A 72089-nucleotide genomic window follows, 5' to 3' on the forward strand; every position below is an offset into this window, starting at 1 on the left:
GCTGTAAATGTTAGGTATGAACAAGGAACAAGGGACAGTACTAACAGTATTTCTTTGCCTTTGACAGACAGAGTTATTGCAGCAATGTGCAAAAAATCATGAATGGTTCACTGATGTGAATTCACATCTAAAAATAAGAGCTCATTCACCACTGGCACATTAAAACATCACTTTGATTGGATGTTAGGCTGTACAGTTTAAATTAGCTGTTGAATTCAAACCATTGTTTAACCGCTCTGTGTCATCTTTCACGTTTTGCCTGAATTGCCCAACCCCTCACAACCGCAAATATATGTTTGACTGATGTTGGGATGTCACGCAAACCCAAAGATGGAGTGGAATGTTATTGTCCATTTTCTTAGTTAACATGTTATTGTTATTTATTGTGGCATATGTTGAGCTGGTCTCAGACCATTTCCACAATTACACAAATTCCAACCCCATTGGGAATAGATGCTGATGTAGGCTATTAAACGATTTGGAAATGTTGAATCCCATGTCATCATAACCACATGTCAGCTGTGCCCCAGAATCATGTAGCCCACATCACGCCAACCCTTTGCACAATACCCTCGTGTAGAAGGGTGGATGACCTCACTTGCTTTCCTAAGAGTGCATTTCAGACGACTTATAATTTTGACATGACAGAATAAGAGGGTAAGATGGAGACCTAGGTGTCTTGTTGAGCCTCCATCTCTCCCTCACATTCCATCAGGTAGGCCTAATTTACAACTGTATTATACTGTAATAGAAACACTTTGACCAATGGACTGATTTTTGGCTTCTACAGCATCTCTTCCTGTAGATGCGTATAGTGATGATGGCTGGTGAATCAATGAATGTGTGACTTGTCGATTTGTCGTCTTAATTTCATGCATAGGCTATTCCATTTCCTGCAAGTCAGTTTATGGCTGATGAGAGACATATTTACAACAAAATGCGAAAATAAATAATGAGAAATCTCTTAAAACCACCAAGGTGAGTTACTTCCTGCTACATTTGTGCTAGGTTTGTAATGGTGTGCTTAGATGTTTCCAGTAAGGCATATGAGTTTTTTTAAAATTGTGTCAGATAGTACGACCCACAGTCCCCTAACAGTATGACCCTACAGTATTAGTCCTCACTGGACTTGTCCAGGTCAGAGCATTTGCCCTTGTCAAATTATAAATGTAGTCCCATAAATCTGATCCAGTCTGACGTTTATGAGTTGCTCGAACACTGTCTGCATTACCTCAGCGACTGGGTGTCGTAAAAGCTACAGCCCTCCTGGCTCTGTACAGGCTGGGATGGAGAGAACCATGGGCTGCACGTAAGTTTCCAACACTTCCAGTAAACCCGCAGACCTTCAGCCGTGTGGCACTGCTGTCAAGACCCATAGCACATTCATGTTGTTTCAGTCCCTATTAGCTGCATGCAACCTGCTGGGTTACAGTGTGACAGAAAACAGCAGCACTTTCTGCTCTTAACTGATACTTTGGACATTGAAATAGGTCAAGAAAAGGGTTCCATACATGATCTTACACTGTAGATCTTGTATCCTCTCTTTTTCCACATTCCTGGAATTCATGTGATCATTTTTCAAGTGTTATTTCCATTTTGAGGGAGATGTAGTTCATGCGTTTTATTGGACTTGTAGCTGTCATGGGAACACTTGTGAAAATGGGATTTAGTACAACAATGTGCTCAATGTTAGCAACGGACTAAGAGGTGATTGCAAATTCTTGTTCCAAATATTATTTTATCTGTAACATGTCGGTATACCATTGAAAAGTCACCTCTAAAGGGTACAACAACAGTGTACACTATATCTGCATCCTAACCTCTTCTCCTTTTGGTCATTTAGCATGATTGGGCTAAATGTAATAGCTAAAGCAGGCACACTGCTGACAAAAACAAAGAGTTCCTTCTGACTTTTCTAATACAGGGAAAGCCAGCACAGTGCTACAGATGGGTCACCCTGTGGAAGTTAAAAACGTGGAAAAATAATGACGTCATACACCCCCAAAATCTGGAAGGGAACAAACAACTGAAGATGGGAGCTGCACAGAGGTCAATAAATCATTGAGTTTATTGAGGATGTAAGGAAGTGGGATGAAAGCAGAGTCTCAGTATTAGAATTAAATGCACTTTAAACTTGTCATATTTTATTGTGAATGCTTATACGAAGCCTTATAATGCATTAATAGCTGTCTCGTTCTGAAAGGTTGATACTTTTCCTGGAACTGAATGACCTATGCTCTCTGTAATCTCTGTCATTTAGATCTCCAGAGTCCGACAGACTTGGATAGCAAGACATGGTAGGACTGTAAGAGGTTGCTTTCTGCATCACACCCTGCTCTAACTTTTAGAAGAAGTATATGATTGAATTAAACCCGGGACAGAGTTTCCACACAGAAAAGTGCACAGAAGTGGGTTGGAAGAACTTGAAACAGTGGTCATGGCATCAGTTTTTACCCCAGGCTTAAAAGCTATTAGTAGATCTACACATCACCACAATTTGAAGCTTAGTTCCATGGTTTTGGTCTTAGGGAATGCTGAATTATTCCACATTTGATACCAAAGAATGCAATAAACAACTAAGGATATTTCATCTTCAACCAGCTATACTGTATTAGCCTATATACTATGTGTGACTCTCTGTTTCTAAATGTTTCCAATGACTACCACATTGATGATAATACTTCTGTGACAATCATTTGGTTTGGTTTGGATATACATACGGAACAATATATTGGTTAGGTTTTTATTGCAATCACAATCTATTATTATAATTATTCCATCCATGTTGTTTTAAATTGCAATAAGTCAGTGAAGTGTACCATTCTGCTCACTATTCAGCGACATGCTATATGCCACCTCTATGGGAAAAGCTCTGCTCCATGTCAAAGCCAGTCTCCTTTTCCCAGGCTGATGCACATTATAGGTCTATTTGGCTATATATGGAAATAAAGGTCAAAGAAATAGAACAGTCTCTAATATTACCAGACTATGTCTGAGGAATGTTCTTCACATGGTACAATTAAGAGTGGAATAGATGGAAAGATAGGAGAATTAAAGGTGAGGGGTAATCCAGATGCCAATAGATAAACATGACCCTTTAATCAAAGGTCCGTCTGACCGCCTGTGGATTTTGTGTAAATGAAGAAGGAGGGCGAGCTCATTGTGGAGTGATGCTCATCAGGTGGAGGGGAGAGGGAGCAAGAGGGAGATGGAGAGAACGATATAGATAAAGATGGAGAGAGCGATAGAGAGAGAGGAGGGTGCTATAACAAAGTTAGATGATATACTACTGCTGGCAGATTTGTGCAGTGTATGGAGTCAAATGCCTTTAGAACTATATTACATTGTCCTGTGTTTCCACTCCTTATCTTTACTACATGTACACTGTCCTACAGAGAGTCGTGCACTAACACACACCTTCTACATAGCCGTTAGGCCCCAAGCCACAAAGACTAACTGCAGGGATCCATCTTATTAATTCCCTGCCACAGCCTTTGATGCATGAGGTATTAAGATGTCTTGGAACCTTGACTGCCCTCAATGAGTCTGCACCGCAATACGAGTCGATCAGCCGAGCCGTCGTTATTCAAAAGATGAGGCATTTGAACTGATTCTCTCAGCGTTTCTCTGCTCAGAATGTGTATGTGTGCAAATTCAACACGGCTTTGTCTGGTGGGGAGGAGGTGGGGTTCGGGGCTCTGTCAGCCACATTTGAATGGGCTTTTCCATTGTGGTGGTTCATTAGACTTATGCGGCGGGGACAGCTCACTGGCAGTCAGGCTACACTCACATTCATGTCCATGATTGATACATCTACATGTACCTTGCTCCTCAGATTTACAGATCCATAAATGGAACTTTGTTACATATGATTTCAAATCAAATCAAATTTATTTGTCACATACACATGGTTAGCAGGTGTTAAGGCAAGTGTATCGAAATGCTTGCGCTTCTAGTTCCGACCATGCAGCAATATCTATCAAGTAATCCACCAATTCCACAACAACTACCTTGTACACACAAGTGTAAAGGAATGAATACGAATATGTACATAAAAATATATAAATGAGTGATGGCCGAACGGCATAGGCAAGATGTAATAGATGGTATGGAGTACAGTATATACATATGAGATGAGTATTTTAGGGTATGAAAACATATAAAGCGGCATTGTTTAAAGTGGCTAGTGATACATCAAATACATCAAGATGGCAAGATGCAGTAGATGGTATAGCGTACAGTATATACATATGAGATGAGTAATGTAGGTTATGTAAACATTATCTAATATAAATAATATAAAGTGGCAAGTGATAAATTGATTACATCAATTTTCCCATTATTAAAGTGGCTTGAGTTGAGTCATTATGTTGGCAGCAGCCACTCAATGTAGTGATGGCCATTTAACAGTCTGATGGCCTTGAGATAGAAACTGTTTTTCAGTCTCTCGGTTCCAGCTTTGATGCACCTGTACTGACCTCGCCTTCTGGATGTTAGCGGGGTGAACAGGCAGTGGCTCGGGTGGTTGCTGCCCTTGATTATCTTTTTGGCCTTCCTGTGACATTGGGTGGTGTAGGTGTCCTGGAGGGCAGGTAGTTTGCACCCGGTGATGTGTTGTGCAGACCTCACTACCTGGAGGCTCTGGAGAGCCTTCCTGTTATGGGCCGGAGCAGCTGCCGTACCAGGCGGTGATACAGCCCGACAGGATGCTCTCGATTGTGCATCTGTAAAAGTTTGTGAGTGTTTTTGGTGACAAGCCGAATTTCTTCAGCCTCCTGAGGTTGAAGAGGCACCTGGTTGAAGAGGCTGCACCTTCTTCACCATGCTGTCTGTGTGGGTGGACCATTTCAGTTTGTCCGGGATGTGTACGCCGAGGAACGTAAAACTCTCCACCCTCTCCACTACTGTCCCGTTAATGTAGATAGGGGGCTGCTCCCTCTGCTGTTTCCTGAAGTCCACGATCATCTCTTTTGTTTTGTTGACATTGAGTGCGAGGTTATTTTCCTGACACCACACTCTGAGGGCCCTCACCTCCTCCCTGTAGGCCGTCTCGTCGTTGTTGGTAATCAAGCCTACCACTGTAGTGCCGTCTGCAAACTTAATGATTGAGTTGGATGCGTGCATGGCCATACAGTCGTGGGTGAACAGGGAGTACAGGAGAGGGCTGAGAATGCACCCTTGTTGGGACCCAGTGTTGAGGATCAGCGGGGTGGAGATGTTGTTACCTACCCTCACCACCTGGGGGCGGCCCGTCAGGAAGTCCAGGACCCAGTTGCACAGGGCGGGGGTCTCGAGCTTAATGACGAGTTTGGAGAGTACTATGGTGTTAAATGCTGAGCTGTAATCAATGAACAGCATTCTTACATAGGTATTCCTCTTGTCCAGATGGGTTAGGGCAGTGTGCAGTGTGATGGCGATTGCGTCGTCTGTGGACCTATTGGGTCGGTAAGCAAATTGGAGTGGGTCTAGGGTGTCAGGTAGGGTGGAGGTGATATGATTCTTGACTAGTCTCTCAAAGCACTTCATGATAACGGAAGTGAGTGCTACAGGTCGGTAGTCATTTAGTTCAGTTACCTTAGCTTTCTTGGGAACAGGAACAATGGTGGCCCTCTTGAAGCATGTGGGGACAACAGACTGGGATAAGGATTGATTGAATATGTCTGTAAACACACCAGCCAGCTGGTCTGCGCATGCTCTGAGGACGTGGCCGGGGATGCTGTCTGGGCCTGCAGCCTTGCGAGGGTTAACACGTTTAAATGTTTTACTCATGTTGGCTGCAGTAAAGGAGATCCCGCAGGTTTTGGTAGCGGGCCATGTTAGTGGCACTGTATTGTCCTCAAAGCGAGCAAAAAAGTTCTTTAGTCTGTCTGGGAGCAAGGCATCGTGATCCGTGACGGGGCTGATTTTTCTTTTGTAGTCCGTGATTGACTGTAGACCCTGCAACATACCTCTCGTGTCTGAGCCGTTGAATTGCGACGCCACTTTGTTTCTGTACTGACGCTTAGCTTGTTTGATTGCCTTGCGGAGGGAATAGCTACACTGTTTGTATTCGGTCATGTTTCCGGTCACTTTGCCCTGATTAAAAGCAGTGGTTTGCACATTCAGTTTTGCGCGAATGCTGCCATCAATCCACGGTTTCTGGTTGGGGTATGTTTTAATAGACGCTGTTGGTACGACATCACCGATGCACTTGTTAATGAACTCGCACACCGAGTCAGCGTATTCGTCAATGTTGTTGTTGGCAGCAATGCGGAACATATCCCAGTCCACGTGATCGAAGCAATCTTGAAGCGTGGAATCCGAATGGTCGGACCAGCGTTGAACAGACCTGAGGGCGGGAGCTTCCTGTTTTAGTTTCTGTCTATAGGCTGGGAGCAACAAAATGGAGTCGTGGTCAGCTTTTCCAAAGGGAGGGCGGGGGAGGGCCTTATATGTGTCGCGGAAGTTGCAATAACATTGGTCTAGGCTTTCCGCCCTGGTAGCACAACCGATATGCTGCTAGAATTTGGGGAGCCTTGTTTTCAGATTAGCCTTGTTAAAATCCCCGGCTACAATAAATGCAGCCTCAGGATATGTGGTTTCCAGTTTACATAGAGTCCAATGAAGTTCTTTCAGGGCCGTCGATGTGTCTGCTTGGGGGGGGGGGGGGGGGGGGGGATATACACGACTGTGATTATAATTGAAGAGAATTCTCTTGGTAGATAATGTGGTCGGCATTTGATTGTGAGGAATTCTAAGTCAGGTGAACAAAATGACTTGAGTTCCTGTATGTTGTTATGATCACACCACGTCTCGTTAATCATAAGGCATACACCCCCGCCCTTCTTCTTACCAGAGAGATGCTTGTTTCTGTCGGCGCGATGCGTGAAGAAACCAGGTGACTGTACCGACTCAGATAGCGTGTCTCGAGTGAGCCATGTTTCCGTGAAACAAAGAACGTTACAGTCTCGGATGTCTCTCTGGAATGCTACCCTTGCTCGGATTTCGTCTTCCTTTTTGTCAAGAGAGTGGACATTGGCGAGTAGTATGCTCTCTCCACAAGACACAAGGATGTGAGGATGAACAGACCTGCAGTGACCTGAGCATATGAGTTTGTGCTAACAGTTGAGGAAAATTAATGTATTTAGTTCTGAGAGCCACTCTGGTAGATTCTTGGCCGAGTATGTTGGTTGGTTCTTCACCAGGCTGGCTAGGACTGACTGTGGCTGCTCAACTCTGTGTGAGTGAGCAGCTGATTGAGAGCCAGCCCACTGTCAGAGAAGCTTTCCACTCCACCTTGAACAAAGCACAGACCTGGGTGTAATTGTAGAAATAGGCTGTTACATAAGAAATTGGATTTGTGCTCTTCTGGCAGAGACCTGAAAATGAAAGGATGAGCTCTTCTTAAATTGTCCTGTCATTTCTCTCTATGCTGATCTATGTAGGCTACTGTATGTGATATGCCTTGATAGAGGTGACACCACTAGGAATTTAATGGTTCAGAAAGAGAGCCTGCTAAATCCACACAGATTGTCTGATTATCACTGATGATCTGGTGAATTGTGATCCATTGTGTTTATTCCAACAATACGTTCTCCACTATTGAAAGGTTTTTAACTTTTGCTGTAGCTGCATGGTAGAAATCTTTCCTTAAAACAACTTTCTGAAGGAAATGAAATGTCAAAATACACTGGAATGTAGTGTAGGCCTACATTTCAAGCATAACCCCTTTCATTCTGAACATCCAACTTCCATTTGTGGAAATTCTGTTCTGATGGATTTGAAATGATGAAGAGGAATGAAAATTCCAAAGGGAAAACATTTTAGTTGATGACTGCTAAAACATACAGGAACTCCTCACAAAGAAAAGGAGGATCACACAGTTTATTCTCAGTGGCTGCAATCAAGGAATCCCAGAATGGCATCTGGGTCGTTCTACCAATTCGGTGCCTTTTGAGAAGTATAACCTGGTAAAAAGAAAAATGTAATTCACCTAATTGTAACATTCATAAAGAGCACATGTTCAACTTAATAAAATAACATGTTTTCCCATCTAAAGAGGTTAAATAAAGAAATTACTATAGTAAGTGCATATTAAGTGACAAATAAAGTAAAAGGGTTGACCCTAATAGCGTTGACGATTTCTTCTTAAATCAGCAATAACTCTCCTTGTGACGGGGAATTGAAGCTTGTTTTATTGAATTAAAGGGCACGTCATTCGTTATAACAGGCTTTTAAAATTCAATATTGGTGCACAGTTTAGTTCAAATATCAAAGGGATGCCATAAGGCACTCTTTTCGTCGAATGACCCATCTCTGTTGATAAATGACTACTGAAATGTGTGTCTGTGTCACGTCCTGACCAGTAAAAGGGGTTATTTGTCATTGTAGTTTGGTCGGGGCGTGGCAGGGGGTGTTTGTTTTGTGTCTTTCGGTGTTTTTGGTTTATGTTCTATGTTATCTATTTCTATGTGTTTATCTAGTTTTCTATTTCTATGTTGGGTTTTTGGCAATGACCTCCATTAGAGGCAACTGGTTGTTGTTGTCGTCTCTAATTGGAGGCCATATTTAGTTGTGTTTGTTTCACTTGTGTTTTGTGGGTGGTTAGTTTCTGTATAGTCAGTGCACCTTATGGGACTGTTTTCGTCGTCTGTCTATTTTGTTTAAGTGTTTTCTTTAATAAATTGAGAAGATGAGCACTTTACCCGCTGCGCCTTGGTCCAATCCTTACGACGCCCATGACAGAACCACCCACCAAACAAGGACCAAGCAGCGGGGATTGGAGCACCAAAAAAGGACCAAGCAGCAGGAATTGGAGCACCGAAGAGAAGGATGGACGTGGGAGGCAGAACGACGTTTCTGGGAGAGGAAACTAAGGGAGCTAGATGAGGCCGAGAGGCATCCCCCCCCAAAAAATGTTTGGGGGGGCACACGGGGAGTTGGGCAGAGTCAGGATGGAGACCTGAGCCAACTCCCCGTGCTTATTATTGGGAGCGACGGATCAAGCAAGCATCTTGTTATGCGGAGATACGCACTGTGTCGCCCATACGCGTGCACAGTCCGGTGCGGTCAATAAGGGCTCCGCAGCGTTGCCGGGCGAGAGTTAGCCGGCAGCCAGGGAGAAGTGCGCCGGCGCAGCGCATCTGGCCACCAGTGCATCTCCTCGGTCCAGTTTACCCTGTTCCTTCTCCTCGCACTAGCCCTGAGGTGCGTGTTACTAGGCTGGCGCCTCCAAAACCAGCCCAACGCATCAGGCCTCTAGTGCGCCTGCCCAGTCCAGTACGTCCTGTTCCTGCTCCGCGCACTCACCCTCCAGTGCGCCTCCATAACCCGGTACAGCCAGTGCCTGCTGTGAGCACTCTGCCATTAGTACGTCCTGTTCCTGTTCCCTGCACTCATCCTCCAGTGCGCCTCCATAACCAGGTACAGGCCAGTGCCTGCTGTGAGCACTCGGCCTCCAGCGACGCTCTCCAGTCTGCAGCCTCCAGCGAAGCTCTCCAGTCTGCAGCCTCCAGCGAAGCTCTCCAGTCTGCAGCCTCCAGCGACGCTCTCCAGCCTGCAGTCTCCAGCGACGCTCCCCAGCCTGGAGTCTACGGAACGGGAGCTACACCCAGAGCCACCTCCGTAGTGGGAGGATTGGGGGGGGGGGGTGTAGCACAGGGACCGTTGTTGACGGTGGCCACCCTCCCTTCCCTCCCTTTAGTTTGGTTGTTTTTGTGGGGTTTTGTTTTTGAGTTGCATTCGGGGTCTGCACCTTTGGGGGGGGGGGGGTACTGTCACGTCCTGACCAGTAAAAAGGGTTATTTGTCATTGTAGTTTGGTCAGGGCGTGGCAGGGGGTGTTTGTTTTGTGTGTTTCGGTGTTTTTGGTTTATGTTCGATGTTATCTATTTCTATGTGTTTATCTAGTTTTCTATTTCTATGTTGGGTTTTTGGCAATTTGCTCCAATTAGAGGCAGCTGATTGTCGTTGTCTCTAATTGGAGGCCATATTTAGTTGGGTTGGTTTTCACTTGTGTTTTGTGGGTGGATATTTTCTGTATAGCCTGTGTGCCTTATGGAACTGTTTTCATCGTCTGTTTATTTTCTTTAAGTGTTTTCTTTAATAAATTAAGAAGATGAGCACTTTACCCGCTGCGCCTTGGTCCAATCCTTACGACGCCAATGACAGTCATCGTGAGATGTGCTTAACTGATTTTTGTTTCATAATTAATATAATGTGTTAGCATTCCTGAAGCTAATGTTAGTCATGTCTGTGAGTAATGATCAACAGAGAACTCCCTAAAATTCCTTAATGATTGTCTGGAGGACACTGAGGGGGGGGAAAGGCCAGGAATTCAAAAAGCTTCGCAAGTGAGTCATCTTTCATAAGTTTCAGATGTATTATTTGCCTATAAAACCAAACAATATGTCTTTGTCTACTTTATTCTGTATGGCTCTAGAGCTTACTTTGAGACTTTACTTCAGTTATTTTTTAAGTGTATGGTTATAGATATGGGTCAGTTTGAGCAGACTGTCTTTCTTTTTCCCAGGTTTATTCACCTCCAACAGAGGTCGTGACAATGTAGAGAGTGAATACAGCACAGGGGAATGGCTTTTCCACTTTTCCTAAATGCCTATAATCTAGATGTGTAATTGAATTTGACAGAAATGGAGACTCAAAAGAGGCAGAAAAAACTATGTGACTTACATTGCTTTATGTGTATAGCTCCTCTCATAACAACATGAGGAGGATCTGGTGCAGCATGCATGGTTTGCTGTCCCATTCATTTCCTGTGAGCACACAGCTGATCCAAAAACAATTTTCTATTGGAATAAGGCATCAAAGCTGCAGATTTGAGAGCCAGTTCAGTGACACTCACTCCTGAATCTTTTTCTTTTTTCATGGTCTTCTAGCCAGGAAAAAAAGCACAGCTGCTCCCTCTTTCTGTAGCATCCATTAGCATGCTATCTGGCAGTGCCTAAGACTTTTAGATTAATTTATTATTAAAGATGGAATCCGCAATAGGGGAAACAGGGCCACTGTCTGCCCCACGGCCGTTGTTATTGTTTGTGTTTTAGTTTTGTTGACGAAGCAGAGATGAGGAGCGTTGCACATCGTGGGGGGAAAATAGTGCAGTACATATGCTGCTGTTCTATTGCGCATGCAATGATATCTGAGGGGGGGGAAACATTGTTACAAACATGACTAACATTGGCTTCGCAGTAACTTATTTGTTATTATTATATCGCAAATCGGCGTGGCAGTTTCACCGATAAGGATTCTAGCTTTAAAACTAGAATCCTTATTAAGTGAAACTGTCATTTCCGTTTGCGATATTACATTTTAGTAATTTAGCAGACACTTTTATCCAGAGCGACTTACAAGAGCAATTAGGGTTGCCTTGCTCAAGGGCACATCAACAGATGTTTCATCTAGTCGCGCTCGGGGATTCGATCCAGCGACCTTTCGCTTACTGGCCCAATGCGCTTAAACGTTAGGCTACCTGCCGCCCTATTACAAACAACGAATAGAGTTTTTTTTGTTTTGTTACGGTGATGCCGGACGCTCCTCTCCGTTTCATCAGAAAAACAAATGCGGAATAGATCTTTAAAGAGCTGTTCCAAATATACACTCTCAACACTCTCAACAAGCTTTTGTTTTAGACACGTCTCATTGGTTATTTTTGGATACATTTAATCGAGTGGTTGCAAAAGGATGTTCAGATGAAAAACATCTGATGGAACTAGATTCATTGCAGTGTTAACATGCTTTTCCTTTCTCTACAGACAGGCAATATCCATCTACAAAGTTTGCTATACCATTTACATTTCTTAATGCATTAAATGTCCTCTGTCATACATCTTAAAGCTGCAATATGTAACTTTTTGGGAAACCTGACCAAATTCGCATAGAAATGTCAGTTATAGATCTGTCATTCGCATGGAAAGCAAATCTAAGAAGCAGTAAATATGTTGTATGTGCACTATTTCTATGCTTCCCATTCTTAAGTTTAGTTTTAACAACTTGTACATTCAGTTTTGTACACCAGCTTCAAACAGCTGAAAATACAATGATTCTCTATACTTGTTTTATTACATAAAATTAGCTGAACTATTAGAATTCTAGCAACCAGGAAATGGCGGCGCAAGTTTTGCACATTACACCTTTGATGGGGAATATTTTCAGACAGCAATACAAATGAAATTTCTCTCTCCCCTTCAATCTCTCTCCATTTTTCACCATGGATTGGAAATCACTGGTGCAGTCGAATAAAAGCGCTGTGAGGGGAAGGGACTATGGCAAGCCAGAGGTTTTATAGGCTGTCATGTTTCATTCGTCATCCCATGTTCCACTGGCCCTGTGGTCGATAAATGCTATATCAAAGACTGTCTCTATCTCCTCAATCACACGTTGTACACAGGAGAGGAGAGCTGCTAGCTGACATCTTCATCGCAGACTGCCTGTAATTATCCTAATCTCCATGGCTCCTGTGAACCCAGGCCCTGCTTGGCTTGGACTCTCAGACTTACAATCTCGCTCTCGCCCTCGCTCTCTCTCTCTCTCTCTCTGTATCTCTCTCTCTTTCTCTCTCTCTGTATGTGTGTGTATGGCCTATAATACTACATCCAAGACACGTGAACATATACAAGGTAATACAACAGAATATACATTTACAGTTGTGTCTGTACATACAGAAAAACTCTCAAAGAAGCTGCACCTTGTTTATTGCAACTATATAGTGATACATGTTAGCTTTGTTACGTTATATTACAAATATATTTTATGTACAGACAAAATGTGTTGGCTCAATTTACACCAACAATTAATTTATACAGTACATCCTTGCTTGGTTGCTTTGTTACAAGCAAATGAATACCTGGCCTTACATTTGAGGTTTCATGTCATAAAGTAATATTAAAATATGACTGCTGCAGGTAACCATTATATTTTATAGAATATCACTCTACCATCTAGACTTCCAGTGCATTCGGAAAGATTTCATACCCCTTGACTTTTTCCACATTTTGTTACGTTACAGCCTTATTCTAAATGGATTAAATGTTTTGTGTTCCTCATCAATCTACACACAATACCCCATAATGACAAAGCAAAAACAGTTTTTTTGAATTTTTGCAAATGTATAAAAAATAAAAAACAGAAATACCTTATTTACGTAAGTATTCAAACCCTTTGCTATGAGACTCAAAATTGAGCTCAGGTACATCCTGTTCCCATTGATCATCCAAAGAGATGTTTCTACAACTTGATTGCAGTCCACCTGTGGTAAATTCAATTGATTGGACATGATTTGGAAAGGCACACATCTCTCTATATAAGGTCCCACAGTTGACAATGCATGTTAGAGCAAAAACCAAGCAACGAGGTCGAAGGAATTGTCTGTAGAGCTCTGAGACAGGATTATGTCGAGGCACAAATCTGGGGATGGGTACCAAAAAATGTCTGCAGCATTGAAGGTCCCCAGAGAACACAGTGGCCTCCATCGTTCTTAAATGGAAGAAGTTTGGAACCATCAAGACTCTTGCTAGAGCTGGCCGCCCAGCTAAACTGAGCAATCAGGGGACAAGGGCCTTGGTCAGGAAGGTGACCAAGAAACCAGAGTTCCTCTGGGAAGATGGGAGAACCTTCCAGAAGGACAACCGTCTCTGCAGCACTCCACCAATCAGGCTTTTATGGTAGAGTGGCCAGACGAAAGCCACTCCAAAAGGCACCTAAAGAAACAAGATTCTCTTGTCTGATGAAACCAAGATTGAACTCTTTGGCCTGAAATCCAAGCGTCATGTCTGGAGGAAACCTGGCACCATCCCTACAGTGAAGCATGGTGGTGGCATGCTGTGGGGATGTTTTCAGCGGAAGGGACTGTGAGACTAGTCAGGATCAAGGGAAAGATGAACAGAGCAAAGTACAGAGAGATCTTTGATGAAAACCTGCTCCAGAGCGCTCAGGACCTGACTGGGGCGAAGGTTCACCTTCCAACAGAAGAATGACCCTAAGCACACAGCCAAGACAACGGAGGAGTGGCTTCGGGACAAGTCTCTGTATGTCCTTGAGTGGCCCAGCCAGAGCCTGGACTTGAACCTGATCGAACATCTCTGGAGAGACCTGAAAATAGCTGTGCAGCAACGCTCCCCATCCAAACATGACAGAGCTTGAGAGGATCTGCAGAGAAGAATGGGAGAAACTCCCCAAATACAGGTGTTCCAAGCTTGTAGCATCATACCAAAGAAGACTCGAGGCTGTAATCGCTGCCAAAGGTGCTTCAACAAAGTACTAAGTAAAGGGTCTGAATACTTATGTAAATGTGATATTTCATTTTTAAAAATGTTCATACATTTGAAAAACTTTCTAAAAAACAGTTTTTGTTTTGTCATTATGGGGTATTGTGTGTAGATTGACGAGGGCGGAAAACTATTTAATTAATTTTAGAATAAGTCTGTAACGTAACAACGTGGAAAAAGTCAAGGGGTTTGAATATTTTCCGAATGCACTGTATGATTAAGTCAGTTGTCATTATTCCCTGTACCTTGCACTCTGCCACACCAGCAGTATGTTTAGTGGAATGATCTAAATCATTGTTTACTTTGAGTTTGTAAGCCAGATATCAGGTCATAACTGTTGACAGTACCAGTGCTGTAGAGCAGACTGTTGAATCTATTCCTCCTTTTACATAAGTGGTAGACATTAGATTGTGTATGTAGAGAAAGATTATGGCTAACATATTAAGAGTACCTGGTTTAAGAAATGTGATTATTGTTTCCTATAAATGACTCACCTGAAGAGCTTGATTTAAACACAATAAGGCTAGTCACTGGATATAATGTCCTGTGTCATCTTCATTCTCATAAAATTATGTTCTGCACTATAACACATACGGACTACAGGATTGCTATCCCAAGCTACTTAGTGTGAGCACTGTGAACTGACATACGCTCTCCTCTTTTTCTTTTCATCCTGTTTTCTCCCATATGAATCACACCGTACCATCAGTTCTAAGGCAGTAGTACACTTTGCTCTAAGTTAAGTAAACAGACACATTTGAACTCAATTTAAAGGGAGAGAAGCAAGCATACAGCCACACGTTACATGTGTTTGTCTGTGGAGCAATAGGATGCACCCTGCTTCTCCTTTATTGCCCCTCCAAGAGTCCTGCCTGAGGCTTAGATATTGCACTTTCTATGTCATCATCTTCTTGATCTGGCTGTGTGAGATGCCTTTATTTCAGAGTTCAAGAGTTGTTGTTTGAATTGAAGTTTTTGTGGAGAGGAATTTGTTTTGAAAAGGGGCTACTTTGTCTTGTTTATGGATATTTAATGAAAGGTGTTTGGGTTCGGTCTTATCATCATAGATACTTTCTTCAGGGAGTAGGCACCTCCTCTGAATTCAGCCCAGTAGACTCCATCTTGGTAGCGACTGCGGTAGTGTCCTCCTCTGTACCATACTCCGTTGAGGTTAGAATGGGCACATGCGTTGTACCACCAGCCTCCCTTCTGGTAGTGGGCACAGTTACCTGGGTTGAAGCAAATATTAGTTAGACAACATTGTAGAATCTCAACAAAAATGTATTGTGGGCTTACAGTATGGACTAGGCTAATTGTTAGTTAACTGAGTCAGTACTCAGAGCACTAGAAATGTTATCTCGTGTTTCTGTTTCAACGTGACTGAGTGAGTGTGTGCTACCTGTATACGCATCATGGTCTCTGTCCAGCGTAGTGAACTGTTTGCCATTGTGCCAGGTGAGGGAGTCTCCGGCGTTGCCATGGTAGCGGCCCACCCTGAGCTTGTAGAAGTCTGCCTCAGGCTCCAGCCTGAAGCTGGCGTACTCTGCAAACACCTTCCTGCCAGACCAGTCTTCCAGAGTCACCAGCAGCTTGTAGTTCCTCTGGTTGGTCAGCCAGTAGATGTTCTCCAGGCCCAGCCAATACTCTCCATCGATGTTCCCAAAGCCTTGCTATGAGGGGCAAAGGGAGAATACATACAACACAGTCAACATGATGGGCTTTACACAAGTCCCTTCAGCAGAAAGCAGTTGGTCTTGAGGTCTGGGGGATAATTCAGAGCCTCTTCTCTAGTCGGTGCCCGGGAAGTACTGAGATAAACAGTCCCTCTAGTTGCTCTGACAGTAAAGGTCAATATGAATCTGTCTTAGAGTGTTGTTTATTGTCCATTTTTTATTTTATTTTATTTTTTATTGTGGCATTTATTTCCAGTATGGCAGCTTTTCATCCACACGTTTCTCATTAAGCCTGTATGCGTCCTGTGTGGACTAATTTCACAAAGACCCAGCTCATGTTGACTGATGGTATGAGTCATTCGGCCAGTGGTGTGACTGACAGGTGCGGAACCCTGTAGGTACCTCGTCAGAGCAGGCAGTGCAAGGGACCATTCTCCTCAAACCTCAACAATTACTTAGTTGATTTATTAGTTCAGATCTTTTTAACGTCAGACACACTAGACATAAGTAACCTGTTTCACTTTGAACTACAGCCAATGTTCAGTATACAGACACAGTTCTACCTGCCTTCACCTTTTACGAAATGAGTTTGCCTTAGTGTGGGGCTGTTTACATACCTTGTAAGTCTCCCAGTTCCTGAAGAAGTTCACTGAGCCGTCCAGTCTCCTCTGGATGACGGTCCAGCCACCAGGGTCATGTCTCTGGTCACACCACACCTGCATTAGTTTGTTGGCATTCTCTGGCTTCACCAGGTACATGCCACTGGCCGTGTGGCCATCCTCAAGGGCCTGTAGGCAGTCCTTCCATGGCCCTGCATGGGACAGGAAATGAGACAGACACAGTGGTTAGACAGAAACCCTGGTGGAGTCAGTGGAGGTTGTCAAAGCATATTCTTTCTATAATATGAGTCATTTTCATATTCATAATTAACCCTTGTGTGGTGTTCATGTTTTTCTTATTCACCCAATGTTTTCGGGTCTGGACCCACAACATTATTGGGTTTTTAAAACAATACAGCCATAACAATTTTAGTAAAAATACTTAACACTTAATATTTATATGTTGACTGATATCAATTACAAGGAATATAGACAGCATACACGATTCATATTTGCCATTTACCTCTGCTAGATCACATTGATCAATAAAAGGGCTATTTGTTTTTTTTAAATAAAATGTGATTTATGTAAACAAAAATCAATTATAATCAAGACATGGGTGTAAAAAAAAATCATGTTTATCTTGAACAAATGTAAATGAAACAAGGTTTTCATCACTATTGATGTTTATTGCTTTGAACTGAACAAATTGGAAGGACAAATTTTACATACAGTATTTTATGGAAATGATAAATGAGCCCCATTGAACACAAATTAAGGCCGGTCAACACACCACATGAGGGACAGAATTTTACTGTGTGTGTGTTGCTAATGTATTTATTGCATTTGATGCATGTGTACTGTGTCTTCCTGTCCTTAGGTCCACACACATCGCAGTGCTTCTTCTTGTTGCTATCGGTTGCAATCTAGAATGATGAAAACACTTAGTTGAGTAATTTTACTAACATCTCACTCACTCGCATATATAGTTACAGCAGGCCAAGGTAGGAGAGTCACACACACACACACACATACAACAACATCACTCACACTTACTTCCGGTATTGGAGTTGTTGGTTCTGTGTGTCGGACGGATGGGGCACCAGCATCCTCCTCACGATGGCTGCAGAAGCTGGGGTCCTTGGGATATGTTGCCTCTTCTGGATTTGAGGTCTTAGTAATGCCTTGCCCAGCTCCTCGAGAAAGTGCCATCTCCTCTGGAGCTTCCCTCTGTTCCAATCTGGGTTCAAGGCCATCCAGATGACACCGGGTTGTACACCGAGATGTCCAAGATGTTGAAGAATATCGTAGGGTTCTTCTTTTCAGCTGTAGCCAGTCACCAGCTTGTCTAAATTGTCCACCCCTCATTTTGTGGCACTGTAATGCATTATGATTTGTTTTTTTATGTTCCCGGCCACAGATTCTCCCATCCCTATGCAGCGTACTCATGAGTACCACATGTTTGCCTTTCTTTGGCACGTAGGACACTAGGGACGTGTAGGCCGTGAACACAAATGTAGAGGAATTGATAGGCCTGTTCTGTGTATTCAACAGCTGAGTTGGGAGCTCTGGCTTGTTTTTTCATACTGTTCCTACCATCGTCAGCTTCATCTTGAGGAGCTCCTGTCCCAGCTTGTGTGAAGTAAAAAAGTTATTTCATATGATGTTGTGGCCACGGAGTCCCTGTGTCACGTCCAGGACAACCTACATCCCTTGGTTCTTCTCAGGGGCCCCTCCATCTGGCTTCCCCATATACATTTGCAAGTTCCACGCATATGATGAAGCAGCATCACAGGCAGCCCAGATCTTGATTCCATATTTTGTATGTTTAGACAGAATGTACTGCCTGAAGGGGCAGTGTCCCCTAAATGGTATGAGCTGCTCATCAACAGTAACGTTGGGCCCAGGGTTGTGAAACAGGGGAAGGCAGTCCAGTGGACCCGAACACCACATACTGTATGTAATATACATGTGTAGGGGGGTGCACAGTGTGCACTCAATGAACATGTGTTATTTTACATGTTTTTCACAGAAAATGAGCCAAGGCCAATGAGTCTCAGGTTGAAAAAATAATTAATTTGATCATTTTTCTTTAGTAAACATTGAAAATGGGTCCCACAGACCTGAATACCACACAAGGGTTAATACAACGTTCTTATTGTGTGACCATCACAGTACTGGAGATAGATGCTATGCAGTCTAATTGAAAAGACCACAGCATCATGTTACTGCTGCTACTCCCATCTTTCAGTAGGAAACGTTTTCAGTTTAAGGCCAGGATTGACTTTGGTTGCTGCTCTCACAAGTGAAACGACTGCAGGCTGTGCAGCCAAGAGCAACATTGGCACATGGCTATAGGGAGACCTGATTGCTGAATGATGCAACAGTAGCAGATACTGTAGATCAGAAGGTACTCTAAAGGTCCCTTGTTGATGAATGATATCATGGGCATTGGGCTATAGAAAACACTCTTTTGTTGAAGTAGAGTTGGAAAGTCTCTTAATATTTAATCACTGTCTTCCTAAACCCCTATTAAACCCTTGCATGTTTCTTATGTTGTTATTGTCAATGGGTGTTTTTGACCTACCCCAGTGGAGGTAAAACCACATCCTCTACCATACTGACCCAGAGAGCAGTTGTGCTGTCATGCAGATCGGAGACATTCCATGTGATTGATAGTGTTTTCATATAGCGTGTTAACTCAGCACTGGGCTTTAGCTTGGCCATTCTCTGGTAATCTAATGTCAGATATCAGCCATTAAAGCTCTACTGAGACAATGGCCTCCTTCATCTGGAAAGGCCTGTGTATTTGTGGACACACAATGTGCCATACTGCTGTCTGTCCACATTTCATCAACATATTGTTTTGAACATTTGTTTTAGGACTGATACCCAACTGAGCGTTCTACTCAATACAGTCTTTTTTATTTTTTTAACCTTTATTTAACTAGGCAAGCCAGTTTAGAACAAATTCTTATTTACGATGACGGCCTACCCCGGCCAAACCCAGACGACGCTGGGAAAATTGTGCACTGCCCTATGGGACTCCCAATCACGGCTGGATGTGATACAGCCTGGATTCGAACCAGGGACTGTAATGACGCCTCTTGCACTGAGATGCAGTGCCTTAGACCGCTGCACCACTCGGGAGCCCTAGTGAGTCTTAATGGGTGTCTTAATGGGTGCTGATGAAGATTTTGTCTAAAGTGCATTACTGTGGCTTGGAAACACGATGACATTTCAAAAGGAGGGAAATAATTAGTGGGACATGCTTTTGTTATCATTGTGATGTCTCCAAATTGACTAGCTAGCTAAGATTGAGGGGAGAGCACTGACATTTTAGCTAGCTAACGTTAGCATTGCTATCTACAGTTGAAGTCGGAAGTTTACATACACCTTAGCCAAATACATTTAACCTCCGTTTTTCACAATTCCTGACATTTAATCCTAGTAAAAATCCCCTGTCTTAGGTCAGTTAGGATCACCACTTTATTTTAAGAATGTGAAATGTCAGAATAATAGAGAGAATGATTTATTTCAGCTTTTATTTACTTCATCACATTCCCAGTGGGTCAGAAGTTTACATACACTCAATTAGTATTTGGTAGCATTGCCTTTAAATTGTTTAAATTGGGTTAAACGTTTCGGGTAGCCTTCCACAAGCTTCCCACAATAAGTTGTGTGAATTTTGGCCCATTCCTCCTGACAGAGCTGGTGTAACTGAGTCAGGTTGTAGGCCTCCTTGCTCGCACACGCTTTTTCAGTTCTGCCCACACATTTTCTACTGGATTGAGGTCAGGGCTTTGTGATGGCCACTCCAATACCTTGACTTTGTTGTCCGTAAGCCATTTTGCCACAACTTTGGAAGCATGCTTGGGGTCATTGTCCATTTGGAAGACCCATTTGCGACCAAGCTTTAACTTCCTGACTGATGTCTTGAGATGTTACTTCAATATATCCACATAATTTTCCTTCCTCATGATGCCATCTATTTTGTGAAGTGCACCAGCCCCTCCTGCAGCAAAGCACCCCTACAACATGATGCTGCCACCCCCATGCTTCACGGTTGGGGTGGTGTTCTTCGGCTTGCAAGCCTCCCCCTTTTTCCTCTGAACATAACAATGTTCATTATGGTCAAACAGTTCTATTTTTGTTTCATCAGACCAGAGGGCATTTCTCCAAAAAGTACGATCTTTGTCCCCATGTGCAGTTGCAAACCATAGTCTGGCTTTTTTATGGCGGTTTTGGAGCAGTGGCTTCTTCCTTGCTAAGTGGACTTTCCAGTTATGTCGATATAGGACTCGTTTTACTGTGGATATAGATACTTTTGTACCTGTTTCCTCCAGCATCTTCACAAGGTCCTTTGCTGTTGTTCTGGGATTGATTTGTACTTTTCTCACCAAAGTACGTTCATCTCTAGGAGACAGAACGCGTCTCCTTCCTGAGCGGTATGACGGCTGCGTGGTCCCATGGTGTTTATACTTGCGTACTATTGTTTGTACAGATGAATGTGGTACCTTCAGGCGTTTGGAAATTGCTCCCAAGGATGAACCAGACTTGTGGAGGTCTACAATTTTTTTTCTGAGGTCTTGGCTGATTTCTTTTGATTTTCCCATGATGTCAAGCAAAGAAACACTGAGTTTGAAGGTAGGCCTTGAAATACATCCACAGGTACACCTCCAATTGACTCAAAGGATGTCAATTAGCCTATCAGAAGCTTCTAAAGCCGTGACATAATTTTCTGGAATTATCCAAGCTGTTTAAAGGCACAGTCAAATTAGTGTATGTAAACTTCTGACCCACTGAAATTGTGACACAATGAAATATAAATGAAATAATCTGTCTGTAAATGATTGTTGGAAAAATGACTTGTGTCATGCACAAAGTAGATGTCCTAACCGACTTGCCAAAACTATAGTTTGTTAACAAGAAATTTGTGGATTGGTTGAAAAACGAGTTTTAATGACTCCAACCTAAGTGTATGTAAATTTCAACTTCAACTGTAAACTTGACCACATCATAATGATGACAAAGTTGTTTTCTACAATTTATTTGTCTACTTCAGCAATGTCCAAGCAGCAATGTTTCCAAGCCATTATAGTGTACATTTGATGAAACAGTCATTAGCCCCCATTCAGAAAGACTTGGCATCAACCATCAGCCAGACATCAATATGCTGCGGCATCTGTAGAACGTTTATAGCAATGGCAACGATGCAACCTAGTGACGGAGGTGCAACCCATGAATACGCTAGCCCCTTTTCCAACTTGGAGAAGTACAAATACAGGCTATGCTCTATCTTATGGTTGCACCTCCGTCGAGTAGAAATCATCAAAACAATTCTAATAAATGCAAGAGTTGGACAATAGATGAAGATACGGCAAACGTTTTCTTTTTTTTCTAATCCAGCAGATTTTGACTGATTTATAGCACATCAAACATTTTACTGACATGGACAAATAATGAATGGAGTTCAGTGATTTTGGCGGGAATTCAGGCATTGAATTTATTGTTGAATTTCACTTTTTCTTAGAATGCAATCATATATACATTTTCTTATTGTATCAGATATTTCGTGTTAAAATAGATAACTATTGGGCATATTTGCATTAATAAATTTAAACAAAGGGATGGAACAGAGCTAAAAATGGCTGCAACCACCAAACACTTTGGTCTACCCTACCTGCACTTACCTGTGCTGTCTAGACAGTCTCATTAATTACTGTTGTTGTCACGTTCTGTTGCATAAAAGTGTCAATAGCAGGGTACCCTCGGATTAAAAAAAAAATCACAAATATATGGCTGAAAATGACAGATCCTCAGGTGGGTGGGGCATGTGCGTTGCTAGTGTAAGTAAGTGGGGGGGGGAAATGTGTTGGGGTGTTCCAGCATCAGGTTTTGCAGCACTACAATGACACTTTCTGCAAAACATTACCTCAACTCAGATTTTCCTGAACCTCTTCAAGTGTACACTATAAATCTGGTTGTTTATTCAAGTTCATTATACTGATTTGGACTAATTTAAGATAATCCTACTACATTCAAATCCTTATTTTACCTCAGTAACTCTGCCAGGGAGACCGCTGGAACTTATCCCAAATTCCAAAATGTTCAACCTTTCACTTCACGTTTCATTTATCTGACATAATTCCCAACTTGGCAGTTGGTCGTTTTACAGAAGTACTGTGATGAGGTATTTAATATGGCTATGTTTTGAAGACAAATTTGAAAACTGACCATTAAAGCATTGTTGTTGTCTTTCTGTGGGTTAAAGTATGTTTCCTTATCTCTGAAACATCCTCCACCACCATAGATGTTCTAATGCATTTAGCAGCATATGTAATATGATTCACTGCATAGAAGTAACAGAACTGTATGCTAAAATGGATGCTCTGACAGATACCAAAGTCTGAGCAGGATGTGTTTTCTATTGTTCTGCAGTATATCATTTAACGAGGAATGAAGTTTATGTTAAATGCTGCACGTGTTTGGTTTATTCGTTTCTCTTGGTGTTCTCTTTGAAACTGGTTAATATCTGTAAAAACAGGTTCATATCTGTAATAACATGAATTGGCTCTCAGAAGAGCTCTAGTCATCATACTTGGAAACAGGCTTCTATTGGGCTGCTGGCTCTACTTCTTTAATTGGATGTGACCACACTAGTGGTCACCAACCTTTTCTGAGTAAAAATCACTATCGCAGTCAAAAAGCAAGCCGAGATCTACCGCTCAGATTTTTTTTTAACATTTGTTTTTTATTTACATTAACCTAATAAAAACTGTTCTGTAGGAATGAGGTTTTTGCAGTAGGCCTAATATATTTTCACAGCATATTGGCTATGTGCCTGGCCTGCCAATATTGTTCTTCTCAGACCAAATTATATTTGAAAACTCAAGCTTTCATAACATAATAGATAAGTTGATGTGCAAGGCACAGCTGAGCATAAATTTAAATAATTAGCTGTTTTATTTTAATGGACTGATGTTACCTGCATCTGATGGTCATGGTGCTTTCAAAACAACTGGGAACTCGGGAAAAAACGAGGTCAAATCATGATGTCAGTGATCTTCAGGTCGGAAAGTTGGAGCTCTAGAAAGATACCCATGTGTTTTATATATTTGATACGATTCCGATGATACCGCTCCAGCCATTACTACAAGCCCGTCCTCCCCAATGAAGGTGTCACCAACCTCCTGTGATAACGATACACTTGGCTACTCATTCATTGCAGCTGCAGCGCTTCTACTCATTCATTGCAGCTGCAGCGCGAGTGGAAGTAGGGAGAAGCGCGCTTGATGTTTTGGAATAGTGTTGAATAAAAACAGTGACAATGCTGAATAAAAACATGAACTGGACCAGTTGGTGACCACTGGTTAACACTGATGTGATTAGCCAACTGACCCTGTTCAGAACACGATGGACATTTGTACAGAGACAGGAGGAAGAGAGGTATACACACAGAGACTGAAGCAGCTAGTCTGTGTCCAACCAGGGAATGGAAGCGAGCCCTGGTTTAAATAACTAGGAAAAGGCAGTGTGTGTGTGTGTGTGTGTGTGTGTGTGTGTGTGTGTGTGTGTGTGTGTGTGTGTGTGTGTGTGTGTGTGTGTGTGTGTGTGTGTGTGTGTGTGTGTGTGTGTGTGTGTGTGTGTGTGTGTGTGTGTGTGTGTGTGTGAGTGTGAGAGAGGGGTGATAGAAAGAGAGGAAGACCAGACAGGGGGATGTCAGGCTTTCATAAAGAGTTCACACTGACAGCCTGGCTGAATAAGAAAAAAAAGGACGGAAATCAAGGAGCTAATTCCAAATAGGACTGTAAACGGCAAGCAGGACTGTCACAGACAGAGACAGAGGAACAAAGGTTCACATTGTAAATTACCAGGCTAAAACAGGTTAGGTTGTGCTTGGATTGCATGTGGGAAGTAATCCATCAGCCAGCCTCCTCCTCTCCAGTGGGCTTTATGGAAGAGCTGTGTTGTTTAGACATAAACCAGAGGGCTGAGCTTGCCACTGTGGCATAACATTTGACTGATATAAGCCTGGTGGGGATGGAATAAATGACATCACACAAATACGTATTCATTATCTTTCCTCTGTCTTGCTCTGTCTTGCTCTTTCTTTCTTTCTTTCTTTCTTTCTTTCTTTCTTTCTTTCTTTCTTTCTTTCTTTCTTTCTTTCTTTCTTTCTTTCTTTCTTTCTTTCTTTCTTTCTTTCTTTCTTTCTTTCTTTCTCTCTCTACCACCACACCTCTCTCTCTCCCTTCCTTTCTGCATTGTATAGGACTCCGTTTTTGTGTGAGGATTTTGTATAACCTTTGGGTGGTGAGTTGCAGTCGGCCCTGACAGGAAATTGCTTGCCTCCCTTCAAACACAGAGTACAGAGCACAGTGTCTACACCTCAGTCAGGAAAGCACACTGTGGAACACAAACATTTCTATGGAAAGAGCTGTACAGCATAAGCCAGTGTTTCCTACTACATTCAAATGACATGGTATCTAGTAAATGTATCTGTTAACAAGAAAATACTTATCAAATAATTTTCAGTTGATTTGGAGAATTCCTTATGGAAGCCTCACCGAGTCCCATACATCCTCTGGACAATCTGTGTCAGAGTGCTGCTAGTCTGTGGCGGGGTTTCCCTCATAACTGAAACACTATATTTACCATGCTACCATTGTCAGGGATATATTGACCATGAAATGCAGTGTAAGCTGGCTTCGCCCCCTCAGCAGTCGGCTTGTAGCCTATGGTGAGTTGAAACCACACAAACCCTGTCTCTAAACTCCCCTTCATCTGGTGTCTGTCTGCTGAGACACATCTGCTTTTCGCTCAGCCCATTTGAAAAAATACTATAGTATACTATGGTATAAATACTATAGTATTCACTGTAGGGTTTTTGCGGACTTTACTGTAGTATACTGTAGTATTTAGAATTTACTAACACTGTTGTAAAAAAACTGTAGTATAAACTAGTAATTACTATACTGTTTTTGAGAACTGTAGTATATACTATAGTAATTACTGTAGTGTTTTTGCTGACTGTAGTATACTGTAGTATTTACTGTAGTGTTTTTGCGGACTGTCTTATTTACTGTAGTGTTTTTGCGTACTGTAGTATACTTTAGTATTTACTGTAGTGTTTTATAGCGGACATTACTGTAGTGTTTACTATAGTGTTTTTGTTGAATTATCTTTGACATAGAAGTGGGGTCTTTCTCCTTGAGCAAACCTACTGGACAAATACTAAAAGAGCACATTTTCCATAACATGTACAGTAGTTAGGTAGGTAGGTAGTTAGATAGGTAGCGCGGGGACTGGGGTCTGAACAGATAGTTCAGAGCGTCTGCTCTTTTCTGTAACCTATAGGGAACACAATATATGGTCTATACTTGGCATGCAGGTTTATCACTTATTGGTGGCACAAATTGGGATATGGAGGAGGGGAATAGGCAGGGTATATGCAAATTAACTGCTATAGTATTACTATAGTTTAAAAAACAGTTGTGATTTTGCGAACTGTAGTGTTTTTGCGGACATTACTGTTGTATTTACTACAGTGTTTTTTGGTGGATAATACTATAGTATTTACTATAGTATTCTACAGTATACTACAATAATCTATAGAAAGTACTACAGATGATCGAGGGATACTACAGTGTGTATTCTACAGCAGTGGTTCCCAGACTTTTTCACTCGGGCCCCCCTTCCACTACTGGTGAACATCAATAAGTTGAAAGCCTGACTGACTTCCTTAAAAAAAAAGACAATTGGGGGAGAGGAGGAACTCCACGCCCCCCTTGCCGACCTCACCTATCGTTTGGGAACCACTGTTCTATAGTATACTACAGTCTACTACAGAATTCTATAGCAAGTACTGTAGTATGCTATAGTTAACTGTAGTATTTTTTTCATGTCAGAATATTCATATCCAACAGCAATAGTCACTCGCACAGACATACAAGCTAACATTTCACTGTTAACAGTTAAATATGAGGAATACAATAATAAAACTTTAAAGACAATGATATACTGTAGGTATTAGTCATGTTTTGTTGAAGACCAGTCAGATTGTTTTACTTCTCTTATCAGATAAAGACCAAGTTAACTCGCCAGACACACACACACAGCTAGAGTACATGACAGACAGCCTTATCCAGTTGTGATCCCTGTTGTATTTAGTCAACTATACAGTTAACTAAATCTATCAATTAACCATCCACTTACTTAAGCTTCATTAAGTGTACCAAATCAAGGAGGATAGGTTCAGACAGCTCCACTTTCACTGGCCTCAAAACCAGTGGGCTCTAGTCCAACCATCCATGAGCACACACAAATATGTGTTTTAAGATTCTTGTGTGGATTGTAATCAGCTGACTGTAGTATCAAGCCCATTAGATGATATGCATCTCAAAGGGTTTTAGACAACAACAGCTCTGTTCTCCCTTAGAGGCCTTTTCTCAGGGAATGTGTGGAACTTATTATTCCCATAGACAATAGTGAGAAGAATGGATAAAGAATGGAGAGCTGCTGTTGGCTGATGATTAAGAAATACCAAACTGCTCTCACACACAACCCTCTGTTTCAGACTGGCGTAGACATTAGTCTGATGAGTGTTCATAGAACATGCCAGCTTCTCTTTTTCCGCTTGACCCCTCATATAAATGTAACTTCAAACCAGATCTGTTTCAAGGAATATCAATTTCAATAGGTAACATAAAACAGTCAGGCTGCTCAATGAAACAGAGAGACTCACCAGAGGGTTTGGAAGTGATAGAGGGGCTGCCTGTGCCGCTGGGCATGGTAGGAATGACAGGCAGTACAGACTTCTGGTCACTCTGAATCTCATTGGTGATCTGGTTGGTGAGGCGTGGGTAGGTGGGAGGTTGGTAGGGCTTGTTGATGGGTGGTGATGGTGCAGGTGGGGGCTGTGGCCTTGGCTGGGGGACGGGAACAGGGCGAGGGGGGCTGACAGACCGACCCTGGCACTGCTCCTCCAGCAGGGTAATGAGGACCGACTGGTTGTTGGCCAGAGAGGCCAGGTGCTGGTACTTGTGCTCCAGGTCCTTGTAGCGGTTAGTGAGCTGCTGCATCTCCGAGGTCTGGTTGAGGATGCGGTTCTCCATCTGGGACAGCTCCAGGGCGTTGTCCCTCTTCCTGATGATCTCGTGTAGCAGCTGCATGTAGAGCTGGGTCACCCTAGAGTTCATGTTCCTGCTCTCCTTCCTCAGCAGCTTGACCTCGTTGACGATGCCTCCGTCCACCTCAACCAGCTGCTGCAGCGTCTCGATCTGCATCTTCTGCTTCTGCAGCTCCACGTTCAGCAGCTCCAGCTCCTGCTTGTTGACGCGGTTCTCCAACGCTGCATCCGGCTCCTTGCGGTTCACACAGATGGCCCCTGTCACCTTCTGCTGGGGAACGATGAAGGTGTAGGAACACTTGTCAGGCTGCTGGGGTTCGGCGGGGGCTCGCCTGCTCCTCTGCCCAGCATACAGGAACTCTCTCTCCAGGCCATCCTCACTGCTCTCCCTTTCCTTGCTCCTGGCCTGGGGGTTGCTCTCCTGAGGGTTCCCCTGACCCTGGGGCTGCTGGGCTCCAGAGACAAGACCATACACTAGGAACAGCAGCACCACGGGGAGCTCCATCAGTCTGGGAAGGGCTCTCACTCACACACACCTTAGGAGGCATAGGGATTTAGAACAACAGGAATGGATGGGGAAAGAGAAAGGGAGGTCATTGGTTTGGCAAAAATAATGAATTGTTTTAAAAATACTGTGACATTCCACCCTGTGGTCAGCTATCTCATTCAAATGATCTCTAATCGCACAGTATAGGCCTACTGTTTTGATAAATGGATGAATGTGTTATAAAACCTAAACAAACTCATTTGTATAATTCAAAGGAAAGGTTCACCCATTTTTTATGTTATATTGTTTTTGTGCATCTCTGAGTGATCTATTGATTCCTTGGATCATCTCATGTTTTCATGTTTTTGAGCAAGCGCCCATTAGACTCCCATTCACTCCTTGAAGGAGAGCACTCTTTTTCCCAGAATACACCTCGCGGCCCATTGACGTAGCATGGGCAACGTTTCCCATCTCCTCAAAAGTATATCTGCCGTTGTAGACTCCTAAATTAATTGTGCAGTTTGTTTAAGCAATTTTACACCTAACTAGCTACGTTACATGCTGATATTGTCTTTGGTATTATTGTGTGTTTAGCTACGTTTGCTAGCTAGCCAGCCAGCCTATAGACAAAGCATTGCATTTTGAATTTTGTAGTCGGCTTGAGCTGCAACAGATTTCCACAATGATTTTCCATGTTGCTACCAACCTTATTATAACGCCAAAATGAAACATTTGTTCACAAAAAATATTGTTGTTACATATTACTGTTATTTAACACTGTAAATTAAAGGAATGAGTGGTTTTTCCTTTAAACTCATACTCATATTCACTTCTTGGGGTTAGCATGTCTCGAGTGAAAGGGTATTATTTTGTCAGGTATTGTCACTTTGGTAATGGTGTGTTTTCCATGGGTCCTGTCTGTACAGGCTGAAAGAAACAAGACACTGATTCCAGCACAAGATCTGGCACCACATATTCTATGCTTGTGATATCATTGAATGTTATCAAACAGTGGAAATCTCACCTCCGAGGCAGATTTGATTTCACCAAGGTGCCAAGCTGGCGTGCCATCATGTTTCTAAACAGGCACCAGGCTTGTGGTGTTGGCTATGGTTGTGAGAGCATGGCTGGCTCTGGGCATTAAGAAACCTTTTTTGTGGCCTGCCTGTTTAGTCCATTAAGGCCCCTGCTGGAGACCCACAGGGCTGGGATCTACTCTTACACTGACAGGACATTAATGGGAGCCTTCACAGCTCCACTGACTGAGACCAGAGGCCACCTGTCCCTTAGAATGGCCTTCTCCCAGTCTCTATTACCTGTGAGGGCCAGGCAGGCACACACCTCAGGGAGCAGTCCTATCCTGCCCTGGGAGCCCCTATTCATTCCAGAGCCCAGCCCAGCATCTAGGGCAACTCTGGGGGTCCTTAGGGCTAAATAAATATTGGCCACCATAAAAGGAAGCATTTCCTGCTTAGGATGCTGTGACTTTGTATTATATAACATCAACTGTAACTGTGTTGCATAATACAAGTAGAGGAATAACCTTAAAATGTATGTTTGAGTATGAAAAACATAGCCAGACACATAGCCAGACACATACAATTTGATCTGGATTGTGGTTTTGTTTAGTGTGAATAGAACAGATTTTAGGCACCTCTACTTAACAGTAAAGTCATCTGCGATACAGTAGCTTGGGTTTGTGAACTGTTATTCAGTGGACCAGAATTAGATGTGTTAACTGGAAGCTGTTGGAGTGTCAATAGTCTAACCCTTTCCACCTCTGCTAAGGCAAGTGTTGTTTTTTTTAGCTAATAAGGTACTGATCTCTCTATTTGCTAAGTTTTTTTTAATGATGTCAGGGAGTTGTGTTTAGCTAGCTGTCCTGACTCTGGCTCTCTTGGGTGACTGCCACTGTTAGGAGGAGTGTTTTCACGTCTATCCCCTATCTGCTCCTCAGTGCTGCGCAGGCCTGGGCATCATTTCTTATGGAAAGTTTGACACGCATAGCAGCTGATGCTGTTCTTGCACCTGTTTTAATATATTGATCAGATTGTATCAGACCTGAACTGTTTACCAAGAGAAAGATACTGGGGTGCATTCACAAGTTAAAGTACACATCATTGTGTATATATAATTTCCTGTATGTATTTGGAATTTTGGAATTTCAATCTAAATTTAACCTGAAAAGAATGTAGAACTCTTGAACCTTCTCAATGTGCTCTGGATCATTACATTGCTCTGTTTATCAGTGTTGAGAGAATGTTGTGTAATATCAATCTTCCCTGACACAGTGTGTCTCTGCAGAGAGGCTACATTTAATTAGAGTGATTAATGCACAACGACTACATTTTAAGATACAACCCTTAGCTTTTCGCAGGAGTGCATGAAAAAGAGGCGCTTTGACTGTTTGTTCCATATTTCAAAATGAAGGCATTTGTATTAGACAAATAGCCGGGCAGCAGTTGAAGGGGCTGTGGTGTTATTGGAAGCGGAGGGGATGCCCCAGAGTGCAGAGGAGAATGTGATAACAAGGGCCTGTACCCCTGGGGCTCCTTAATTGAAAGCTGCTGCATATTGGATTACAGAGGAGCCTGTGCAACACCTCCCCAGAGCCAGGACAAGCCTTTCTAATCTCAAAGTGGGAGGCTTGGTGCAGGGCAGGCTCATGGCTGCCCAGTTCTGTTGAGTCTGTTCAGTATGAGGGTAACTATATTAACTGTTCAGTAGTTACTGCTAGAGGTCTGACCCAAAGGAGAACCACGTGCATGATGTTCAGACTGCCTTCAGAATGAGAGGGGAGAACACTTGTTTTTGCCTTGCTATTCTGGGCATGGGGCCAGCACATTAGGTTCAAGAGATGGAGAGCAAAACTGTCCAAGAACAAGGCCTTTGGAGATCTCTGGCTGGTATGAGGAAAATTATAGTTGAAGATATGAAAGAGATAAAGGCATGGAATGGGAGAGACAGCCAGATACTAACTCACTTAACCTTTAGTGCTGCTGCCATGTTTTGTTGCTACCATGTTGTTGTCATGTTGTGTTGCTACCATGCTGTGTTGTCATGTGTTGCTGCCATGCTATGCTGTTGTCTTAGGTCTCTCTTTATGTTGTGTTGTGGTGTCTCTCTTGTTCTGATGTGTGTTTTGTCCTATATGTTTATTTTTTATCCCAGAACCCGTCCCCGCAGGAGACCTTTTGCCTTTTGGTAGGCCGTCATTGTAAATAAAAATGTGTTCTTAACTGACTTGCCTAGTTAAATAAAGGTCAACAAAATATATACAATACCAGTCAAAGGTTTGGACACACCTACACATTCCAGGGTTTTTCTAACTTTTTTTACTATTTTCTACATTGTAGAATAATATAGTAAAGACATCAAAACTATGAAATAACACATATGGAATCATGTAGTAACCAAAAAAGTGTTAAACAAATCAAAATATATTTTTGAAACGTATATATATATATATATATATATACAGTACAAGTCAAAAGTGTATTATATATTAGTATAAGCCTAGCCTACATTTCTGTCTCCTATTAATCTTTAAGCTAAATATATTGTTACTGAATGCCCATATGTTATTCTCACAAAGCGTCTGCCCACGAGTAAAAGTTCAGAAGAAGCCGTGATTAAGTTTTGGTTTCAGTCTTAGGCTTTTAGTGTGAAACTCTCCTCTGGATGCAGTATATGGGTCCCTTTCATGGAATTAATCAATTCCCACAAAGCCCTGTTGTATGATGCGGTGTGACGTCATCAAAGTACATGCTGATTGACTCAGAGACAATAGTAAAGGTTGCATCTAGCTACATTATCTAAACATACACAGAAGTCCTTATTAAGGTTCTGAACGAAAGAGACAGTGATGGCCTTCACTAATATAAGACCACGTTGTGGGATGTACAACAGGGGAAAAAATGAATTCCTCAGTGGGACACAGAGGACAACAACACATGATAATGATCTGGTCTAATGGAACAGTCACTGTCTCCCTTATGTTAATAGCCTGGGATTGATGTGGTTTCCCTCTCTGGAACATTAGCTCTGTGTCTGTGAGAAGCTATGCACCGGCCACTCCATGTCACTCCATGCCACAGAAAAGACCCATAGTAGTACGTGGTCAGCCAGGAGTCTCCAATTAGTCTCTCAGCCAGGCCTCCCACCACCTCAAAGCTGGAGGAAAATGCCTGAGCTGGCAGTGGGGGAGTGTGTGTGTTCAGATAACACAACATGCCAGACTCAGGCTCTCAGGGCTCCCAGGGCTCCCAGGGACCAGAGTTAGTCCCATTTGCCCCAAGACAGTCAATCTATTATTAACCCCTCTGTTACCTAGCACCTGAGGCAACAACAGCAAGCCCCATGCCCTCTTCTCCTCCGTAGTTATACAAAGACAGCTGACTAACTGGCCTTGTTATTGTCGTGACATAAAAACAGGACGGTGTTACTATAGACAAATACAGTAGCTTTATGGATGACAGTGCACTTGAGGTAAACAGTGTTCCTTATTAGGACAGTCTAATTACGGCTGTTTTGCTCATTAGAATGTCTGTCAAATTCACAGCTTGGTAATGACTTTATCTAATAATTTCTCTGTTTTTTTTCCATATCTAATAGTGTGTGGCAGGCAGTGCTTTGTGTGGGTCAGTGTGGCTGTGAGCAGCAGCGTGCTCCAGTGTTTTTGTTCATGCGCAGCCCATAATAATTAGTAGGTGAGCAGAGCGGCCCGGTGGGCCTGGCTGATGTCTCTCGCCCCAGCCCCTCTCATTTCAGAGTGAGTGTGGCATTCCTCACGGTCTTAGCCACTCTTTAGAGTGAGCTGCCACAGACAGACAGACAGACAGACAGACAGACAGACAGACAGACAGACAGACAGACAGACAGACAGACAGACAGACAGACAGACAGACAGACAGACAGACAGACAGACAGACAGACAGACAGACAGACAGACAGACAGACAGACAGACAGACAGACAGACAGACAGACACACTGGTAGTTGTGAAGAGAGAGAACGGCAGAGAGAGACCCCTCCTCTCTGCTCCAGCTCTGCTGTACCTACAAGCCAGTTCTGCCTTCTGCTCTACCACACCACAGCTAGTCATACATACACCAGCAGCTCTGTTATCTCAACTACCACAAACTAATACAAGTGCACATAATTATTCACAGTTTATTACTAGTCATAACATATCAATTAAACACCTCCCAATCTACAGCACTGGAGCACTGTGCAAAATGAAGCATATGCTCAAATTAAGACCAATTGACAGTGCTGGTTGTAGACATTCAGTATGTCTTGGATCAGAATTAAGTTAACTTTGAAATGGTAATCTGAGTAATTAATTATCTAAGGTGACACCATTTTTTCCATAAGCATGTAATGCTGGTTAGCCCATAACATGACACTGCAGACATAATTAACCTCAGCCCAGCCTCAGCCCCAACCTCCACTACCTGCTCAGTCTGCTCTGTCTGACGCTGATGGAAAGCAGCCATTGTTATGGCTTTCCACGGCAGAGAATAGTTCGGATGATAATTGACCATATTTAATAAGGTTTCTTTCTTTGACTCTTTCAGGATTGTGTGTTGTGGTGTGTTTTAGACATGATGTCAGGCAGGGGGTTTCAGGAATTGTTTCGATACGTCCCTAATTGCACCGTCAAAGCACTCTTATCCACAGCCCTGGCAGCAGAGAACACAGAACAGCCCTTTTCGTCCGAGTCCACTTCAGCATGGAGGAACATCATGAGGCAGCAGAAAGTTGTACCCAGTACTTTGTGCAGCATTTTATAAAAAAACACTGTATATATTCATAAGCTTTATCCATTCATGTACAAATGACAGCAAACTCATTTAGACAAAAATGTATCTGTAATTTGGCATTTTGTGATGTGAATTCCTGTTATTTTTCCGAATAATCAGACCTCAAATAAGCAACTTCTACTGGTGTGAACCACATCACAAAATGAGGGCATAGCTTTTTATGGCACTGCTTACAATCATGAATGCCCCAGAGATGCTCCTGGTAAAAAAGACCAGGCTCCTACTATTGACACTTTTCACTGGCAGCCTATCTTTGTTGTTCGAGTATGTCTTTGGAATGATGACAAGCTGATTGTTTACCAGTGGTTAATAAGCCCTTGCTCTGGAAAGCCCACTACTTCATTATCTCTGCTTTGTGTCAATCCCTCTCTGCTGTGTCTATATCAGAGCCAGCTGCCTTGTTAAACAACTTAAAGGAATCAGACAGGGGAATTGCCCCGGGCAACAAACTTCTCCTTGTATCTCCATAGAGATATCACTGAAGGGCTAAGCTTCAAACTGATCAGCAGGATTCTCTGGCTAACTCAACACAAAGTGGCCAAAGCCTTCCTGTCCCTGTGCAGCTTAGCGATCAATTTCTACAAATGTACTAGATTATCAACAGATAAGACTAGCAACACTTAAAGAACTATGAGCAAGCCATGCTAGATGTTTGCATGTACACATTCAATAAAGACAGTGAAAGATACAAGGAAAGTCAAAGGCCACTGAATACTAACCAGATAATTGTAGACTGTAGCTTGTTATCCCTTCAGTTCCCTTGCCCTCCCGGCAACACTGATTGACGTGTCCCCTTGAAGAAAGTCATCACCAGTCTGTGTAAAAGCTGCTTGGGGCTGTCCCTCTCTCTCTGGATCACTTGCTCTTTGGCACCTGAGTAAACCCTGTCACTCAATAGTTGACTGTGGTTTGAATCATGTTATTACAACCAGGAGCTGCACTTGCTGGGAATAAGTCCTTTGTACTGTAGGCACTGAGCAAGGATAAAAAATGAACCTCATAAGATTTTAGACACTTACCAATTAAAAGAGAATACATCCAAATGTGTTAGATGTAATGAGTAGTTTCCTCAGAGGCAGTGAGAGAGCAGCATCGTCTGGTCAGTGTGCTCTCTGTAGCCCGGTAGGAGAAGACTATCACTTTCTCTGTGCTGAATCCATCACTTCTGCTGACAACTCTGAGACAATCTTTTTCTGCTGCCCCCCTTAACTCCCCTTTTCTTTCTCTCCTTTCGCTCTCCCTCCCCTGTCTCTCACTCTCCTTCTCTCTCTTTTGCGCTCTCTCTCTCTCTCAGTGCATTTACATGATGAAAAATGCTCTGACACAACGTTTCAGTAAGCTGACAAATTTAGCACAGGCCCTCCCCTTTTCTCCTTTTCTCCTTTCTCCTCCCCTTGGCACAAAGACACCCACAAGCATGAGATACAAGCTCTGGCTACACACACCTCCCCTCTCTCATTCCCACACACATACACACTTCCCTCCAGTTTCCCATACCCCTCTTGGTCCACCACCACTATTTCTGGCATTGGCTGTTGGTTGTAACAGCAAGGAGTGGTGATGTCACAGTAATCAGAGCCTAATTGGGCATGTATGTGAGCCGCTGTAGGAGGAAGGAAGCAGCTTATAGAGATATGGAGAAAATATACCCAAGCATTAGTCCAATGGCAGTTTTGATTTGAGCTAATAGTAGTTAAGCTGTGGATTGGATGAGAGGAAGTTGTCCCTAGACCAGAGCTAATGGGCAGGCTCTCTCGGTTGTGAAACAGGCTGCTCTACAGAGGGCACCAGATTGGGCTGGAGGGGGTGATGAGGATGATTTAAACTGTTAATTTATTTAATTTATCTCCTCATCCTTCTCTACCCAATGTTGTTTTTGTTATTGTTGGGGTTCTTTGCATTATTGAGTTTGTGTGTTTGTTTTGTTCTTGTTGTTTGAAGAAGATGCCTGGAATTTGTTAGAGTGATTGGGAACATGTTGCTCAATATGGACAGAGCCAAGGCGTGTTCATGATGTGTCAGTGTGTAGACAAGCTTGCCAAAGCTGAGAAAAGCAGTCATGCAGAGAATTGGCTGTGACAGTCTTCAACTGGCTGTATAGGTTTTGTTGTTCTCTCATTTTGCATAAGGACTGAATTGTTTATTTCTCAAGGTAATAGTCTTGTTACTAGGTTTCCTGATTCCACTTTAATTGTTTATTTACATGACGTGTTTATTTAGAATACTGTCCGAACCAGGATGATTAGCAATTTAAGATGATAATTATATGTAGGCATTTAAATTAACCTTACCCGTACCGAAAAAACAGGCTTCTGGCAAACAGTTGTGGCAAACTTTTGGCAAATTTGCTGCAAATTTGCGGCCTGCTCATGTTTTCACATGCAAATTGGTTTTGTGGCAAACAATTCACCCTTCACTAAACCCCGCCCCACTTGGTTACTGTTGCAACATTTTCCCGGGAAGCCCAATTCCCCTTTCAACTACTTGCGAAATCCCATCACAATGATCTCAAATTTGAATACACAATCAAATTAAACAAAGGAAACTCTTGGGTTTGTTGTGGTGGACTGTCATTACAATTGCTTCACGGCAATCTTGTCAAGTTATATTTGTAAGTGTAGCTGAATGGCTCTGAATGGCTCTGAATGGCTCTGAATTCACTGTCAGCATACAGTCAAACCTATAACAACATTTGAAGCAAATTAGTGCTCTCAAAATCTATTCTGATGTCAACAGCAGATGGGAGTTGTATTCATTACATTGCTAACTTATCTAGCTAGCATACATTTTGAGAAAACAAGTTATATTAAGTAGCTAGCTAGCTAGCATTAGCAATGTTTGGTGGTCAATTAGACTGAGAGCTAGCTAATAAGCTGACCTAGCAAACAGTGTTGAAATGTCTTATTTAAAAAAAAAAAAAATCACATATAACTTTAAATGAATTTGCTACTCACAGAGGAAACTAAACTAAACATACTAAATGTACTAAAAATACTAAACAACATATATTAAGTGTCTTAAAAAATGTATCCAATATAACTTTCTTATCTATCTCACAATGAAAACAACATTATGTAGAGTGCTACAATATTAACCTTGAAATCATCAGCATGTGAATAAAGAAAGAATCAGACTGAATATTTTCTCTTTAAACTGTTTATTTCATTTTTTTTTTTAAATGTAATCTTTTTATGTAGCCACAACATTTACATGAGAAAATGTGAACGCTATGGGGATGTTAACCTTAGGATGTTTAAAGAGACAACGTCAGAATGTACATTAGCCAAGTGATAACTGAGCAATGAGCTTTCAACCAATGGAATTTTAAAAGAGTATGAACAAAATGAAATAATTAAATCCACAAGAAACACAGAATCATACCCAGTTCAGAACTATTTACTTTTTGAGTGAACTTTGGAGATGGCAGCCCTCTAGAAGTACTTCGGCCAAAGCTTGTTGAATACATGCACTAAAACAATCAGAAACAATATTAAGACAGACAATTACTGAATTACATTAACAATTACTGAAAACATTTTATATTTTGGCATCTTAAAAATGTGACTCAGCAGCTAATGGGCAGGTTTGGCATTAGAAAAGCGGGGTTATCTGTTACAAAGTTGCCTTGATGTTGCTATGCTTCTCACTGATACTGCCATTCTATATATTTTTTCAGCAAGGAAACAATCTGCCTTGTATAAATGCTATATTAACAAATGATGTAGCTAGCATAAGCTGGGACACAGGCTGTGTTTATGACCAAGTGGGAAGGTGGTAATTTCCACTTGTGAAGTAGTAAAGACTGTTGGATGCATTAATGTGCTTAGAACTCGTTGAGAAACACTGATTGTCTGATGACAAATAATAAACTAAAAGTACAACTATAATGCTCGCAAACAAATTATGGTGTTCAAAAACCATATTTATAGATTGCTTTTTTATAAATAATGTTTTGTCTTCGTATTTAATTGCTGGAAATGCTGTTATTGAAGTCAGCATGTGGGAGAAGTCAGAACACAAGGATGATAAACGAGCTTCCCACTACTAATTACCAGTTGCAGCATTCAAGTGGATTTTTCCCAGTTTTATTTGGTAAATACCACCTTCCCACTTGGTTATGAACATGTGTTCACCAGAAACAACTTCTAGTAAACTGATAGCCACTGGCAATACATTGCCAAAGGTTTTGCCACAAATTCAAATAGAATTTAGAGATAATTGTTTGCCTTGATGAGTGATTATGCCTCCATTAGCGGCAATAAATTAATCACTAGTGGCAAACATTTGCATATTTCTGGCAACATTTTGTGGCACACTATTTAGTTTGCAGCAAATTTGCCACAAAAGTACAGGAAATTTGCAGCAACAAATTACATTTTGTAAGGGTACTAGACGGTTAAATATAAATATAGTTACTTTTTTTCCAATAGTGAGTATGTAATAATAACAAAATATTAGCAGTTCCCATCATTCTTGCTCAGACTGTTGGTTTGTGATACTTGATCAAAGCTGACTGAAGAGAAATATTGGTAGGCTGAAACAGCAGGCTACAACATGTTACCACATTATAAATGCTACACTGTTATGTAAGCATGTTATTTCTCTCCTTTTATTGTAGCTTGGTGTAAAATAAAATCATTAAGTGAAACTGTGGGTTTTTACAATGTACAGGATGTCTGGCTTTTCCCTTGAGCTACATCCATTCTAATGTGATTCAGATGTTGCCTCTCACTGCTATAGGTATACACATGAGACCTAGTATAGGCTATTTAGCCTCCCGTCCATCAGGCCAGCCCTAACCTCTTGTCGACCAAATAGTCAAATATAAGATTTACGTTTATAACCCTCCATTCTTTAAACACATAAAACATTGTTATGAGTCAGAGGGAATGTGATACTTACAACACTGAAATGCCAGGCTTTAACTTAACTGCAACCTGAAATATAGATTAAAATAGCTAAAACATAATGTTTATTGCCATAGCTGACCACATTTTTCTATTTAGAGTAGGCATTTTGCTTTCACATCATGACACCAACTCTTATAACACTGAAGTTATTAATTTAGCAGCCTGCCTTTATTGAGATTCTACTGATTTGCTACTTAACTGTTAAAATGCAGTAGGCCTTTATCAATGAGCGTTTATGAATGAAAGACAGTTTGCATTTATGCATTTCGAATCAGAAACACGTTTGTATCATTTGCAAATGAAACCTTGAGTTCTCATTTCTATACAGAAATGGGCTCTTGAGTGGTGCAGCAGTCTAAGGCACTGCATCTCAGTGCTAGAGGCATCACTACAGACACCCTGGTTCGAATCCAGGCTGTATCACAACTGGTTGTGATTGGGAGTCCCATAGGTCGGCGCACAATTGGCCCAGTGTCGTCTGGGTTTGGCCGGAGTAGGCCATCTTTTTAAATAAGAATTTGTTCTTAACTGACTTGCCTAGTTAAATAAAGGTTAAATATTAAGAAAATAAATACAGTCATTGGGAATAGGTGAAAATGTGTTCTTCTTGGCATTAGCTTTACTGAGCTGAGCAATTCCTGGAAAATTGTTGACTTTATAAAAGTAAATGCATATTGTGGATTCAAAGGTATTGAAAATAAACCCATTGAACAACAATATCTTGAAGCCATTAAGATAAAGTAGCAGTTAGGTATTGGGTGGAGCTTGCAACCAGCGACTACTTTGAGAGGGTTTCTACTCACTCACTTGAAGACTGCATGAGATCCATCTACCCAATGAATCGTCTTTATAGCTCCAAGAGCCATCCTTCACTGAGCCAGAGCAGGTGTTTTTACTGCACTGACTGTGTGTTCATCGTTATTGATCACTTCCATGAATGTCACCTCCATGAATGACCCTTCTCTGTCCGCCAAATGTGAATGGGCTATACTCTGCCTTTTCTCAGGGTACTACGTTGATATCCCTTTGGTGGAGTGGGGGCTATGCTTTGGTAAAAGTGGGTGGGTTTATATCCTGCCTGGTTGGTCCTATCCGGAGGTCATTTTGGATGGGGCTACAGTGTCGTCGTCCCACCCCCAAAAGACACCTAAAGGACTCTCAGACCATGAGAAACAAGATTCTCTGGTCTGATGAAACCAAGGCTGAACTCTTTGGCCTGAATGCAAAGAGCCACGTTTGGAGGAAACCTGGTACCATCCTTACGGTGAAGCATGGGGGTGGCAGCATCATGCTGTGGGGATGATTTTCAGATGCAGGGACTGGGACACGAGTCAGGATCGAGGAAAATATGAACGAAGAAATGTACAGAGACATCCTTGATGAGCACTCAGGACCTCAGACTGGGGCGAAGGTTCACCTTCCAACAGGACAACGACCCTAAGCACAGCCAAGACAACACAAGAGTGGCTTCGGGACAAGTCTCTGAATGTCCTTGAGTGGCCCAGCCAGAACCCAGATATGAACCCGATTGAAGACCTGAAAATAGCTGTGCATTGACACTCCCCATCTAACCTGACAGAGCTTGAGAGGATCTGCAGATAAGAATGGGAGAAACTCCCCAAATACAGGTGTGCAAAGCTTGTAGCATCATACCCAAGAAGACTCGAGGCTGTAATCACTGCCAAAGGTGCTTCAACAAAGTAATGAATAAAGGGTCTGAATACCTATGTAAATGTAATATTTAAGTTTTTAGTTTTTTTAATACATTTGCAAAAATTTCTGAAGACCTGTTTTTGCTCTGTCATGGGCTATTGTGTGTAGATTGATGAGGGGAAAAACAATTTAATCAATTTTAGAATAAGGCTGTAACATAACAAAGTGAGGAAAAAGTCAAGGGTTTTGAATACTTTCTGAATGCACCGTATGCTGCAATTGTCTATGTGCTGGGGTGTTAGGGTCAGTCTGGTATAATTCTCCAGTCGTATTTGGGGTTCGTGTGATCTTAGTTATGCTCCCTCTAATTCTCTAATCTCTATCTCTCCCCTCCCAGAGGACCTGAGCCCTAGGACCAGGCATCAGGACTACCTGGCCTGATGACTTCTGGCTGTCCTCGTCCTCAGTCCACCTTGTTGTGCTGCTGATCCAGTTTCTGCTGTTCTGCCTGCGGCAATGGAACCCTGACCTGTTCACCGGATGTGCTACCTTGTCCCGGACCTGCTGTTTCAACCCTCTCTTTCCCTCTCATCTTTAAGAACGGTCTGGTCTTAATGGCCATGTAGTCGTATAATCTCCACCCGGCACAGCCAGAAGAGGACTGGTCACCCCTCAGAGCCTGGTTCCTCTCTAGGCTTCTGCCTAGGTTTCTGGCTTTCTATGGAGTTTTTCCTAGCCACCGTGCTTCTACATCTTGCTTGCTCGTTGGGGTTTTAGACTGGGTTTCTGTATCAGCACTTTTTTGAATAAGCACTTTGTGACAACATTTGACTGATTGATTGAATGCCATAATGGTTGTTATGCATGCAGTGATGATGTAAACTAGGTATACACTAAACCTTTTTTCTCCAAGTTGTCTAATTATGTGCTAAGCATGCATGGTTCTTTTTTTTCTCAAATGTGTTTTGTCACATATAGTATGAAAGCAAATGCACATATTATGAGATAGGTTAAAGGGGGTTTAGGATAAACGGTGAAAGGATGGTCGTTAAGAGGGGACAATGCAATGAGCCGTCTTCCCTATCCACAGAAAATCATGGTAATGAGATGCCTATACAAAGAAAAGAGGTCTGCACTGCAGATCATTCACATACAGCTTACATTATCAGACTCAGTGACTTGTCACAGCCTATCAAAGATTCCCTTGCTAAAATGTAGCAGTATCTATTTAGGGATGGAAGAGCATCTCATACAGAACACACTGTGCAAAGTTATTATGGTCCACATTAAACTTAAGAGAGTTTGTGGTGGAAAGTGAAGGAATCTAAGTCTGAATACATGCAATGGTAATGGATAAGCAGATGATTTGATGTGTTGCCTCTTGGTTTTAGGCGACATAGCCTATGCCTATATCAACTTTGTGTTGTCTTGCTGTTACTCTAAATGACTCAGGCCCTTTATCATAAGTAAGGCTTCATCCTAAATCATGTCTGTATAAGTAACAGAACTGCCCAAAACAATCCCTTAGGATTTTGGTATGGATTTTTACTATGGCAAGAATCAAGTTGCAGCCTTTTCTTTGATCAATACAGAGAGTGAATTTGAGAAAATGTACTGTATGTTGTTTTAATCAGCACTGCATCCTGGTAACTGTGACATGAAGTTCTGAATTCTGTCTGATGCCCAGGGCTGAAGTCCAACAACATGAAGTTCCTATCTGTCTTTATCCCTCTCTTAGTTGAGGGATGTACTGTAGCATCAAGCAGTAAGCAATAGGCCATGGGAAGATAAACAAGAGTGAACAAAAATAAGAAAACAGCAGAAATCCAAGCTTCCATTTAAAGAGACACTGTGACACACAACATTGTTTTTATTCGTATCACTGTGATCAGTTCATCGTGGCTAATACAGATGGATTAACTGGCTTTCCAGTGTTCATGAGTATAAGCTCCCAGTTACTGTCGATGTGGCTGTATGTACTGTCAATGAAACAAAGGCTGAAAGCAGCAGTGACCTTATTCCAACTGCAGAGTCATGAAATGCAGTACTGTAGCATAGATATACAGTCAGAGTCACCTAGTGTAGTCATAGAGCAATAGGTACGATATATTTAGGAAAGAGAGAAAACATAATCTTACACAAATTAAAGAGATGGAATAGAGATGAGGCAGACGTCTCTGTGATTTAGCTGAACAGTGTGTGCCTGATGTATGCCCTACTGTGTCAGATCACCACACACACATAGTGTAGTATGCATACTGCTCAGCCCCTGCAGGATAAACATGGTTCTGCTGCACCACAAGGCTAGAGTGTGCCCCTGTCTCCCTGGCCATGATGGATGGTTCCATGGTAACCCCTAGCGACCTAGTCACCCCTGGGCTGCTCTCAACTGTTATTCACTGTTTGGTAGCCCACGTTGACTGACAGCTCTCAGACCAGGAGAGAAATATAGGTTTCTTTTTGTGTGGAATCTTAGCATCAGAGCATGCTTATTCCCTCTGGATGAAGTATTGGGTGGGTGAATTTCTGTCTGGAAATTATATTTATTTCTGGATGACTTGTTTACTTACAATTTACAGTACAGTACACTTACTGTACAGACTGTTCCACTCCTCACGCACAACCCCCAGAGCTAAAGTAAACAGTCAGATGAACAACTCATCATCACTCAGTTTCAACTATCATGCATCATGAAGAGAATTACAGAGTCTGGTAGAATTATTGATCTCTGTTTCACCTGTTCTGAGATGCAGAACAGGCACTCTGTAACTACAGTCTCTTGTATCCTCCCCCTAGTTTCTCACCAAGACTGGGCCTTTTCTGTGTAACACTTGAATCATTTTCCATCATCTCATGTACTTTTCAACTTTGTGATGTTTTTTTTTAAATGAAATGGATGGTTCTATTGGCTGTGCATCTGGCGATGTGCCTGAGGAGGTCTGCTGTTGTGGAGCTGTAAAGACAGCTGGAGTTGCTGGGAAGATGGAGTGTTTTTGGTTAAGACTGACTCGGACGCAGGTCACATCTCTAAGTGAGTCACAGGATTTGCTTTTTAAAGAAGGGGGCGGGGAGGTCAATGATCTCACTGTTTGTACACCATCACACGGCATAAGGCTATTCTTTCATGATACATTTAGATGTACACATGCTGTTGTTGTTTTATGTGTTTTTTGTTATCAGGTCATTTCACATTAATCATATGAGTAATCCCACTTTGGACTTTCTCAGTGATGCAGGGGAAAACTGGCCTGCCTATCTTTCCATAGTATGGTTCCAGCCATTGCATGTCAGTAGGGAAGGACTAAATGCTGTGCCGGATGTGATTGTTAAGCTGGAACCTGGTCTGATCCTATGGGGTAGAAATTTTGTTTTATGATCAGAGTGGAAAAAATGTGTCTGGCTCAGGATTCTGTCAGAATCACACTGACTGTTAAAAGCCTCAGAATGAAACCACTAAATGTGGAACGTGTGAGAATTCAGATGAATGGGATTTCATTTAAACTTTATGAGTCTGAAGTTGAAAGTGTGAGTGGCTATAGGAATGTAGGCCTGTGTGGCCTAGTCTTCACATTACCTGCCCATAAATCCCAGCTTGTATGATTTATTGATTCATCACCACAAGTATTGATGCTGCAAATGTCACATTTCAGGGATCTAGCAACCTGGTGTCCCTGAACTATATCCTAACCCTGTGCTGTTATTCAATTACAGCAGATTTGAACAGCCATTCAGTTTGACAGAAATCTTGACTAGAGATGGGGAGAATAGTCACCCTTCTGCAATCCTCCAGGATTACAGAGGAGCAAGCTCATCTAACTCAGTACATCTGTCCTCTACATTTATTACATTTGACAACATACTATGTGTTCCAAATCTAAAAGCCATGCCACTTAAAGTTCAAGGTTACATTGGTACAGATGCAGGATCTTAATTTGATCACCCTGTTGCAGGAGCACATGTAAAACTTGTAGTATATTTGAGGTTTAAAAAGGTTTCTGAAGTTTGTAATGTCCACTTTCAGATTTGATTTTCCCTTAAGAAAAACGTATCAACCCCTACAGGAATAACATTTCATGTTGCTGCAGGATTATTTTCCTGCTGTAGCAAACTGTCTCAAATTAAGATCCTACATCTGTAGGCCTCAAAGGCTTCTAAAGCCATACCTTATGGTTTTGAGACATGTATTTTATGACTGACTTCTGTACATTACTGGGAAGGAATCCAAGAAAACAGAGTTAGGTAAAGATGTTAGCAGGTGCTCCATGTTTCAGAACATAATAACAACAAATAGAAGGACGTGCCATATCTCTTGACTGCCTCACCTAAACCGATAATGATGGATAAACTAAAGGAGGAGATGAAAATGCAATGGCAGCTGGACCAAATAAATATTATAGTGAAGGGATTTCCCTATCGCATACCTGATGGCATGTGACCTCATGAGGAAGGCCTGGTAATGCTGGAGAGTTTCTTTCAACAGGAGTGGTCATGATAAACACTACAGCTTCCAGCTTAGCTGTCAGGTCTTCATCTCACACCACAAAATGATGCTGTCAATTACTTCATTGAATAGTATCAGAGTATTTGACATATTTGACAATATTTGACCCCCCCCCCCAAAAAAACAACAACTTCTCTTTAGTTGTTGAAATACCAGCTTGATTTAAGTGGATGTAGAATATTTGTACTTTTTTGTAATGATAAAATTACATGTATATACAGTTAATAAACACGATAAATGGTAAATGCCTTTACTTAGATCATTCCAGTGGACTGTTCTGTCTTAGTTTGTAGAGGAGTGAAGAATAATACTACCTCCAGTTTATTAGTTACACTTAGTAAGCCAAAACAGGACCCTGCTTCTCAGTTATCCCTAAAATCTTAATACAACACGCCTATGTGACAGCTTCGTTTTACAGCCTCTTGAATAATTATGTTTTACAACTCAAATTCCCGTAGTCGGTAATGTTATGCAACCTTTATGAGGAGAACAACATCATTTTGAAAACAGTTTTGAACAAGCTGGTCTTCATGCCAAGTGTTGCTTGTAGTGGTGTTAACATGAATCCCATTTCCGTGCTGCTTGACTGTGGAGAACAAGATGTCCTCTGCTGGTGTGTATTTAGGTTCAAGTCTGCTGCCTTTAATGACTGATGTCCTGGGGACAGCCTAGTGAACAGTGGGAACAGCGGTATGTGGGAGGGGACTCCTGTCCTGACCCATCCATACCCAATTTCCACTGTGTTTATGTACCTTGGTGAGCAGAGCTCCAATCCCTACTGAAGTTTGCTACCATTCTGAGCCAAAACTTTAAATCTCCAGTAGGCTTCACAGCTTAATAATAGAGAAAGAGATCCAGCTGAAGAGTTAGTTACAGGAAGCAGTGTTAGGCAGAATATCAGTAATATCAATGTCGCCGAAGTGTTTTATTTTGCATGTTGCGGTCAAAAAGGTTGATGTAGTTCTAATAAGCCCCAGCAGCAACGCTAAATCTGAAAGCAATCTGAGGTAATTTTCTGTTACCTGATAGAGCCCAGAGATTCTGGAGCAAACTAAGCTGGGTGATTATTAGGAGATTCTGGTGGATCTACCATACTCTAAGGACTGAGACCACATACCTAAGCAGCTCTCCCAGCTAGCAATGAGGAGTCAGCCCAATGCAAATTTAAATGAATGAATACAAAATTACCCGATTTAGTCATTTTAAATATTACTATTATACATTTTATACATAGAAATTATACCCATCCACAAAAAAAAAAAAACATTTTGTGTTGAAGGAAACACCATACACCTGGTGACCGTGTCAGCGTGCACACGCCTGGCCCGCCACAGGAGTCACTACAGCGCGATGGGACAAGGACATTCCGGCCGGCCAAACACAGACGACGCTGGGCCAATTGTGCGTCACCTCATAGGTTTCCCGGTCGCAACCGGCATGGGTCTATAACCAGCATCTGTAACAAAGCAGTTTGCACTGCGATTCAGTGTCTTAGACCGCTGCGCCACTCGGGAGGCTCTATCCAGAAGGTTTTTAATGCTTATCAATTGCCTTGCACAAAGTATCAAAATACTAAAATACTACTTAAACAGGACTCTTAAATAATTTAATTTAAATGTTAATTGTATTTTTTTATCACAGAAACAATGAGAAAATCTGGATAAATAAATAATGAAATGTTAATTATATAAAAAAGCCTGTGCAATTGTCTGCCAGAGAGTAGCCCAAATCAGCCCGAGCCACAAGTAATATATTTAGGCCAGATAACTCACACCGGAATCGGCCCGAGCTCAATCCCCGCATCCTAGCCATAAGTAATAGTGCCGAAGGCGGCCCAGACTCGGGCCACATGACGTAGACCAAGTCTGACTCTCAGCGGGAATCAGCCCAGATCCACTGTGCTAGCTGGGCTATTACTTTATTTATGCACTGTCCTGTTAGCAATGTCTCCTATTTAAGCTATATTCTACCTTCTGTCACGATCAATGATATACAAAATTGGTTAATGCATGTACAGTAATCTAAAAGTCAGTACTCATACAGCACTTAGTGAGGGGATTCCTTTTTCTTCTTGATTGGAATGAAAGTGGAAGAAGTTGAAACGACTGTAGTTATGCTTAGCCGGCAAATATCTGACAGAACTTGAAGCCAGGAGACTTTCTTTAATGATGTATGTCTGATGTGTCTTCACTCACTGTCCTCCATTCCACATTAGTCTGCTAGCCATCCATCATTTTATTCAGATCAATTCCTGCTTAATGAGGATATTTCCAAGCCACAGACAGTGACCCTAAACACCTGGGAGTACACTCTGTCCAGTTTATGTGGCCAAAATCCCTAAAGTGTGGTGTTTTCCTCCCCAGTGTTTGAGAATAGCATCTGTATTTGTGTGTCCCTGCCAAGGAACACACACCTTTCTATGGTCACAGAAGCCCAGTCGCCTTGTGCAGAGATGCATCAAAGAGCAGAGGCGCTGATGACTGATTTCAACATCTCCCATTGAGAGACCTTGACAACCGGAAACACTGGTGACCTTTGACCTGACCAGGTCCAATCCTCTCAGCTGGACAGTGTTATATTGCTCTATATAACCATGTTTAGGTAGAATCTATGTAGCCCTCCCCTCCTGGTGGTTCACTGGCATCATTCTGGCCCATTGTGGGAAGAGTTACAGTAGGGGCACTACTACTGCATTCCCACACAGGTAGACCACACTGAGCTCTTTGAAAGCTCAGCCAGTTTGTCTTGGATCATTAGAACTCAAATAAGCAGACTAGAAGTTGGGTAAAATACTCAGGCCAACTTGCTCCCCAGCTGCTTCATGGGGTTCATCCCCAGACCAGAGAGAGTTACAGCATGGACAACTTCTAATGAGATACTGATGGTCGAGAGCATTTAATCACCAAGACCTACAAAACAGCGGTAGAGGATCATGTGGTAGTAGGATGTGTAAAGATGCACTGGTACAATGGGATTGATTGACTGTGACAGACATTTGGTTGTTCTGTAGTCTTACTTTTTATAGGAAATTTCTCCACACTTGACATTCACCAGAAAGAGAAGGCTGTGTTGGCTGGGCTTTTTTCTTTATGTGTCCCCACTGTGATTGTGTTTGACACGAGCTTACAAATCAGTCGTGATGATTTCCTCTCTGAAAACAATAGTTAATCATTTTCTGGAAGGCCTTGGCTACCTACATGAGGAAAGCAGAAGGAAATCACTCTGCTTAGAAAGACTTTGGAAAAATAAGTAATTCTTGACCCTGTAGCCTCAGCTTCCTCATTATATGTAAGCAATAAGGCACGAGGGGGTGTAGTATATGGCCTATATACCACAGCTAAGGGCTGTACTTACGCACGGCGTAACGAGGAATGCCTGGATACAGCCCTTAGCCGTGGTATATTGGCAAATATCACAAACCCTGGCGTACCTTATTGCTATTATAAACTGGTTACCAACATAATTAGAGCAGTAAAAATAAATGTTTTGTCATACCCGTGGCATACGGTCTGATATACCCCGGCTGTCAGCCAATCAGCATTCAGGGCTCGAACCACTCAGTTTATAATGCCATACTAAACATGAGGGAGTCCCGACTGTCTGTGGGTTATCCACAGAGAGATTCCCACTCACACCTGTCCAGCAACCCTTCACCGCCTATAAATAACTGGGCTTTTGGATTGACAAACATTTTGCATTTAAAAAACATATGGTTGAGCTAGTTAAGAGCTGAGAATTAAAGTAGGTTTATTTTATAGATATCACGACACAAGGCAAGACCTAAATGCAGACATGGGTGGCAGATGGTTTGAGCTCTGATATTTATTATAGTCCAAGGGGTAGGCAAAGGCATGTCGGGGACAGGCAAGAGTTCATAACCAGGTCAGAGTCCATAACGGCACAGGGCACCAGGCAGACCCGAGGTCAGGGACAGGCAGAATGGTCAGGCAGGCGGGCTCAGTCAGGACAGGCAAGGGTCAGTACCAGGATGAGAAAAACAGAGACTGGGAAAAACCAGGAACTAGGAGAAAACGCTGGTTGACTTGGCAAACAAGATGAACTGGCACAGACAGAAAACACAGGTATAAATACACAGGGGATAATGGGGAAGATGGGCGACACCTGGAGGGGGGTGGAGACAAACACAAGGACAAGTGAAACAGATCAGGGTGTGACAGTACCCCCCCCCCCTGGGACGCCACCTGGTGTCCTACCTGGCTGCATACTTGGTTGACCAGGGTGCCAGCGGTGGAAGTCGGCGATAAGGGCTGGGTCCAGGATGTCTCTAGCGGGGACCCAGAACCTCTCCTTCGGGCCATAACCCCCGCAGTCAACCAGGTACTGGTAACGCCTGCCCCGTGGTCGAACACTCAGGAGGCGTCTCACCGTGTACGCCGGATGGCCATCGATGACACGGGGCGAAGGGGTGGGCCTGGAAACAGAAGACAAAGGGCTGTGAGACACGGGCTTAATCCTAGACACATGGAACGTAGGATGAATACGGAGGGCACGGAGTAACAGAAGACGAACAGCTTTGGAACTAAGGATTCTAGAGGTGGTGAAAGGACCAATGAAACGGGGGGAAAGTTTGCGGGACTCCACCCAAAGGGGCAGGTCCCATGTGGATAGCCATACCCTCTGCCCAATGCGATAGTGAGGAGCCGGAGTCCGGCAGCGGTCCGCTTGTTGACGATACCTGGAGTTGGTCTTGAGAAGAGCTGCCCGAGCTCTTCTCCAGGTACACCAACAGGGGTGGATGAACATCTGGGTCGAGGGTATGTTGACTTCCTGCTCGTTCTGGGAAGAGCGTAGGCTGATACCCCATGGAGCACTCGAAAGGGGAGAGTCCCGTGGCCGAACAGGGAAGAGTGTTCTGGGCATACTCTACCCAGACCAGTTGTCGGCTCCAGGTAGTGGGGTTGGTCGAGATGAGGTATCTTAAGGTTGTTTCCAAGTCTTGATTTGCTCGCTCCGACTGGCCGTTGGATTGGCGGTGGAATCCGGAAGACAGCCTAACCTGCAGAACGCCTTCCAGAACCGTGACGAGAACTGAGGACCCGGAGACCATGTCCACCGGGAGTCCATGGATCCGGAAGACGTGCTGCACCATGAGCTTGGCCGTCTCTTTGACAGGTAGTTTGGGGAGAGGAATGAAATGGGCAGCCTTAGAAAACCAATCCACTACCTTCAGAATGACGGTGTTGCCATCAGACGGAGGGAGCCCAGAGACACTCCAAGTCCAGGGAAATATGGGACCAGGGACGATGAGGGACAGGTAGTGGCTGAAGGAGGCCAGACGGAGTTTGCCATGGAGTCTTATTCTGAGCACAAACAGTGCATGATGTTAAGAAGGCAGAGGCATCAGGAACCATTGTGGGCCACCAGAAACGTTGTCGGAGGAAGGCCAGTGTTCGACGGGAACCCGGATGGCAGGTAAGCCTGGAGGAATTAGCCCATTTCAGGACCCGGGACCGGACTGAATTAGGGATGAACAACCGGTTAGCTGGGCCCCCTCCAGGGGCGGCCTGGGAACGTTGTGCCTGCGGTCCAGGGTCTCAATACCCCGGCCCGCTGAACCAGCAAGGCATGAGGTAGGGAGGATGGTCTCGGGGTCAGAGGGTGTGGCAGCGGAACTGTATAGGCAAGAGAGGGTGTCAGGTTTCACATTCTTGGATCCTGGGCAGTAGGAAATGGTGAAGTTGAATCTGGTGAATAACAGAGAACACCGGGCCAGCCTGGAGTTAAGGCGCGGAGTGGAGATATTCCAAATTCTTATGATCGGTCCAAACCAAAAATGGATGTTCTGTTCCTTCCAGCCAGTGCCTCCACTCCTCTAGTGCCATCTTGACTGCCAGGAGTTCTCAGTTACCTGCGTCGTAGTTTCTTTCTGCAGAATTGAGACAATGGGAAAGGAAGGGACAGGGATGGAGCTTTTGGTCCACTGCAGGGACAGGATAGCCCCCACTCCAACATCAGAAGCATCGACCTCAACCACAAACTGACGGGACGGGTCCGGATGGACGAGGATGGGGGCTGTAGTGAACCAGTGCTTCAGGTCCACACATTCTCTGTCAACAGCTGGGGACCATGTGAACAGTACCTTGGGAGAGGTGAGTGCAGAGAGGGGGGATGTCAGAGTGCTGTAGCCAGAAATAAAACGGCGGTAGAAATTGGCAAGCCCCAGGAAACATTGTAGCTGCACCGTGGACGTAGGTTGGGGCCAATCCACTACTGCTTTCACCTTTTCAGGGTCCATCTGGACATTTCCTTCAGCAATGACATATCCCAGAAAGGAGATTGTAGAACGGTGGAACTCACACTTCTCCGATTTCACAAATAGCTGGTTCTCCAGGAGGCGCTGAAGGACTTGTCGAACATGGAGGATGTGTTCTTGTTCTCCTTCACGTATCCGAACCAGGTGGTAGGCATTCTGAAGGTCCAGCTTGGAAAAGATGGTAGCCCCCTGGAGAGGTTCGAAAGCCGAGGAGAGGAGTGGTAGAGGGTAACGATTCTTGATCGTTATGTGATTAAGACCCCGGTAGTCAATGCACGGACTCAGGGTCTTATCCTTTTCCACAAAGAAAACCCCTGCGCCGACAGGGGATGCAGAAGGAAGGATGCTTCCAGCCGCCTTAGAGTCCTCAATATACTCCTCCATGGGAATATAGCCAAACACTAAATCTTTGAAATGCAAGAGAAAGGCCATAATGTATAGATTATGGCCACTAGATGGCAGCCGTGTATGTGCAAAATTTTAGACTGAACCAATGAACCATTGCATTTCTGTTCAAAATGTTGTATCAAGACTGCCCAAATGTGCCTAATTTGTTTATTAATGGAATAGTACCTTATAGCCTTTCTCTTGCATTTCAAAGATGATGGTACAAAAAAATACAAAAGAACGGTTGTTTTTTTCTTTGTATTATCTTTTATCAGATCTTTTATCAGATCAGGCGAGTCCTTAAGAGGTTAACTAGGCAAGTCAGTTAAGAACAAATCTTATTTTTCAATGATGACCTACCCCAGCCAAACCCTAATCCGGACGACACTGGGCCAATTGTGCACCGCCCTATGGGACTCCCAATCACGGCCAATTGTGATGCAGACTGGAGTCAAACCAAGGTCTGTAGTGACGCCTCTTGCACTGAGCTGCAGTGCCTTAGACCGCTGCGCCACTCAGGAGCCCAGTACAGTGTGCATGATGGACATTTTTTTGTGTGGGACTGCTGTGGATTGCTGTGGTGGGTTGAAACTGCAGACTGCAGCGTATCAAATCTAATTTATTTGTCACATGCTTCGTAGACAACAGGTGTAGACGAACAGTGAAATGCTTACTTACTGGTACGTTTCCAAAAATTCTAAGTTTAAGATAAGATAACAAATCGAAATAGTGACACAAGGAATACATGTACAATGAATAACGAATAAAAATAACAAGTAAAATAACATGGCTATACTGTATATAGGGAGTAGAAAATAACATGGCTATATACAGAGAGTACCAGTACCGAGACGATGTGCAGGGGTACGAGGTAGTTGAGGTAGCTATGTACCGTACATATAGGTAGGAGTAGACAATAGAAAGTAGCAGCGTGTGCGTGTGTGTGTGTGTGTGTGTGTGTGTGTGTGTGTGTGTGTGTGTGTGTGTGTGTGTGTGTGCGTGCGTAGGCAGCAGGATAGATAATAGACAGTAGCAGCAGTGTATGTGGTGTCTGGCGTCAGTATGCATGTGTGTGTGTTGGGGTGTCAGTGTAAATATGTGTGAGTGTGTGGGTATAGTCCAGTGTATGTGCATAGAGTCAGTGCAAGAGAGTTAGTGAAAAAAAGGGTCAATGCATATCTATTCCTGCTCACAGAGCACTCTGGATAGAAGAGGAATCCTCCTGATGTTATTGTTTCCCATGTTCTGCAAACCCCTGCAATACTTTCCAGATTAAAATATGGACTTCTATCCCCAAAAAAGACTCCAGGACCAGACTCAGTTTGGAGGGTGAAACCAGAGGAACCACAAAGTGGGAATTTGCTATTTTCCACTGCATATGAGATGATGGACTACTGTACAATTGGTGTGCCTGGATTCAACAACCACAGACTACAACATTATTTCCATACACGTTTCACAAGGCAATTTGAAAAAGCCATTTCTACTTCAGGCTGAATTTCCTGTAATCTGAAGGGATGGTAATTAGATTTAAATATTGTTAAGATGATATCACATACTGTATCATCATAGCATACTTGTGGAAAATGTATTGGATAAAGTGCATTGAATAATGCGGAATAATTGTATCCATTGTGCATATCATATACTTGAATAAGAATTCAAAACCATTTAAAGCTCCATTTAAGAAGTCTATCTCAGGCCACAGTACTGTAGTTGGCTTGAATTCAAGTAAAGAGAAGAGACAGTTACCTAAGAGCAGGAGTACGGTGAGTCTGAATGGTTATGGCTGTGGTTCTGGACATGACCAACCACTCACTCAACTGCATGGAGGCGCTCAGTGGACCACATCAGAGGGACAGAATAGGATGGAAAATATCCCCACAGCCCTAACACACACACACCCCTATCCCCTCGGCTCCCTGGTCCAACAGGCTCTGCTTGAGCTCATAGTTTGGCCCCATCTCTGCAGGCTCTTTGTGCTCATTGAGGAGCTTCTCCACAGCTACAGGACACAGGCCCACCATTCCTCCTTCTTCTCCACAGCTACAGGACACAGGCCCACCATTCCTCCTTCTCCTCCACAGCTACAGGACACAGGCCCACCATTCCTCCTTCTTCTCCACAGCTACAGGACACAGGCCCACCATTCCTCCTTCTCCTCCACAGCTACAGGACACAGGCCCACCATTCCTCCTTCTTCTCCACAGCTACAGGACACAGGCCCACCATTCCTCATTCTCATCCACAGCTACAAGACACAGGCCCACCATTCCTCCTTCTCCTCCACAGCTACAGTACACAGGCCCACCATTCCTCCTTCTTATCCACAGCTACAGGACACAGGCCCACCATTCCTCCTTCTCCTCCACAGCTACAGGACACAGGCCCACCATTCCTCCCTCTTATCCACAGCTACAGGACACAGGCCCACCATTTCTCATTCTCCTCCACAGCTACAGGACACAGGCCCACCATTCCTAATTCTCATCCACAGCTACAAGACACAGGCCCACCATTCCTAATTCTCATCCACAGCTACAAGACACAGGCCCACCATTCCTCCCTCTTATCCACAGCTACAGGACACAGGCCCACCATTCCTCCCTCTTATCCACAGCTACAGGACACAGGCCCACCATTCCTAATTCTCATCCACAGGTACAGGACACAGGCCCACCATTCCTCCCTCTTATCCACAGCTACAGGACACAGGCCCACCATTCCTCCTTCTCCTCCAGCTCCTCTTGCTCTTAAGATCAAAGACTGCTGTGTTTAGCTTGGCAGTACTGAAGAGTGAAGCACTTTCTTTTAATCATTCAAAGTTCTTCATTGAGAGTTATAAATGCAACTAAATGGTAATGATGATTCAAGTCATCTTCCGGTGAGGATATAAACTGATTATATCACCGACAGCACACCCATCATTCAACCCTTATCAAACACAACAACATTGTGTGAAACTGCCAATGAGATGCTCAACAGGAAATGCTGTCAATCTCTAACTGACTCCCTGGAGTTGATGTGTACTGTACACCTTTAAGAGCAAACTGGGGCCTCCCGAGTGGCGCAGCGGTCTCTCGACCTTCGCCTCTCCCGAGTCCGTATGGGAGTTGCAGCGATGGGACAAGACTGTAAATACCAATTGTGGAGAAAAGGAGATAAAAGTAAAAAACAAATAAGAGCAACCTGGTCTTAGAGCATTTCGTATTATTCTGTACGTAAATCCAAGACACTCTATTTAGTGTGATATGATAGGTTTCGTACGGTATGTATTAATTTGTGGATGACCATCACCCATTTCGTATTATATGTTATGAATTATAATTCATATTATATGTTATGAATTTGTAAAAAGTACAATACATTACGAATTTTCACAATGTGTTATATGTTGCGAATTTGCTAAACGTATGATATGTTACAAATTTGCAAAATGTAACTAGGCTGATAGTGAAGTGTTTAATTTCCTCCTAGTGGCAAAATGAGAAATTATTATTTCCTTTCTAACTTCTTCTGACAGATAACATGTCATTTCTGTAGACTTGACATTAAGACATAAAAATATAGCTGAGAGCTCAAAAGTTGCATTCATCCAGTACCAATGTCTAATGAAACATTTCATTGGTTTTACTCAGCCAACCTGGCAGCTTGATTCCGTTTGGAACAATAGGGGGCCTGTTGATTTAATTCACAAATAGGTAGACTTCATAATATAGGCTGCTACTCTGAAGCCAACCAACAGAGTGGCTGCTTTTCCAGGCAGGATGTTACTGAACCCCTGGAGATGTTTAAAGCTGTAATTACCAAAGCTCCTACTGAAAAGCATTATTGTTCTGCACATGGGCAGTATGCTTCTCTAGTCACACACCTAATCAAAACATAGCACTGGGATGTAATTGAATCGCTACATGTAGGCTTCTAATTCAACCATATTATAAGTAGCGCTTAAGGAATGTAAACATGTATTTAATGTCCTGGTGTCCTGGTGAATATTATTTTGTGCCCATACAGTAACTTAACTCATGATTGCCAATGCATGCTCATCATCGTTCCAGAATTTGTCATCCCCAAAATATTTCCTTCATGAGAATAGTGTGTGCTGTACTTACAGTGCCTATGGAAAGTATTCAGACCCTTTGACTTTTCCACATTATGTTACGTTACAGCCTTATTCTAAAATGGTTTAAATATATTTTATTTTCTCAACAATCTACACACAATTCCCCATAATGACAAAGCAAAAACATTTTTTTTTGCGAATGTATTAAAAATAAAAAACAGAAATACTTTATTTACATAAGTATTCAGACCCTATGAGACTCGAAATTGAGCTCAGGTGCATCCTGTCTCCATTGATCATCCTTGAGATGTTTCTACAACTTGATTCGAGTCCAGCTGTGGTAAATTCAATTGATTGGGGATGATTTGGAAAGGCACACACCTGTCTATATAAGGTCCCACAGTCGACAGTGCATGTCAGAGCAAAAACCAAGCCGTGAGGTCAAATGAATTGTCCGTAGAGCTCCGAAACAGGATTGTGTCGAAGTACAGAGCTGGGGAAGGGTAGCAAAACAATTCTGGAGCATTGAAGGTCCCCAAGAACACAGTGGCCTCCGTCATACTGGTTAAATAAAGATGAAATAAATAAATAAAATAAAAATACTTAAATAGAAGAAGTTTAGAAACAAGACTCTTCCTAGAGCTGGCCGTCCAGCCAAACTGAGAAATCGGGGGATAAGGGCCTTGGTAAGGGAGGTGATCAAGAACCCAATGGTCACTCTGACAGAGCTCTAGAGTTCCTCTGTGGAGATGGGAGAACCTTCCAGAAGGACAACCATCTCTGGAGCACTCCACCAATCAGGCCTTTATGGTAGAGTGGCCAAATGGAAGCCACTCTTCAGTAAAAGGCGCATGACAGCCCACTTGGAGTTTTCCAAAAGGCACCTAAACACTCTCAGACCATGAGAAACAACATTTTCTGGTCTGATGATAAGATTGAACTCTTTGGCCTGAATACCAAGCGTCACATCTGGAGGAAACCTGGCACCATCCCTACGATGAAGCATGGGGGTGGCAGCCTCATGCTGTGTGGATGTTTTTCAGCGGCAGGGACTGGGAGACTAGTCAGGATCAAGGCAAAGATGAACAAAGCAAAGTACATAGAGATCCTTGATGAAAACCTGCTCCAGATTGCTCAGGACCTCAGACTGGGGCAAAGGTTCACCTTCCAGCAAAACAACGACCCTAAGCACACAGACAAGACAACGCAGGAGTGGCTTCGGGACAAGTCTCTGAATGTCCTTGAGTAGCCTAGCCAGAGCCCGGACTTGAACTCGATCGAACATCTCTGGAGAGACCTGAAAATAGCTGTGCAGCAACGCTCCCCATCCAACCTGACAGCGCTTGAGAGGATCTGCAGAGAGGAATGGGAGACACTTCCCAAATACAGGTGCTCCAAGCTTGTAGCGTCATACCCAAGAAGATTCGAGGCTGTAATCACAGCCAAAGGTGCTTCAACAAAGTACTGAGTAATGGGTCTGAATACTTATGTAAATGTGGTATCAGTTATTTATTGTTAATACATTTCCCAAAATTTCTAAAGACCTGTTTTTGCTTTTTCATTATGGGATATTGTGTGTAGTTTGATGAGAAGAAAAAAAAACATTTAATACATTTTAGAATAAGGCTGTAACGTAAATCAAAATGTGGAAAGAGTCAAGGGGTCTGAATACTTTCCGAATGCACTGTATGTCTCATATTACTATCTTCACCACTTGAAAGTAGAAGGAAAAGCACAGTTACCTAATATTTGTTACTCATACCTTCCATGCGGTGGCAGCCAATGTTTAGCTTCCACGGATGTGTCAGCTCTTTCCACTGGCTTTCTCTTGGCAGTGTCCTTAAAGCCCCTCTCTCCAAAGGGGAAGAACTCTGCAGACAGAAACACCCTGGGAATGTACTCTCACTTTCATTCAGTGGCATCAATCGTTTATTTATATGTCTGCTTGTGTGCCTGTTATCCATCACTTATTACATAATCATTCATGTTCAATCAGGGCTTTGCTACTGTTTTATAAGAGAACCCAGTGGGAAGTGGTCCTCACAGTACATGTACTGTAACTTTGAACCACTTAAGCCAGAGTCTGCAGTGCAGAGTAAAGGACGGTGGAGCGCCAGCGGTTGCATCGCACAGACTCTCTCTCACACCCTCATAAACAGTCCTTGAGGGTGGAGACGAGAACACGGATGGAAAAGCCATCTCCACGGAGGCAGTCACTGTGGCGTTTACTACCCTCTTGTCCTGTTGCCTCATATGAGGTCATGACAGTGGAATGCTCCTGTGAGTGGTGTTAAAAGTCAGGGAAAAGTATTTGACCTGTTTGTTTGGAGTTTTGAACATATTACTATGGTTTCCTTTGTCGAGGTAGAGGCTGACCTTGAAAGAAACAGTCAGGTAAATGAAAGGTTTTGTCACGTTTACTCCCGCTCCCCCTCTCCGGCGCTCGACGTCGCCAGTTGTCTCATCATTACTCACACCTGCCACCATCGTTACGCGCACCTGTGCCTCATGACATTCACCTGGACTCCATCACCTTCCTGATTACCTCCCCTATTTATGTCACCTCCTTAGTTCCATTCCACAGGTAGTATTGACTCTCTATCTGTTTCATGTCTGGACGCGGTTCATGTTTCCTGTTTTGTACTATGTTCTATTTATTATTCCATTTGCACACCCTGTACTTGCTTCCCGACTCCCAGCGTACACATGACAGGTTTTCACATTGCCTATAGCCAATAAGTTACTCACTCTATCTTTACTGGATTTGTCCCCTTCTCACTCTCTCCCACACACGTTTAGAAATATAAATATTCTTGGGACTGGCATCTTATGTGACAAGCTGTTCTTGTAACTCCTGCCTAGAATAAAGTCCTAAAATACTTTTGTGTAAATATTATTGGAACGTGTCTGCAATGACAGGACACCACTTTTCATGCTAACAAGATGTAGTCATTGCAGGTGAACAGTTAATCTATTGTTCATTTACAAGACTGCTGTGGATTTATGAGCCAATGACTTTCAAAACTGCAATTATTCCATTCCACTCAGTGAGCAAAAGATCAAGACCCTTTAAAGTGATTAACACCTGTCTGATCTCTGCTGTGGGGGAGGGAGCTCTAATTACCGACTATTGAGGGTTTCAACAAAGTGCCATTTACCCTGAAGAGCTCAACTGGCTGTTTGTGAAATTATCCGTCTATTCTTGACTCAACCTTGCAATGATCCCTTGAATGGTTTCAAGGATCAGGAATGATCCATTGAGAATGTACACCACAAGTCCTCTCTCTCATTCCCAAGAGTTATTCTTGTGAATCTGTATCTGACTGACCTTGGTATATTTAGATACATGGTTATGGCTCTGTCTTCTTAAAATGCCTGTGCTCCACACACCCTGCAAGATAGAGTACTACTGCACAGTGCAAACATCCCAGTGCCATATGATCAAATTTCTCTAAACACCTTTATTTAACACTGTAGTCCACCACAGGTCATAACAACGTATTATACATTCCATATTGTCGTTAGACTATAGCCTGTCTACAGTATACTGTAAGTCCAAAATGGCTACAGTGACGTTGCAGAACGTTTGTTTGCTACATTTTACAACCATCCACAGCAGTATTTCATGCAACAGTCAGGAGAGGTTTTTGCAGGACCAATTTGTGTTGTAAAAGTAAAAACGGGAGCGGCTACGGTAAATATAAGTGTGCATTACATTTCAAGCTGCATGAACCTTGAAGTCTGTAAATGTCCATGGCTGCAATGGTCAATGGTTTCAGGCAGGCCATGCCAGTGAGAGCACACTCCAGGCTTGCTCCTCAGTCTGTTCCAGGGCACTGGCAGTGATGGATGGTTGTCAGGCCCCCACACCAGCCCTCTCCCTGGGGTCATGTTGCTGGAGTTAGTGCCCCTCTGGAGCCCAGCCACCAGCACTCTCATTTCCAAGAAGCTCAGTTCTTATCCCATACATCCTAGACACTCTTAAAGTCTCAAATCTCTCAAATGGAGCCAAATACGGGAGAAAATGACAGAGGATTGCTAATTATTACTGAATGACTGCTCTGCCAATACAAGCAGTCCTTTACTGTGTTATGCTGGCTCTTACTTTTCTCTAAGTTGTTGGTACATATAAGACATTGGCCTACTTTTAGTTGTGGTAAAGACTTCAATTTATTGGATTCCTTTTTCATGTGCCATTCTACATTGAAACAATACTTAAGCAATAAAACCCAACTCTTTCTATTTTGAGACCAAGTATATTTTATTGAGCCTGACCACACCACTATAAGTATATACTATATTTTTACAATCTCAATGATGATATTGATCAAAGATGGTTTTCACAAACTTTAGCTACATGTGTGTATCCACTTAAATCAAGCTAGAGATCTGCATCGAGGAAAATCTGGTCAAGTGTCCATTTCCTTATTTAAAACGTGTGAAACAGCAGCGAAACAGATTGTGTACGTTGTAGGTGTTAAAACACTTGCTTGCTGTTGTTAACTCTCTACACATGGTGCAGTTAGGCTGTCAGAAGTGAGCAGTAGGTCATTCAAGGTCACCAGGCTACCCACTGCATTATCCCTATGATGAATGTGAGGGTCAAGACCTCTAACCCTAACCCAAAGGTTGCGAGTTTGAATCTCATCACGGACAACTTTAGAATTTTAGCTAATTAGCAACATTTCAACTACTTACTACTTTTTAACTACTTTGCAACTACTTAGCATGTTAGCTAACCCTTCCCCTAACCTTAACCCTTTTAGCTAACCCTAACCTTAATCCTTTTAGCTAACATTTCCCCTAACCCTAAACTTAACCTAACTCCTAAACTTAACCCTAATCTTAAACCTAACCCCTAGCCTAGCTAACATTAGCCAGCTAGCTAACGTTAGTCACCTATTCATAACATATCATACGTTTTACAAATTGGTAACATATAATATATATTGTAATTCGTAACATATCATACGAAATGGGTGATGGACATCTACAAATTAATACATACCATACGAAGCGTAACATACTGTATCATACTAAATGGAATGTGACGGATTTACGTACAGAATAATACGAAATGCTCTGAGAAAAAGTTGATACCACGTGTATTACACAAATTACTACCATTGCTAATGGCTGTATCCGCGTTACATCGTGCATAAGAACAGCCCTTAGCTGTGGTATATTGGCCATATACCACACATCCTTGGGCCTTATTGCTTAAATATAACCTATCTAGATGTGTACAATGTCATTTAGTCCTTGGCTATTTGGGTCCAGTAGTCTGGCAGAGCATAGAGGAACAGCTGTCCAAAACATGAACTTTTGGTGAAAAAGTTAATTTACAAGTGTCTGGTTACAGGCGTTGCCAGCATGGCATCTGGTTCAGCAGCAATGGGAAGGAAGAGTGGCTGGGCACTCCTGCTGTTTCTGAGCATGAAACAACCAAATTCAGTGGGGTTTCTACCTTGATCATCATATTTCTGCGACATATTATGCATATGTTGTGGTGGAATCCACCTGCCACCTTTTTTGTATAAAAATGCCCACTGGTTAACTGTCTCTCACAACTGGCACTCTGAGGGTTATCATACGGAGGCCCAGAGTGATCAACTAGACACCACAACATGGTCCTATTTTCACATTATGTGACCTGTGTCATGTCTCCAGTGATATTTTAACATAGACCAAGGTGTTCTCGTTGCTGGTAGACTTCGCCTTGGCGTGAGAAAGCAGACACTGTTCCAGCAGTGAACAGCACGGGGCTTGCCTGAGCATAATCACCGGTGCAGGATTGACAATTACCTGCCCAACAGTGCTGTAAATCTCAGCCTACTGATTACTGGACAACTGTGGGACTGGAGAATGGAAACTTAACTCATGCTAACGGGGCAGAAGGCTGCAGAATAACCCTAAGGGGATGGTAAGGTTCCACGGATTATCATTACATGCAGGCTGTGTGGCAGTGTGTTGAGGATGTAAGTATGCCTCTTATGCAATATTTTTGCCACACATTACACAAAGAATTGATGAAACAATGTTAATGCTGCTGGGTTTGTAGATTCCTGAAAGGTTTTGACAATCACTGGAAAAAATGACTAATTCTATCTTCTTTGTTCTGTTTCTTTCATATTGGTGTAATTGTTTTTCTACTTTTTCATATTTTTCGCTGAGAAGAAAACAGGAATTGCACACCTCTTTTGAGTGGTTATGTATGTTGAGTTAGATCTTTGTGTAAAACTCTCAGGTGCTTTGTTTATTTTTAAGAGGGCAGATAATTTATCCATCACTTGATTTATTTTTCTGAATTTTGTGAAAGCAAGGTCCTGGATGGGAAATTGATGAGCAACAACATCTGGCCTGGCATGGTTACTATCTTTATCAAATGTCTGTGCTATTTTGCCAGACATGAACTAGAATCAGACCCAAAACAGTAGCGGAGCATGGATTAAATGAAATAAAACTGGATAAATATGGTCTAACTCCTTGTGGTATTTTCACCTACTTCTACCATGTATGAACATTTTGGGGATTTGTAGTGAGGGGGGGGGGGGGGGGTTGGATGGGGCTCATGTGGTTAGAAGGCAACATCCAGCTAATACTCCTGTTCTTAGACTAGTCTGAATCTGAAGAGGACACTTTCATCCAGGTCTTTTGTACAAAAGAAAGAGAACAGATCCCTGAGTGTGATCCAACCTCACACATTTTTAGATGGACATTTCTGAAAATGTTGACTCAGGCCCTACTCAATAGGCTTGTTTATACCTGCAGCTTACAAGAAGCCTTGTGATCTGATTGTGATCAGATCTTCCTGACCACCTCTGGAGGTAGTCAGTCAGGCACGCATTGTGTCTGGATGTCTTACAAGTGTAGAAGGATCTGGACAGTGAAATTATTTAAATCATTATACCACCCTCTAAAATCATTGACAGGTGGCTTAAATATGTGTCTTAAAATAGATAAATATAATTTGGAAAGAAAAGCAGTGAAATAATTAGCATAAAGGGTGGGACCAGGACATCAGAGGGGTATCCTACGAAGCAGGTTCTATGGCAAAGAGTCCTTCAGAACTAACCTGCTCCGGGGCAGGCTAACTCACAGCTAACTCCACTTACCCTGAATGAAATGACTAAGGCACGAGTTAAGGTACTAAGTACTAAGTTATGTTTTGCAGAGGGGTCAAATACTTATTTCCCTCATTAAAATGCGAATCAATTTATAACATTTTTGACATGTGTTTTTCTTGATATTTTTGTCGTTATTCTGTCTCTCACTGTTCAAATAAACCTACCATTAAAATTATAGACTGATCATTTCTTTGTCAGTGGGCAAACGTACAAGATCAGCAGGGGATCAAAAACTTTTTTCACTCACTGTAAGTACACAGGGGATATTGGGGAAGATGGGCGACACCTGGAGGGGGTGGAGACAAGCACAAACACAGGTGAAACAGATCAGGGCGTGACAGTACCCGGGCCAAAACCTTCCCAGTCAATAAGGTACTGGAAACCCCTGCCCCGTGGTCAAACACTTAGGAGGCGGCTCACCGTGTACGCCGGATGGCCATCGACGACACGGGGAGGAGGTGTGAGCCTGGAAATGGAAATGGGAGACAAGGGACTGTGAGACACAGGCTTGATACGGGACACGTGAAAGGTGGGGTGTATATGAAGGGTACAGGGCAAGAGAAGACGAACAGCAGAGGGGCTAATGACCTTGGAGATGGGGAAAGGGACGATAAACCAGGGGGACAGTTTGCGAGACTCCACCCGGAGGGGTGGAGACCCATACCTTCTGCCCAAGATGATACCGGGGAACCCGGGGTCCTATGGCGATCCGCTTGTCGGCGAAACCTGGAGGTGGTCTTGAGGAGGGCCGACCGGGCTCTCCTCCAGTAACGATGACAGCAGTGGACAAACATCTGGGCAGAAGGTATGCCAACCTACTCTTCCTGCTCAGGGAAGAGCATGGGTTGATACCCCAGGGAACACTCGAAGGGAGATAGGCCCGTGGCAGAGCAGGGAATGCTGTTGTGGAGTCCAGGTGGTGGGGTTAGCGGAGACCAGGCAGCACAGGGTGGTCTCGAGGTCCTGGTTAGCTCGCTCTGACTGGCCGTTGGACTGGGGGGGAACCCGGAGGACAGGATGGCCGACAACCCAATGAGGGTGCAGAACGCCTTCCAGAACTGGGATGAGAACTGAGGACCCTGGTCGGAGACCATGTCCACGGGCAGTCCATGGATCCAGAAGACATGCTGCACCATGAGCTGGGCCGTCTATTTGGCAGAGGGTAGTTTGGGGAGAGGAATGAAGTGGGTGGCTTTAGAGAACCAATCCACCACGGTCAGGATGGCAGTGTTGCCATCAGATGGGGAAAGACCCGTGACAAAGTCCAGGGAGATGTGGGGGACAGGCAGAGGTTGGAGGAGACCAGCCGGAGCTTGCCAAGAAGTCTTGTTCTGTGCACAAACTGTGCAAGCGGCGCGAATGCGGACATGTCCGGGACCATGGTAGGCCACCAAAAGAGCTGTCGCACAAAGGCCAGGGTCTGACGGGTGCCCGGGTTGTAGGCCAACCTGGAGGAGTGGGCCCACTCCAGGACCGCGGAGCGGACGGTGTCGGGAATGAACATCCGGTTATCAGGCCCCTCCCATTCTTGGATCCCGGCCGGTACGAGAGGGAGAAGTTGAACCGTGTGAACAGCAGGGCCCATCTGGCTTGCCTGGAGTTGAGATGCTTGGCGGTGCGGAGATACTTCAGGTTCTGGTGGTCAGTCCACACGATGAATGGATGTTCCGCCCCCTCCTGCCAGAGCCTCTATTCCTCCAACTCCATCTTCACCACGAGAAGCTCCCGATTCCCTACATCGTAGTTCCTTTCCGTGGCATTGAGGCGATGGGAGAAGAAGGCGCATGGATGTAGCTTGAGGTCAAGGGAAGAACACTGGGATAGGACAGCCTCTACTCTGACGTCCGAAGCGTTGGCCTCCACCACGAACTGACGAGATGGGTCCGGATGAACCAGGATGGGAGCTGTGGTGAAGCGATGTTTGAGGTCTCGGAACGCCCGGTCAGCCACTGGGGACCACGTGAGTGGAACCTTGGGTGAGGTGAGTGCTGACAGGGGGGAAAGCCAGGGTGCTGTAACCCCGGATAAAGCGGACATAGAAATTGGTGAACCCCAGGAAACGTTGCAGCTGCACCCTGGACGTAGGCTGAGGCCAATCCATCACTGCTTTCATCTTCTCAGGATCCATCTGGATACTCCCAGCAGAGTTGATGTAACCCAGAAAGGGGATGCTGGAGCGATGGAACTCGCACTTCTCCGCCTTCACAAACAGCTGATTCTCCAGAAGGCGTTGAAGGACCTGCCGGACATGGAGCACATGTTTTTGAGGGGAGCGGGAGAAAACGAGGATATCATCAATGTAGACGAAGACGAACCGGTTCAACATGTCGCGGAGAACATCATTCACCAGCGCCTGGGACACAGCAGGGAAGTTGGTGAGGCCAAAGGGCATGACCAGATACTCGTACTGGCCACTGGCCATATTGAAGGCAGTCTTCCACTCGTCCCACTCTCGTATCCACACCAGGTGGTAGGCATTCCTTAGATCCAGTTTGGAAAACACAGTGGTCCCCTGGAGTGGCTCGAAGGCCGAGGAGATGAGTGGTAGTGGGTAACGGTTCTTAACCGTAATGTCGTTGAATCCCCAGTAGTCAATGCACGGGCGCAGGGTCTTGTCCTTTTTCTCCACGAAAAGAAGCCTGCGCCGGCGAGAGAGGAAGAGGAACGAATAAATCTAGCAGCTAGGGAGTCCCCAATGTAGGTATCCATAGCCTTGTTTTGTTGGGTTTTGTTTCAGGTGCATCCGGGGTCTGCACCTTTGGGGGGGGTACTGTCACGTCCTGACCAGTATAAGGGGTTATTTGTCATTGTAGTTTGGTCAGGGCGTGGCAGGGGTGTTTGTTTTGTGTTGTCGGGGTTTTGGGGTTTTGTTCTATGTTTTGTATTTCTATGGTTTTTCTATGTTGTATATTTCTTTGTGTTGGCCTGGTATTGGGAGTCATACTTAGGTAGCCCTTTTTCACCTGTCGTTTGTGGGAAGTTGTTTTTGCATAGCTGTGTGTGTAGCCTGCAATACTGTGCGTTCGTTCGTTTTCTTGTTTTGTTTTGTTCAGTGTTCAATAAAAGTTAAGATGAGCACTCAACCCGCTGCGCCTTGGTCTACTACGTATGACAACCGTTACAGTAAGACCCAGATGCAGACTGTGTTGAAGTAACACATTTTATTACAGCAACAGGGGCAAAGGTACAGGATGGCATGCAGGCTCAGGGTCAGGCAGAGGTTGGAAATCCAGATAGGGGCAAATGTACAGGACGGCAGGCAGGGGCAGGCAGAGTGGTCAGGCGGGCGGGTTCAGGGTCAGGACAGGCAAGGGTCAAAAACCAGGAGGGTGAGAATAAGAGAGGCTGGGAAAAGACAGGAGCTGACAGGACAAATACTGGTAAGCTTGACAAACAAGACGAACTGACAAAAGACAAACAGAAAACACAGGTATAAGTACACAGGGGATAATGGGGAAGATCGGCGACACCTGGAGGGGGGTGGAGATAAGCACAAAGACAGGTGAAACAGATCAGGGCGTGACAGATTGTGTCAATCAGAATGTGGACAAGATCAGGACATAGGACCCATGTTAGCACCGGGTAAAACGGGGCTTTTGACATCACCTCTTCTGGTCACCCACACCTCTAAATCATTGCAAATTGAGTTTTGTTCGGTGATGATGCTTAGTAAATAGATGCCAGTAGATAGTTGTATTGTGCCAAAAAGTTGAATCATTCATTTCCAATACTTCATCATCTGTCTGTACCAGCAGTGGGACAAACTCACCAATTTCATTTTCAGATGCATGCCAGCAAAGGCACTACACAACCCACACTAAACAATACATTAATTACACCATAACAGTGACAAACAGTGCCCACAAACTGTTAGGGGCTACATGAAGCTGTCCCAACAGCAGTCCTAACACCTTACCACTGCTACATCTGGCTTTCAGCGAAGTCCTGTCTGGCTGCGAAACAGTTCATTCAGCCTCATTTACTGCCTTTTAAAAAAACATAGCTTATATGGCTGACTTGCTTAAACAAATGTGGTTTATACTGACAATTGAGATGTACAAACTCTGGCATAAGGGGACAACGAGCGGATACGAGGTCATCAGTTTTTTTTTCGATTAAGACATTAATGAGCGAGCTAGGACGGACGTAGTCAATATAACTATTTGTTCAGCAATTTTAAAATGTACTGTGACAGAATTCAGAACATGGGCCGTTCTCACAGTATTCTCGTGGTACACCAAGTCAGAACTGTAGGATAAATAAAGCGGCATAAGCAGATAATGAAAGCTCTTACAATATTTGATTATGCCATTTCTCTAAAACATGTTATAGGCTATATGTGCACCACCAAGTCAGAACAGTAGGCTACATTATGAAAGGAAATAGACCAAATTATTTGGGTTAGGTCAGGGTGTGATGTGGGGTGGGCATTCTATGCCTTTCTATGTTTTCTATTTCTTTGTGTTGAGCCGAGTATGGTTCCTAATCAGAGGCAGCTGTTTATCGTTGTCTCTGATTAGGAATCATACTTAGGCAGCCCTTTTTTCCACCTTTAGTTGTGGGATCTTGTTTTTGTACAGCTCAGTATAGCCTGCAGAACGTGACGGTCGGTTTCCTTTGTTTTGTTATTTTGATTTAGTGTTCTGAGTTTATATAAATAAATTGAACATGAGCACTTATCACGCTGCACCTTGGTCTACTCATTACGACGAGCGTCACAGAAGATCCCACCACAAAAGGACCAAGCAGCGTGATCAGGACAACTGGACATGGGAGGAGATTCTGGATGGGAAAGGACCCTGGAGTCAGGCTGGGGAGTATCGCCGCCCGAGGGAGGAGATTGAGGCAGCAAGAGCAGAGCGGCGTTATTACGAGGCACTATACCAACCACGAGGCAAGTGCGAGAGGCAGCCCCCCTATTTTTTTTAGGAAGGGGGCACACGGGGAGATTGGCAGAGTCAGGTTGGAGACCTGAGCCAACTTCCCGTGCTTACTATGGGGAGTGAGTGACCGAGCAAGCACCGTGTTATGCGGGGATGCGCACTGTGTCGCTAGTGCGCAGCTACAGCTCGGTGCGCTCGGTGCAAGCTTCCCGCAGTTGCCGTGCTAGAGTTGACATTCAGCCAGGAAGGATTGTGCCGGCTCAGCATTCCTGGTCTCCGGTGCGTCTCTTCGGCCCAGGTTATCCTGCGCCAGCTCTACGCACGGTACCCCCAGTTCGCCAGCACAAACCTGTGCAACCTGTTCCAACGCTCCGCGCTTGCCAGGCTACGGGGGGTATCCAGCCAGGACGGGTTGTGCCAGTCATAAGCTCCAGACCTCCAGTGCGCCTCCACAGCCCAGTATATCCTGCGCCAGTTCTATGCACTGTGTCGCCAGTGCGCCTGCACAGCCCAGTTCATCCTGTGCCAGCGACCCGCCCTTGCCGGACTAAAGGAAGTACCCAGCCAGGAAGGGTTGTGCCAGTCCTAAGCTCCAGACCTCCAGTGCGCCTCCAAGGCCCAGTATACCCTGTGCCTGCTATGCGCACCCGGCCTCCAGCGACGTTCCCTAGTCCAGAACTCTCAGCGACGTTCCCCAGTCCGGAGCCTCCAGTGACGTTCCCTAGTCCGGTGAGACCTATTGTGATAATCCAGTGATAATCCATGGCCCGGAGCCTCCAGTGATGATCCATGGCACAAAGCCTCCAGTGGTGATCCATGGCGCGGAGCCTGCAGTGATGATCCATGGCATGGAGCATGTAGCGACGGTCCTCAGTCCGGAACCTCCTGAGACGGCCTACAGTCCGGAACCTCCTGAGACGGTCTGCAGCCCAGAGTCTTCAGCGGCGGTCTGCAGCCCAGAGTCTTCAGCGGCGGTCTGCAGTCCAGAGTCTCCAGCGGCGGTCGGCAGTCCAGAACCTTCAGCGGGGTTTACAGTTCTGAGCCTCCGGCGATGATCCACGGTCTGGTTCCTCCGGAGACACAAAAGCGGAGGGATCAGCGGGCGGAGTGGGAGCTACGCCCCGAACCAGAGCCGCCGCCAAGAGTAGATGCCCACCCGGACATTCCCCTATAGGTTCAGGTTTGCGGCCGGGAGTCGCACCTTTGGGGGGGGGGGGGATATACTGTCACGCCCTGACCTTAGATTGACGTTTATTTTATATTTTTGGGGTTAGGTCAGGGTGTGATGTGGGGTGGGCATTCTATGCCTTTCTATGTTTTCAATTTCTTTGTGTTGAGCCGAGTATGGTTCCTAATCAGAGGCAACTGTTTATCGTTGTCTCTGATTAGGAATCATACTTAGGCAGAATCATACTTAGACAGCTCAGTATAGCCTGCAGAACGTGACGTTCATTTTCCTTTGTTTTGTTATTTTGATTTAGTGTTCTGAGTTTATATAAATAAATTTAACATGAGCACTTACCACGCTGCACCTTGGTCTACTCATTACGATGAGTGTCACAACTAACAGCTTACTACACAACACACACTTACATGCTGACCACGCCACGAGCGTTGCAAAATAAATTTAAACATACATGTTATTCAATTATTGCACCCACACTGCTCGCGCGCACCAACAACCATCCACGTTGCCAAGAGTTAAAATAGAAGTCAGTTCAAGTCCTGCCTCTCCCTCTCCCATCTCCTCATTGGTTTGTAGAAGCAGATACCCACGTGTCATCTCCTCATTGGTTATACCCACGTGGGTGATTGAAAGATGAACTGAGTTCAGTTGGTCGTTGTGGTAACTATGAAAGTTAGATGCCAATCGCCATATAAAGTCCAAAGAAGAAAATGCCTGGAAGGAGGAGAGATGACTAGAAATGATTCGGTTGACCGTTTTATGTGTGGATTAATTGTCGGAGTAGAGGACCTTGTGCATTTCAGGTAAAATAACTCAACGTTTATATCCCAGGACGAATTAGCTAGCAACAGCAAGATAGCTAAATAGGACAAATTAGCTAGCAACTGCAAGCTAGCTAGCTAAATTGCCATAAATGTTTAATGCTTTTCGACCTGTCCCCAAATTAATATAATTGGTTCAGGGATTGTTTGATATTTCAACCAAAATCAATTTGCGCACAATGGCACGCGGCCGGTTTGGGTACGGTGTTAGTATTACTTTCTTAGCTACAGTATACATATCTCCCTGGCATATTACATAATTTATGCAGCAGCATAAAATACATTTTTGGACTCACCTTGTTGTGCTGTGCTCACTTGAACAGGAAGGTGGAGCGGCAGTCTTGCGTGAGCAAATTTTGTCATCAAACTTTGTCATCAATGTCTGGCATTCTCTGGATTTATGTTTTTTCAAGACAACTGAGAACTCAGAAAAAAACAAAGGCAAATCATGATGACGTCAGTGATCTTCAGGTCGGAGCTCTAGAAAGAGGCCAGAGTTCCCGACTTGCAATTCCGAGTTGGATGACCATTTTCCCAGTCAGAGCTCGTTTTTTTCAGAGTTCCAAGTTGTCTTGAACTCACTGAAGTCTGAGATTTCCCAGTTCCAAGTTCCCAGTTGTTTTGAGCACAGCATAAGTCATGCTGGATTGACAGCATGGCCAATGTTGAATGTTTATCCTTTTAAGCTTGGAAAAGAGACCTTTAAACCCAGACTTGGACCACGCATCCACTCCACTGAATAGCATTGCTTTGCAATGTTTACAGTTAGCCATTGATTCCTTTCAAACCACTCATTGTTGAATTTGCAATTTCCAACTTGTTGTGTAATGTTTATGTCCAATGGCTAATGAGCACCGATATGTTTAATCTATAATTTCTCTTCATTATTTATCTTCCTATGACAAGGGTTGAAAAGGATTTGCCAGTAGTTGGTCAACTTGATTCATGATGATAACTACTATCAGTGCAATCAAAGCTACTGTACATATGTGATTTGATGTAATTTTATCTGTGGCCAATGACCTTGAGCCTTCTTGGATGGGCACTTGTAATGTAACTCTATGGCAGCACCCAAGGGGCTTGAATTTTCGAGCTCTACCCGTAGATTGACAGAACACTGAGCCAATCACGACACAACTAGAGAACATTACCAAGCACTACGCTCCATATTTTCTGCTGGCTGCCCCACCACAGAAAGCACTGAGCTAGGCTGGAACACCAGCATTTTGGAGCTGCCTTACTCAAGGGGAAAAAAAGAGACCAAGTTTGTATGCGGCTTTATAACTCAATTATATATATATACTGCTCAAACAAATAAAGGGAACACTTAAACAACACAATGTAACTCCAAGTCAATCACACTTCTGTGAAATCAAACTGTCCACTTAGGAAGCAACACTGATTGACAATAAATGTCACATGCTGTTGTGCAAATGGAATAGACAACAGGTGGAAATTATAGGCAATTAGCAAGACACCCCCAATAAAGGAGTGGTTCGGCAGGTGGTGACCACAGACCACTTCTCAGTTCTTATGCTTCCTGGCTGATGTTTTGGTCACTTTTGAATGCTGGCGGTGCTTTCACTCTAGTGGTAGCATGAGACGGAGTCTACAACCCACACAAGTGGCTCAGGTAGTGCAGCTCATCCAGGATGGCACTTCAATGCGAGCTGTGGCAAGAAGGTTTGCTGTGTCTGTCAGCGTAGTGTCCAGAGCATGGAGGCGCTACCAGGAGACAGGCCAGTACATCAGGAGATGTGGAGGAGGCCGTAGGAGGGCAACAACCCAGCAGCAGGACGCTACCTCCGCCTTTGTGCAAGGAGGAGCAGGAGGAGCACTGCCAGAGCCCTGCAAAATGACCTCCAGCAGGCCACAAATGTGCATGTGTCTGCTCAAATGGTCAGAAACAGACTCCATGAGGGTGGTATGGGGGCCTGATGTCCACAGGTGGGGGTTGTGCTTACAGCCCAACACCGTGCAGGACGTTTGGCATTTGCCAGAGAACACCAACATTGGTAAATTCGCCACTGGCGCCCTGTGCTCTTCACAGATGAAGCAAGTTCACACTGAGCACATGTGACAGACGTGACAGAGTCTGGAGACGCCGTGGAGAACGTTCTGCTGCCTGCAACATCCTCCAGCATGACCGGTTTGGCGGTGGGTCGATCATGGTGTGGGGTGGCATTTCTTTGGGGGGCCGCACAGCCCTCCATGTGCTCGCCAGAGGTAGCCTGACTGCCATTAGGTACCGAGATGAGATCCTCAGACCCCTTGTGAGACCATATGCTGGTGCGGTTGGCCATGGGTTCCTTC

The 72089-nt window shown here is 43.6% G+C and overlaps 1 protein-coding gene and 1 non-coding gene across 6 annotated transcripts; both read right to left on the reverse strand.

The window, feature by feature from the left end:
* Window positions 1–12668: 12668 nt before the first annotated feature.
* On the reverse strand, window positions 12669–35303 carry LOC106585538 (angiopoietin-related protein 2). 5 transcript variants are annotated; one of them, XM_014171856.3, is made up of 6 exons: window positions 34991–35303; window positions 34691–34764; window positions 27277–28196; window positions 16548–16741; window positions 15657–15927; window positions 12669–15486 (listed from the first exon to the last, which is right to left on the reverse strand). In XM_014171856.3, the coding sequence occupies exons 3-6, from the start codon at window positions 28163–28165 to the stop codon at window positions 15287–15289; spliced, it is 1554 nt and encodes a 517-aa protein (XP_014027331.1). In that variant the 5' UTR covers window positions 28166–28196; window positions 34691–34764; window positions 34991–35303; the 3' UTR covers window positions 12669–15286. The 5 variants fall into 5 exon arrangements, with proteins under 5 accessions (XP_014027331.1, XP_014027329.1, XP_014027330.1 ...); XM_014171854.3 differs by having other exon boundaries at window positions 34691–34844; window positions 34991–35302; XM_014171855.3 differs by having other exon boundaries at window positions 34691–34855; window positions 34991–35302.
* Window positions 25729–25782, reverse strand: LOC123730458 (U7 small nuclear RNA). The gene has a single exon (XR_006761902.1). It is a non-coding gene; the product is annotated as a U7 small nuclear RNA (small nuclear RNA).
* Window positions 35304–72089: the final 36786 nt, after the last annotated feature.

Source organism: Salmo salar, chromosome 24, assembly GCF_965601325.2.
Source record: "Salmo salar chromosome 24, fSalSal1, whole genome shotgun sequence".
Taxonomy (NCBI): domain Eukaryota; kingdom Metazoa; phylum Chordata; class Actinopteri; order Salmoniformes; family Salmonidae; genus Salmo; species Salmo salar.

Bases quoted from the DNA above. Each gene is read 5' to 3' on its own strand.
- LOC106585538 (XM_014171857.3), bottom strand. From the start codon at position 28,165: ATGGAGCTCCCCGTGGTGCTGCTGTTCCTAGTGTATGGTCTTGTCTCT. The intron at 15,928-16,547 runs GTATGTAAACAG...TGCCCCTCATAG, and splicing joins GGAACTGGGAGACTTACAAG to CAAGGCTTTGGGAACATCGA. The intron at 15,487-15,656 runs GTAGCACACACT...GCTTCAACCCAG, and splicing joins AGACCATGATGCGTATACAG to GTAACTGTGCCCACTACCAG.